The sequence below is a fragment of the Castanea sativa genome, chromosome 6 (assembly GCF_040712315.1).
Source record: "Castanea sativa cultivar Marrone di Chiusa Pesio chromosome 6, ASM4071231v1".
Taxonomy (NCBI): Eukaryota; Viridiplantae; Streptophyta; class Magnoliopsida; order Fagales; family Fagaceae; genus Castanea; species Castanea sativa.
The window spans coordinates 55,350,973-55,423,061 of record NC_134018.1 but is presented as its reverse complement, the minus strand read 5'-3'; the positions used below and the strand labels follow the sequence as shown (position 1 = coordinate 55,423,061).

The window sequence follows — 72,089 nt, the reverse complement described above, 5'->3', positions numbered from 1 at the left end:
TTGCTATGAATAAACCAAAAATGGTATCTCATATTTTTTTTAAATCTTAGTAGATTACTAATTAAGGAAAATGAGTATAATTACTTTCCCAAACATTCAAATTTCCAAGCATCAAATTTTCAAAAATCTGGCTCTGCAAGGACTTATTAGATTCTCCAAACCAAAATGCCATTGTGTCTTTAGGATAACTTATCTTGTTTAAGAAAATAAGTTAACTAGACTAATTTTGGGTCAATTCTACTCTACTCTCTTTTCCCTTTCCTTCAATTCAAACGAATCATAAAAATACAATTTTACAGTAAAATTGTATGTTGACATAAATTATCCAAACAATTTTAATATTTTTAGATAATTAAATAATTGGAGTGGTAGGATTTGAGGTTAAGATTTTTCACTTGAAAATACTATGAGATATTAGTTGAACTACAAAACTCTTAACAAACAAACCATTATTATTTTAAAGTGTCATTTAAAAACATTCATATTTATAATAATGTGAACATAATCAATAGTCGACGACTTCCGGTGTATAAGTGTAACTAACATTCCTTGCAAGGTATCTTGAATGGGACAGGGTACTTGGAATTTTTTTCATTTTGAAGATAGTGATTGGAGTAAAATAGAAAAAAAGAAAAAAAATTTGAGATGAACCATGTATTTAAATTATGATCTTATTAGTTCTATATCAGTATAATCTCCAGCCCATTTGAGTTGAGAATAGTTTAAATAGATCATAATTAAGTGAGCACTTTTGTTTACTTCCTCAGTCTAAATTTTGTTCCCGACAGGTTAGCTTGGTCTGTCATCGTATAACAGACACCTTTTTTTTTCTTTTCTTTTTTGAAAAACACACACACATATATATGGAAAGAGAGATGAGATAAGGAAATACATTCACACATCAACACCAAAACTGCATGTGTATAGCAGACACCATAAATAGCAAAATTAAGGGAAATAATGTTACCAACTTACCAATGATATATTTAACATATTAATGGGTGAGTAATTACATTCGAATAATTAAGAAGTGGTATATTACATTCGAGTGAATTAAAGAATGTCGCCTACTAAGTTTACAAACTTTCCCTTTGCGGTAAGACTATCCAAAAAGTAAAAAAAAAAAAAACAAAACAAAACTAGTCTACTAAATACAAACATACTTCATTTATAATTGAAGGATATTAATAATCCACAATAAACTTAGTGGTGTAAATTACATATAGTTTTATTTCCCAACAGATTAGGTGATTAATGTCCATAGTGGTAGAGTATCATGATTGTGTTCCATACTTATTAATTAGAGAGTAAAGTCAAGTCAAGTCCTGCTACTGCAACTCTTTACTCTTGGAATAGGTTGTAAGTAAAGAAATGATAAAGTTCATCAGTATATCTAACTTACTATTTGTCATGTAAATGCTTGTCTGACAATGTTGATCCTTTGGCTTTTATGCTGAAGTTGAAGATATATTTATGATAAAAACAAAGCTTTTCAAGAATTTTTTTATTTTTATTTTTAGTTTGATAGTTGGGGCGGGAGGATTTGAACCCTAAACGTTTTTATGAGAAACATTAGCAAGTTTCAATCATATAAGTTACATAACTGTTGACAAGCTTTTCTAGGTTATTTAAATGCTTCATCATAATTTGAATATAATTTGAGTATCTATAATGCAAGCTTGTTGAGAAACATTAGAAAGTTTCAATCTCTTGACAAGCTTTTTTTGGTTATTTAAATGCTTCATCATAATTTGAGTATCTATAATGCAAGCTTGTGCAGATTATCCAAACTAATTTTTTTTTAGAGAGTTCCAACTTATGGCGTCTGCTCTTAATGATAACTTTTTTATCATTAGACCAAGACATCAATCAATTTTTGGTGGAGGCGGGATTGAACCCCAAATCTCTTATACAACTATTAAAGACTTTATCAGTTGAGCAATAACTGAAATCCACAGATTACCTAAATTAATACGTTGATGAAGGATAAGATTATATACTATATGATAAAATTAGTGGGATAGTATAAAATAACTATAAAATGCAATCTCTCTCTCTCTCTCTCTCTCTCTCTCTCTCTCTCTCTCTCTCTCTCTCTCTCTCTCTCTCTCTCTCTCTCTCTCTCTCTCTCTCTCTCTCTGTGTAGTGTTAAATTCTTACATCCGAAATGCAACAGAAGAAATTTTCATCCTGTTGTATGGGTTGTTTTCTTTTCTTTTGACAGACTATTCACAAGTAAGTATTCAATATTTTCTTCTCAAAAAAGAAAAAAAAGATTCAGTTTTCATTTACTAAATCTCTATTTTGCCATATGCCCATATCTTAATATTTATAAAGATGATTTCATGGAACACATCATTACCATAATTATTTTGTCACGTCTTAATATTTATAAAGATGATTTCATGGAAAACGTCATTACCATCATTGCTATCATAACACGTTTAAGTTTTCTGCTTGAAAAGGATAAATATAAAACCCTGTTAAGTGATTAGTAATTAGTTACTATCAATGCCATTATACTAAATTTATAACCTCCACCAGTGCCTAGTGGCAGTATATTTTTAAGGATTAGATTAGGGGCAAATTAAAAATTGTTTTAACTGTTAATTAAAATTTATTCCATTTTTCAATTTCGATCCTTCGTAGTTCATAACTTCATATATTTAAATCCTGGAAGTCTATAAAATGATCCAATTCCCTTCCTCTGTTTTTGGGGTCGGTCTCTCAAAAAAAAAAAAAAAAAATCCAATTCAATCTACACGGAATCTCCAATCTCCATGCTCACGTGTCATCAGATTGGTGCAGATTTATAATTTTTTAAAAAAGGGATTGTATATATGGCTTAAAAATTTCATGACAGCAACATATATAGGTGGGTTAAAAGTAGCATATAAGTGTGAGCTTAATTGATAAAGTTTTTTTTTTTGGTAGTCAAATAAAGATCTGAGGTTCAAACTCTACACTGAAAATTAATTGGTGTCTTACCCTGCTGATAAGAATAATTATTATAAAGTGGACTAAAGGGAATATACATGAATTTCTCATATCTGTGAGATGCAAAAATAGAGAAAAAAATATACGCCAAAGAAAAAAATCACACGATAATATTTATGTGATTCGAAAATATGCTTACGTCCACAAAGTTGCAGTGATTTTACCATTCAAAGTAAAAAATAGAAGATGTGATAGTGCACTTTTTTTTCCCTCTCAAAACAATTCACTAAATTCCCTAATATGAAACAACTATATTTCTATCATGCATAGAGGATTCACAATGCCTATCGGCTGAAGCCTTTGCTTTTTTTTTCCTCAAAAAAAAAAGAACAAATTTTTAGTACTTGAGGTCTGTTTATGATCCATTTATTTTGTTAAAATTGAAAACTTGTTACTGAAAGTATTATAAATAAAAGTAAAAGTTAGCTGAAATAATATAGTGAAACCTATAAATAATATCAAAAAGTGCAGTGGAGTTATGAATAGTAACAAAAATAAAATGAATAATAAAATAAGTTGGCTTTTTAATATGGAGCTAAAGACACACTTGGATTATTTCCTAATAATTAACTATCTTAGCTTTACTTCTACTTCATTCGTGTTCCAGCATTTAGCGATTGGTGAACAAAAGAAAGGTTCTGCAATTCTCAACTCTTTATGGGATTAGCATTTATTTTAAAAAAACATCCAGTCCCTTTCAATTGTGTTATACCCATGTCGTTACATTATATGAAGAATAAAATATATATATAACATTGGGAACATTAATTAATGATTAATTTTTTTTTTATACAAGATATAATTTCTACTTTAGTCTAATTTAAGTGTATATGTGTGTGAAGCTTCCTTCTGGAGACTTGAATCTCAGCCCTTACTCCCCACACCTCACAAACACTTATACTTGTAGAGCGACCACCGCACCAAAGGTACACGTTGGTAATTAATGATTATTTAAATTAAGCTTCTACAGTCACTTTAGTATATTTATTTATGGTGAAGGCGGCTTTATTTTTTCATATGTTTAGTTTTTTAGTATTTTTTTTAAAGGTTTATATATATATATTAATAATTACCGTGGATGAGGAGGGATTTGATTAAATCTTGAATATTTTCATTAATAAAAATCAAGAATAAAAAATCAAATGAATTATAAGACTCTTAACAAAATAATAGTATTTTAAACTCATACTGGTCGTAATTGTTTGATCAACAAGTTTTGGAGATGAGACTAGAGAGTCTAACAAATTTGTTTTGAAGGGAAAGTTTCATGATTGCAACTTTTTGTGTTCCAATGTCAAGTTATGGATGTAGTTGTAACTTGGTCATAAAAAATTTATTAGATGACACGTTGGGATGTGGTTGTCACTAAACCAAAAAAAGAAAAGAAAAGGAAAACTATTAATTATTATGTTTTTTTTTTTTCCTTTTGATAATTCACTAGAGGGTGAAGGAAATTTGAATCTAAATATCTCTATTAGAAACACTTAAAAATATTAGTTAAGTTATATAAAATTGTTGACATTAATTATTATGCTAAGAAACCAACAATGAGTTGTGAGACACAATAATTCATAAGCAGAAAATAATCCTCATGATAATGAGAAATAATCAATGTCAATAAAAGAAAAACTTTGAGAAAATAATTGAGTTTAGACAATTCTTCTTTTGAAAAAAAAACTTTGAGCTGACTTAACTTTCAGAATGGTATTGATCCACCCATTATGGGTAGGCCATTCATGAGGTGGTTTTTTTTTTACTTGCATAGTAGCTAAAATGATTCGAGCAGGAGTTATTATCATCCCTACTTTGTTTCACCTATAATCGTAATCCATCTCACCACACCCCCATTACCACAACCCCCCCCAAACACACACATATAGAAAATTAGATCCTTGGTAGTGTCAATCACACATATTCCTACATCTTATTTTGATATTTACATGAGACTATTAACCTTGGACTTAATAATTTGTCTAGTTTGCAGGTCGGATCAAGGCCTAAGTTTAAGGCCCCTATAACCAAAAAGTCACAAAATTATCTAAAACTAATTGCTTTCAAATATATATATAATAAATAAAGTGGATAGTGCAAAACTTAGTAAGTATTTTTACATCCCAAAAAAGTAAGGAAAATGATTTTAAAACAAAATTTTATAGTGAAAAATACACAAAACTCCATTGTGGTTTCTTCGTAAAACACATAACATTTAGAGTATAACACTTGACTCTCTTGTGGTATTATTTTATGTGCAAAACATTGTTTGTGTTACACTAACTCCCATGAGGTTTTTGAGTGAAACATAATTGTTTTATGTGAAAAATGCAATTCTAAATATAGATATGTTATAATATAAGCAAGAAAAATGCTAATGAATGCCCTTAGGGCATTGATTAATAATTCATTTAAAGAAAGTTTTTATGGGAAAAGAAAATAAAACAATTAATATTTTGACAGTTTTTTTCATTTTCCATAAAAATGGTGTCAAAACTTTCCTAAATTGAATTGTTAACCAATGCCCTAAAAGTATTCGTTAGCATGACCCTATAAGCAATACATTGTTTATTTTCATAGATGTTTAATATTTTACATGTAGATTAATATCACAAGTGGTCCAAGAGTTATACCAAAAATTTTGGTGTTCTATGGGTTACAGAGAAATCACAAGGAGTTTGTGTGTCTCTTCCAAAGTTATAATATAGAAAAAAAATTAAATAAATATTATTTAATTGATATTCAAATATAAAATCAGTGACTCTTAAATTAGTGGTTTTAAACCTCAAATTATATCAGATCAACCTGCTAGTTTGCCTTCCCAATACCCTTGTTACGTTCACTTCGCAAATACAATTGAATCGAACACTTGCCTGTTTCCAAGATTTTTTTTTTTGGGTGGTTTTTCTAATCGTTTTGATGGCCACAGTTAGCTACCACAAACATAAAAGAGTGCAATGAAGGCAAGTATGGAGGAAAGGAATTCAAGGAAGAGAGAGAAAGGAGAGAACAGTACTACTGCTCTTGCAAATCACTCAACATTGAGACAGTGTTTCTCTTGTAGTTGTTCTACCTGTAGACTACTTTTTATTTAAGAGGCCACATGCCTTGTCTACTTGACTGACAAATGGATGATGATAATTAAAGCATAGCTAGTTAACATATAATGTTTTCCTTTGTTCTACTTGTTTCAACTTTCAACTTGCTACTATTCCTTAGGTCTTTGATCTATATATTAAGCATTCCTAGCTACTAATTTTACATATGGTGATCTATCATCTATCAATTCATTCTTTTTATTTGTTTCTACCTCTCTCTCTCTCTCTCTCTCTCTCTCTCAGTTTCAAAAATAATAATAGGCCTTTAAGCAAATAAATTATCAAAAATTTAAGCCTATCCAAACTAACACATGTGATGGAGGCTTTAGAGTTTAGATATACCTCCAATAGATAAGACAGTTTGATTATGTATCAAGATTTGTGGAACTTTTTGTTTGTGATGTAATCTCATTTAAGCAAACTGCCAACACCAGACCAAACCTTCATCCCTTAATGTAACATGGAAACAATGTCCAATATGCGTTAGGTGTCAAACTATATATAGGGAACGCAATAACCATTATAACCACATGGCAACGACTCAAACATAGAACATTAACTACACATTAGATTAGACGACTACTATCATCGATCGAAGTTGTTGTGACTTAGAAATCTACTGAAAAATCATGGCATTATAGGCATTTTATAATACCAACTAATCATGTACTCAGATGCCTATGACAACACCTAGTAGTTAAAAGTTCATCAGGAAACTTTTATTGCAAACAAGTTGAAAGGAGCCTGACAATCACCCAAAAAGAAAGTATCCATTATATTCATTTCAATAAGTTTTGTAGGTGTTTTTAAACAGTTGCAATCAGAAACAAAGTGAATCATCCAGTAATTTAACTAAATCCATTGTGATACATCTATGGGTTTGGACACTCTGTTAGCATGAATAAGATAAAAATTACCATAAAATTTATGTATAATATTTTAATTGTAGTACATTATAGAATTAAATTCTCTATTTAAATTAAGAAGGCATAGTTACATTGAACTTAATTATCTTTAGAAAAAACAACATTTTTTTTTCTTTATTAGTCAATGCAACCATGTGTTTAATTAAAGAATCTAATGTATTGCACAAGAAATTGTACTTAGGTTTTGTCCTAAAAATAATACTACTAAGCATATGCACGACCAACTCTAAGCCTTGACCTAAAGCTCCCTTGCTTCAAAAATTTGAAAAGGTCCTAAGGCCCTCAATTAAATTAACAAATGGCTCCAAAATTTGTAGAATGATAAATGATATTTTTTCAAAGGAGAAATATAAATAAGTTTTACATTTTTTCTCTCATCTTCTAGAAAGTCCCTAAAAGATTGAGTCAATAGTCCATTTGAAACCTCAATCTTTTTTTTTTATTATTTTATTTTAATTATGAATGTGCCAAATAAGAATAAGATCGATATTTCACTAGAAAATTAAATGTTTATCAATTGAAAATGAAAGGTTAATAAAACCAAAATACGATGTTATTGTATTTCCGAAACATCTAATAATTTTTTCCTTGTGAATGGGCTTGGCTATTCACAGTGCCGCCCCTGTGCAAACTACACCATTCGAATGGGATGAGAGTCAAAACTCTAAAAACTGAGTCAGAGATAAATCTGGTTTGGGGTTTGAAAAATCGTATGTAGAACAAGTCACACCAACACCAAGAGCATGGACAAGGTCGGACTTATTAGAAATTGTAAAGCCAAAGGTGGGTAAAGGGTTATGCTACCATCCACAGACCCACACCCCACATGACAATATTTCTCAACACTCATCAATTAGCGAAATGGGACCCCAACCCCCATTCACTTCTTCAATTTTCCTGTCCATTCATGGACTCCATTTTCATGACTCTCAATAGTCAAGCCTCCAGGTTATTCAGACTTTGAGAGTGAGAGAGAAAGAGGGACCAACTGGGCCACCACGTACACACTTGCTTTTGCTGTTGCATTAATGCCATTCCCATTTTTTCAGACCCCCCCCACCACCTTCGTTTACATTAACCGCACCTTGTTGCAAGCCGACTCTCTTTTTGCCTCTGTCTCCTTTTTTTCTTGTGCACATGAAAAAGGTCATCAAGAATTAATTAGTAAACACCTCTTTCATGGGTCGTTTTTATGTTGAAATTTGGACTCACCCTTTCATTTAAGTTTATCACTGTGACTATTTTTACTATATACCAATCAAGACAAACTATGTTAGCCGTCGTGAAAATAGTTATATCCCGTATGGTACTTATTGTTCTAGATTTAATAACACTTATGTTCCAATAATTTTTTGTCAATTGCTCGTAGGTTTTACTGGTTAGAGGTGAATCCAAAAAACTCTTTTTTATAAAGATCCACAATGTTATTAAAAAATTTATATATTCTTTAAAAGTTTTTTGTGGGCACAAAAACTATCAAACATATGATGTAAATAGAGATATATGCGGAAGAAATGAGCCCAGATTGTGTTTTATGACTTGTCTCACAAAGAAAGTTTACAAAACTTGGTGGGTATACAAATTAATACAAACATTAACAAATAAAATATTTAGGAGAATCTATAGATACGTAAATCTAGAAATAAAATTAGGTAAAATCGCATTAATGAACAACTAAAATTTATAGTAAACTAAAAAAAAAATGAGGAAGATTGTAGCTAGCATTTTTTATTTTCTTTGGCTAGCTATAATTCATAATTAAATTTGATTGTATGCTCGAACTCACTATATGTTATTTTGGATAAAATACATTTGTCATTGCACCACAATGAGAGAAGTAATAAAGATTAAAAAAAATTATAATAAAGAATATTTATTTAAAATTAAAAAGTAGAAAGTTTGATCGGATCTATATGAAAAGATAGACCAGCTAAAATAAGGAAAAAAAAAATAATTATATGGATTAAATTCAACTAAAATTTTGTCCCATTCAATGTGAATGCTCTTAATAGATATAACTCCCGGTTGTGATCATGCCCCATTGCAGCATCCTCAAGAAATCAACCTCAACTGCAAAGGAGAGTTTTCTCTCTCTCTCTTGAACATCTCAACCTCTAGTCTCAGTACATATCAGGTCCCCGCTCTATTCTATCTTCACCAATGAATTGAATTCATTGAATTGTTGGTTTGCCACCCCACCATAAAATGGGAAGAATAGGTGGGGGCCCTTGAGAGCCTTGCTTGCATGGGCGACGCGTACACGGGATAACTATGCTCTATGCTCGAAACCAGTTTTTCTACGGTCACACTCTTGCATACGAGCTTTGACACTGCTTGCATATGCGCTTTAACACAACTTGCATATTTATTAATGTGTGATTGTATTATATTATTTACCTACGAGTTTATTTTTGGAACTTAATAAAATGTAATTCAATCATTACTTATTACGCGTTTAAGTTGTGTCAAAGCCTCAGCAATTACATGGTCTTAGACCTTTTGTTGACCCCACCCTATTTCAAGGACAACCTTTCCTATTTAGAGCGCTTCAAACACGCAACAAACACGCAACAGTTACTTCCTATAAACTTTCTCAGGTACTCCAATATAATTGACCTTGTTGTAAGGCCTATTAAACTTTCTAGAGGAGAGAAATTTTGAATGAAGCCGGTGATGGTGAATTGAATTTGTAGTACATTGAAAATTGACGAGTTTGGTAAAGGATGAGCTAGTGATACCAACCAGAAGTAAATATAAAAAGTTAGTACTCTACATTTGGATGTAGAGATTGTCAAGAAATCTTAATCAAATGAAAATTCAGACAATAATGCAAGTTCTACGAGTAAACTATACAATCAAAGGACACTCGCCCCAATCTACTCTTAAATTCCAAATGATTTGATCCCGTATGCCTTATAACTTGCTAAAATACTAGACTATAAATTAAGCTTAACTACATGATAGGTGTGCTCCATTATTTACACAAAGAAGCCAAGAGTCTTATGATGCATTACTCACTTATCTTCTATTTGAATCTCTTCGACTCTTACACACACTTGTTGGAGGGGGGGGGGGGGGGGGGGACACCTAATCAAAATATAGGGCTGTTTGAAAGAGACAAAATGGAGGTGTGACAACCCACTAAAAAAGATTTTTAAGGGGCTCTAAAGTTGAAAACAACTTTAAGGTGAAGTGTCTGTTTAGCATTTCGGTAAGAACCAAGAAGAAGAGTTTTTGCAATATAGAGCTTTAACTGAAAAAAAAAAAAAAAATCAGTGTTTTGAGTGTTTGACAAACTAATAGTTCTAGATTTTTCAAGCATAAATAGTGAATTTTAGATCATTTTTCCTAAAATCTTGAAATTTCAATTTCAAAGATACCTTAAAAGCACTTTTTTAGTGGGTTGCCAAACACCCCAATTTTTGGCCTAAAGTGCATTTCAGCACAAAAAGTACTTTATGGCTACTAAATGTAAAAAGGCAAATGGACCCTAAACTTGATATTTGGATTTTTAAGGATAAAATCTCCAATTTATTATTCATGTTTTATATATCCAGTGTGTTAAATAACTATTCAAAGTAATTTTCCAATTACTCAAAACACTATAGAGATTTTCAATTAAAATTCTACAATTAAAGTTTTACAGTTAAAGCTTTACTGCCTCTATTTCCTACAACAATGTCAAATGGGGCATATATCCACCCCACGTAGACAAACTCCCGAGAAAATAAAATGGACCAAAAAAAAAAAAAAAAGAGGCCCCACACTTACTTTTTCTTATTCCTAAAAAATGGAACTAATCCTTTTAGTTTCACATATGATTAATGGGGTTGTTGATCCAAGTCTTTTACTGTATCAAATTAATTTATATAGTTCTTGATTTCATGAAATCGACCCACATAGGGAAGTGAGACAAATCTCAGCCATCTAACGAACCAAATTGATTTTGGGACTCCTAGTCCAAGTCTTATAAGTCCAATCATTTAATGCGTCTATTTGGTGAAAAAGTGATTTTATAGATCCTACAAATTTATTATATAAACATTATAAACTTAGAGCAATTACAGAAGTGGAGATAAATAGCTATATAGCTATTTTAACTCCACTCAAACACAAAAAATCTTCCTGCAGCAGTGGAGATAAAATAAAAAAGTTTAGCTAAAGTGCTACAGTGCTCATGTATCAATACATGAGAATACATGAGCACTGTAGTTGAGAGCTATAAAAAAAAAAAAAAATTTATTCACCTTTCCAATTAAATTGTGGTTGAATTCTTTTTGGGTAGTGAGATATATTATTTTATTGTAGTAGATATATTATTTTATTGTGATGTTTATATTATTTTATTGTGTTGAAAGCTAAAATAGATCCACTGCTGCAGCATGTTTTGTAAAATGAGTAGGTAAAATAGATAAATTAACTTTTTGTAGAGCTAAATTGCTAAAATTTTAACTCCACTGCTGTGGATGCTCTTATCAATCAACTTTTAAACATAAAACAAAAACATAATTAAGGATTTTTTTAATTATATTGTTGATGTGACACAAATAACATTCATTACCATATCGGTTTATAAACTTTCTTTTTAATACTAAAATGTATAGTAAATTTAACATTCTTCTTGATGGAAATAGCATACCAAAACCTTTTATTATTGTCTATATAACAGACCAAATATACCAATAGAACTTTTTTATAACATTTTATTTTTATAACAATGATGATTCTTGGTAACAAAACCATAAACCACACTGATTCAATAGATAGGAAGAAGTAGGGTTGCATTTCTTACATGATGGGTAAAGATGGCAAAAATATCTCTATCGCCTTGACCCGATCAGCCTTGTTCTGTGACTTCTGTCTCATGTGGGCTTAACCCATCCTACAAACAGTGACGAGGACATATTTTCCCTACCCCACCCTGTCATACCACAAATATATATATATATATATATATATATATATATATATATATATATATATATATATATAAATAAAAATAAAGATGGATTATGGAAGATGTGGTTACACTAAGTCACTAAGTGTCTCACCTTCTTTATGCAACGAGTGGTTACACTCTACCATCACCAAATGACTACGTTATTAAAAACTTGAATAAATTACATAATTCTCTTATATTTTAGGAAATTAAACCCTAATTTTTAAAATTGTTTCATTTCATTTCAAGGACATACCTTCCTATAAGTTGTGACAAAAACCTAGCTAAACGGGAAAAAAAAGTATTATATAATAATTAATTATTTAGTTATTATCACCAAAACATTCACAATCAAATTTCAAATTATATAAGCTTATGTATAAGTCATAATATCATATTATATACCATATAATATTAAGTTATATCATATGTGCTGTGGTTACATCACGTGGATGCCCACTTTTTCCCGTCCGTCATGTGACATGGTAAAAGTATATTTAAATAATTAACATATTTCTTCTAAATGAAACTCTGTAAAATATAAAATGATATAGCTTCAAGGGTGTGCATTCTCAAACTGGTTTTCATGGGTTAATGGGCTGGGTTGCACTCTATCCTTTTAAACCCGGAACTATTACAAGTTTAAAAATAAATGCATTTTAAAGTTCCTAGTATGATTTATTTGGATTTTAAGATATATTTTAAATTGTTAATTGGATTCATTTTGGTATGTTGAGGCCAAGTTTTGATGAAGTTGAAATATTAGGCTCAACTGTGTAAATTGCATTCAATTATTAAATTATTGGGCTAAATAAAGAAATGAAACACAACATTTTTTTTTAAGATCTAACAAAATTGCCCAAAACCATGCCCCAACTCAACCCAAAACCATTGGGTTTGTGTTTAGAGCGACCGTGGATTGCTCTAAAAAATACCCCAAACCCAACAACCCTACTAAGCTCTTCTTGTTCCGTAGACTAATTTTCCTGTTAAATATCATACTCTCTCCGTCCCAGTTTGTCTGTCTTTTATTTCATTTTAAGATGTCCCAAAATATTGTCCTGTTTCAAAAAATAAAAATCATTAATTTACTAATATTCCTATTATACCCCTACTTTATGTTCAAAACTATTTGAAAAGAAAACTAACAAATATTTTAAAAAAATCAATCTAACTACTGCACCTTTTTAGTTGCCTCATTAAGAATAATCCTTTAAAAAAAAAGCTGATAAATTTATTTAAGAGTAGCCTTGTAAATTTATACATTTTTATAAAGCAAACAAAACAATATATGATGTTTTCTTAAAAAATTTGACTTTTCAAACAGGATAAACAAATTGAGATGGAGGAAGTAGTATCCAACACTTTATTTTTCAAGGCATGGCCAAACCATGCTCTCTGTAAGTTTGCTCTACCTTCTCTGGCCCCCTTTTGTAGTAACAAACTCTCTCTCCCAGCTCCTGTTCTGGAAACTAGGGAGGATTGATTTTTTTGAGCATTAACTAATACTAACCAATTCATACGTCACTTATCAAGTAATAAGATAGCACAAGTTCACAACTTCTTGGACATTTTCCCCCATATAACCTTGTGTGTACCATACATAGTACCATTGATGTCAATCTTATGAAATTTTTATCCGAATTAGCTCTGTTTTGCATAAAGCATTAATGCTATATGGATCATGTGAAATTAGTCGACAATAGCACACAAGTGTGTATAAGAGAATTTAGAGAATGCCAATAAGGAGAATAGTGCAGAGTCATCAAATCAGTGATGAATAATAGAATAAATTACAATTAAAGCAGACATGAATATATATAATTCCCAGTAGTATGTGTATTCTTAGATAAAACTACATGTCTTTGCATCCTTCTAATTCTTTCCCATTATAACTCTACTATCTCCTAATATAAATATACCAGATGAAGAACATGAAAGAAAACTGCATCCATTTGATGCATTGAGATGACATCTTGGTTTTGAGGGAAAAAAAAAAAAAGATAAAAAGAGAAGGAACAAAAAGAAAATACCTACATTACAAAGAACAAAGGTTGTGTCAGTGGGATGCTGAAGGAAGCTTCCAAAATTTTTTGGTTGCAACAAGTATTTTTTCTCGCCCATGTGATTCAGGTTCTTTCTCATGTATGATAGCTGTCCATTTAATAGCACGAGCTATACGACCTACTTTATCAATAACTTCCAGGGAATCTCTAATCACAACTGTTCCCTGTGGACGCAAAATTCGATCCATCTCCACCATCAAATCCACAAGGCTACACCTGCAATGAGCACAGGCACTCAACTTTAATTACAGAAAAGCAACCTATCAAGTTCTTTGAATAAATAGAGGTTAACATCTCCTTTGGATTGAAGAGAAATCATGTTGCACTTGTATGGATTCAGCTCTTAGAAACCAGCAAGGATAAGGTGTAGAAACAAGCAAATTCAGAAAGGACTTCTAGAGAGAGAAAATTTAAGTTGCATGGTGGCTCACAAATATATGCGCATTATACCATTTTTTAGTAAACAATATTATATTTTTATGATACGGATGAGAGATGTAATGATTACATAAATGTCAAGTTCTGCATATACAAACCTTTCATGGGACAAAAGCCCAGTTAATAGCCCATGGGGGATAATAACTCGCGATTTTATCAAGGAATTACAATGCATAACAGATATAGCCAATGAGCTCTAGCTCAATGGCACCTTCTCCTCCCCCCACCCCCCCAAAAAAGAAATATTAATAATAAATAAAGGGTATAGGGTAGGGCAAGTGGGTTTTGAACCCACAGAGTGCATGTATTTTCTCTCCAATAATAAATAAATAAATGCATTAAATATAAATTATAGAGCAAATAATACAAAAGTAATGACACGAATACTCTAATTTTGATAATAGCATATCAGTTTTGTCAAATGAAGCCATATCTACTTCTCGTTCTACTTCAAGTAAAACCAAGTTATCTTTAGGAGCCTTTATTTATAAAAGTTACAACAAAAAGTAGGTTTAAGCCCCTGCCCAGGTGCCTTAGCGGTAAGGGAGAGTGCCTAGGCTAATTGTAAATGCAGAAGTCTCTGTTTTGACTCCTAGCTAAGGCATTTAGCAATTTACCCGATGCATACTCAGTGGGGGTGTGTAGGCATCCTGGGTTTACCCCTCGAGGATGGTCCCACTGGCCCATACCTTGAGGGAGTTCCTCATCATAAAAAAAATAAAAAATAAAAGAGTAGGTTTAAGCAGCCAAGCAATATCATCAGCCTAGCAAAATATCAGGATTTTATTTATTTCTAAGTACTTTTCAATATCACGAAATATGCTTCATATTACTATATTTTATTATAAATTAAAAAAACCTCCAAGGAAGCCAGGAAAAACAGGAAACAGATAAGAAACTATCAACAAAGGAAGAGGTTATACGTTACGCATACCTGTTCTTGCCTTGATCTTTTATGAGTGATTCAATGCCAGCTACATGAATGAGATCATAGGTCCTAGGATATGTTGAGAAAGGCTCACACCTGGAACCATTAATACATTAGTTCATCCATTTAAGTTCTCCATGAAGCCATTATAGTTCTAGTAAAATTGATAATGGCTCCAAATCCTACAGAAAATAAAGAATGGAGTTAATATATACGTGAATGGCTGCCATACAAGGTATGGGCTTCTTGGGGGGAGGAAATTAGCATGCCTGGATTGGTAACTTTAGTCCAATTTCAGACAAAGAGCAACAGGATACGCCAATCAAGCCATAAAGGGCATGCAGTTCATCACACCAAAAGCTTTTACCTTTCAATGAACCATTGAAGCTACCAAAACTTCAAAAGAGTAAGGTTACTAGGTCAGTGACTGGGAACTGGAAGGTTGCAAGGTTCCTAGGTAACAACTGTTGATAACCACTTAGAGTCTACATGAAACAGATCACAGAAGAAGAAATATCTAATGAACGCAATTACATTGGAATATTGGAAGGTCATAAACCACCCTCTACAATTACAAATGTGAAATAAAGAATAAGAGGATATAGCAATCAAGCCATAAGGGCTTTTGCAGTTCATTACACCAAAGACTTTCTGTAAACTATTGAAGCTATCAAAAGAGTAATGTTACTAGGCCAATGTGGCTGATGACTGGGAATTGGAAGGTTGCTAGGTTCCAAGGAAAAACCGTTCCCTTTGTAAAGGCCTTTTGATAACTACTTGGAGCGTACATGAAATGGATCACAGAAGAAGATATATGTAATGAATGCTGTTTCATTGGATTATTGGAAGGTCATAAACTTCCCTCTAACAGCTGAAAATGTGAAATGGAGCTAAAGCAGGACCCCTGACTACAAAGAACGACTCATATAATTTATGTGTGCTGGGTGGGGGGTGGGGCATTCTTGAGTTAATTCCATGCAAACAATTCTCCCTTTCCCAAGGATTCATTTTTTGGGACATCACACAATCAATTTCATCAAAATCCTAAGGGAATCCAAGTGGTTTGAATTGTACAGCAGAGTAGATATGCTGTTTTCCAGAAGGTAATTAAAATAGGACCAAGAAACTTGAGAAAGTTGTGTCTGTGTGTTTTTTTTTTTTTTTTGGGGGGGGAGGGAGGAGGAACATATAATTAACTGTACTATTAAATCTATAAATCTGGTAAAGGGAATCCAAGCTGTTTAAACCGCAGAACAGAGCAGATGTGTTCTTTTCTGGAAGATAATTCCAGTGGACCAACAAACCTGGTCTTTTTTTACATGGATTATTTTTTATAAGAATTTTTTTTATAGATATATTGGCATATTAGAAGATGTGGATATTGGTGAAAATCTCCAGTTAACTAACTCATAAATAACCATAAAGGCAAGAAGGAATTTGACCAGATATCAATTCTATCTGCTCCAACACAAAGCAACAGGAAGATCTTGTGTATTACTTCAGGACAACAGCAGCAAGGGCATTTTAACATGTAGCCATTTAAAAATTGAAATGAAATGTTTGATTGTTGATTAATGCATGCTTCTAAAGAAGATACGAGTCATACGATGGTCACTTCAAGAGTAATATGAAGAATTCATGAAACTTCATCTATTCTAAGAGAGAGGGCCTATTAACAGGAATATATTTTTAAAGGATCAGCAAGACAGTAAAAGTCACCCACCAATCATGGTAGACACCAATAAGGCCTCTGTCATAAATTACTGCCAAAGTTGGCGGCTTGCGAGCAGGTACCACGTTCATTACCCACACAGGGTCAGATTTTATAGCTGCTGCAAAGCCTCCAAAAAATGCATTCATGTCCATGACGTTGCGTATAGCTGGAGTTCCAAGCTTTATATTTAATGAGTTCTTGTAGTAAGCAATCCGTCTTAACCACCTCCGGGTGTCAGCCTCATACACATCAATGCCATTTTTCATCTGTGCGGCTCTTGAAGGAACTTTTGTCAGCCTGCTGGGCCACTTTGGAATTGTCCCAAGATCTAGTTCTCCTTTGACAGTAGAGGTCCTGCTTACACATTTTTTTAACTTGTAGTACCTGCAAAACAATTGAGCTTACTTTTTTACAATTCCCTGAAAATCTTTGCATATACAGGCCCCGTTGATAATAGTACTGTTTTTGAAATAAACCAGATAGAAATCCATCACATACAAGCACAACAGTGTATGGCATGGCAACAAATAAACGATTGACCCCTCCACATGCTAAAAAAAATCCTTTCAAATAAGAAAAATTGTTCCAGGACAGTTACCAGGCATAACTTGGGTCATCTGATTCATCACACAACTCTAAACCAAATTCATTTTGGTTGGGGAGACATGAATCTCCTAGAGGCTTTTTCCAGATGGCCGTGCTTCCTTCTACAACAATGATTTCATAACACAATGATCTAGCCACAGCCTGCAGATCATCCCATTCCTTGTCTTGATTAGCCCAGCGTACAGGGGGACCAGAAATGACCAGATATCCTCCTGGTCGAAGCAACCGATCCACTTCGAGGAAATATGTTGCATCTGCAAAGATAGAATTTTTATGATAAATACAAGTGGCAGGAACTAGCAATAGTGTTATATAGGAGAGACCAAATGTGACAAATAACTCACTATAAGCAGTAAAAGGGACTAAACATCGAGAACAGTGCACCAAGTCAAATGAGAATCCTGGAAATGGGAGTCTGCGAGTTCCAAGCATAGCAACAAAAGCAGGAATCCCTCTCTCCAGTGCAAACTGTATCTGGGATTTATGTGAATCTCTTGGTGCGAATGATACGGTTAAAATGTCTTCAGCTAGCAGATACCCCCCAAAACTGGCCACCTGCATGAGGATGAGACTTTACGATCTTAAAAAGTATAAATTCTAGTAAGGTCTCGGAGAGATACAGGAATTAAGCTCCTACCCCGCAACCCATATCGAGAGCAGTCCTTATAATGCCACCACTTATAGGGATATATTGTCCAAGCTTTTCGATATAAGGTACTGCACCCTCTGGGAACATTGTGCCACCACCAGGGAAAATGAAGTATGGACCTTCCAGTTTCATCCATCCCTGATGACCTTTCCTTTCTGCAAGTTTGTCGTGTGGCATGTTGCTATGCCATACCTGCACAAGCACTCAACAATACTTCAGGATAAATGAATAGAGTAACTAATGAATTTCTGACAAAATATTGGCATCATACATCTGTCTTGGCATTTGAAACAACATGGAACAAATAATCTTATATTGAGCACCAACATATGCAAATTATTTCTTGCATGTAGATTGTTCCAAAAAGAAAACCAAACACTACTTCACGTTTAAAAAAAAAAAAAATCTGATAATTTTCTTGTGAGCAATCCAAATATGGCTACTTTGTCCATCACCAGCCTCAAAATCCCAGTTGAAGATTGACTTTCAAATTTAAGAACATAAGATCCAAGAATGAGCTGAGCTTCACCAGGTTACAATATCTAATTGAGATTGACAATCCTCAATACTTATTTATAATGATACTCCTTTTGTTACTACTTAAGCTTATAGGGGCTAGATTTTTATAGCCTATCCACAATTCAAGTGAGAACCTCAATGAATCAATTTCAAAGTTTGTTGAGCATTTTTTTTTAATTGGTAACTTAAACATGTACCTAGTAAGTCTCGAACCCACTACCTTACACTGTCATTTGAGCCCAAGGTCATTGTCTCAAAGTTTTTTGACCATTAGTGTTTGAAGCCTTAAAATCTCTATCTATCTATCTATCTAAATGATAACCAAGACCCTAGACTATCTCCATCACCCCTTCTAAAGTGAGGTTTTTTCAAATTCTATTGACATCCAGTTTATAGTTATTACACCATAAAGAAAACAATAAATCCCATAACCACTTCTTTGATACTTTTTTTTTTTGTTTTTTAAGTTAGATAGTTACAATGGGGATCGTGATTTGAATCCCGATCGTCTCAGTTTCCAATATTGGAAACATCGAGAGGTGTCAGTCATGAGCAACATGACGATTGGCAGTACTTCTTTAATACATTATCATTAAATCCACATCTTATGTATTCAATAAAACATCACATGTACTTTTACTTAACAACCTAAAATTCCAACCTTTAGATCAAAACAACAAAAAAAGTCATTACCTTGTGCAAGCTTTCGGGCCACGGCACCGGAATTTCGTACCCTTTAGGAGGTGGGACCAGACAAAGCGGCGTGTCGTCCGGTAGAGGACAATGTCGTTCTCTATAGAAGTTCATTTCTCTGCTCAACTGGCTGTTCCTCCTTGGGTCCTCACATGGCATGTGGTCCACTGAGTCTGCAGAGCAAGGCTCGATGGTGACCGGCTGAGTCCCCAGCTCCACCAACGCCGCGAGGCGGTGGCGCTGACCCGGATCGGAGGTGGAGAGGAGGAGGGCTTGGCGTCCCGATGCGGCCATAGAGTCTCCTAAGGGAGTGAAGATTAGTAGCAAGAAGATGAAAACGATGGCAAAGAACGCGGCGGAGACTAAGTCCAGGAGTCGCCAGTGTCTGGGGCTTCGTTTCGATATGGGCAGATTTAGATGACCCATTTTCTTGGATCTGATGATCAAATGGGCATTTGGAGATGGAGATGGGGTTTGGTTGAGTTGGGTTCTTCTTTGTTTTCAGAAAATCTGAGAACTTTGTTGTTTTTGGTTGTGAGTGAGAGAGAAAGAGAGGTTTTTTTTTGAAGTGTTTTGTAGAATTGGGGTGTGAAGATTTTAGGGGTTAGATGGGGTTGGTGAGATTGAAAAGAGATTTTGAGTGTAAGAAGTGGAACTGGAAGCAAATGTTCTTTTATTGTTTTTGGGGTTTGGGGAGAGATACTAGATTTGGGATTGCAGTTTGCACATGCACTGTGAGAGTGTGTATGTGTGTATTTATTTTATTGAAATGGTACTGTGTGTTTTTGAAGCAGTGGATTTGTTTATTGTAGAATTGTGGTGGGGAATGGCCGAACGGGGATATTATAACAATTGGAAATGTTAACGTTATTAAAAGGATTACCTAAAAGGATAAAAAAAATTGTAAAAAAAATAAATAAATAAAAACTGCAAAAAGTAATAAAAAAAGAAATGTGCAAAAAGCTGTTGTTACAATGCTTGTTAACACAATCCTACGACGATTGAGATTGGTGCAGAGGATTAGATTGACATGGCTGTGAAGGATCTGTGAATGAATACTGCAACTGCAAGTGTAATATATACTACTAAATTATTAATATCTACGGCTGTCGAGAGATGGGAATAGCCAGAATAGGAACTTGATGATCATGAGGCTTTGGTTTGATGATGCCAGGGCAGTGAAGTTTGATGCCTACGCGTGATTTGTTTGCGAGTAAAGCTTTAGATCTTTTTTCTTTTTCTTTTTTTCTCTTTCATGAATTTTTTTTTTTTTTTTCTCCTTCTTAAAAACTTGAGGCAAAGTGAGAAATTTGAACTCTTTTACGTTAAAACTTAAAAAATTAAAATATATTAATTAATTAAGTTATAAGATTCTTGACATGAAAGAAATTTATATGACTCATTTGTTCATGCTAAAGTAAGGAAGAATAATAATAATGATATTTAACCAATTATGATAAAAAAATTTGACCGATATTTAACCAATTATGATAAAAAAAAAATTTGACCGATATATAACCATCCAGACCATTATAAAACTCGTGTGGGGGCATATTATTAAAGATTTAGTTATTCTTACACTGCGATTTTCTTTTTAGTTCTTTGTATTGATTGATTTTTCTTGGGGTTTTCTTAACAATGGATATGAGCTATAGTTACTACTGTGAGTATTATTTTTATTCTTTTTCAAGCACTGATTTGAAACATGAGAACCGTCCACAATTTTAAACTCAAACGGTTCAACTTTGATTCGAACGATTCACTGACTATTCTGCATAGAACGGATTTTAAACTTAAAAAAATAATTTTGGTAAATGGCTTTTGGTTAACCAGATCTGACCATACGGTTCGGTCCAGATTTCAAAACAATGAATTCTCAAAGACTCGCAAAAACAAGTATATACAAAACTTATAGTCCGTTTGGATTGAGGGGGAGGGAAGAGAAGTAGAGTAGAGTAGAATAAATTTAGCTCAAAATTAAATTATTTTAGATAATTTTATTCTACTCCCCTCCACTCTCCCTCCTTCCCCCTTCATCCAAACGGGTTAGAGTAAAAAAAACATTGGTATGGTGTATGGTGCTGCCCCAAGTTCCTCGTATGCTTAAGTTAGCACTCTAATTCCGTAAAACGAAATGTCAAGTGTTTAGGATTATTTTGCATACCTTGCGTTTAGCGTTTAATATAAGGTATCTGAATGTTACTTCCAAGATTCCCATTAGTTCATTCTCAAAAAAAAATGAAAAAGAAAAAAAAGATTCCCTTTAGTTACTTTAGTTGGAATGTCGCAATTGCATAGATGTTGCTCACTTGTCCACTTGTCCGAAAGGATTGTACCTTTCCCAAAGTGAACTCGTCCATTTTTATTTTGGACAAAGATTCTTTGAAGTAGGCAAATATAAAGTAGGAAAGATGTATCCATCAAGAATGATTATTCTTTACCGATACGGTAAGACACAAATTAGTTTCTTTTAATGTAGGTGAGATTTGAACTCATCTCTTATTTTAATGATAAAAGACTTTACTCGTTTTGTAAAATAAAAAATTTGAGGTGGAGAGAATTTAAATTTATGTTAAATAAAATTCATTGTTTGGATATGTTAGATGAATTTTTAATTTTTAAACGGAATTTTAGTTGAGAATTGAGTACTCAAATTTTAATTTACAAATTACTCCTATACATGTGTTATTTCCAAATCTCTCTTCCTCTTTCATCACTTTTTGCTTTCTAAACATGTGTTTGGCCAACTTATTTCCTTAATGGTGAAACAAAATGTGACTTAATAAATAAGTTGGCTGCAAATAAATTGGTCAAACACACACTTAGTACTCAAAACCAAATTTCCTTTCTCCATAGCTAATCTTAATTGAGAACAAATCATCTTTAAACAACCCAAAAATGCTTTAATGCAACTCCACAACCCTCACTCCAACCGCTACTACACCACCTGCCAATCTGCCATGACTCGTACCAACTTGCACTCAACTCCAATATCCATCCCTTCATACGAGCACATAAGACAAAAATTGTGTCATTTCTTAAGGTAAAAAGGAATGACCATTGACGAGTTGGATCCTATATGAGCATAGACATATCATCTTTGCTCTAGCAATTCTTACGAACGATTAACAGCTGTAATTGAATGGTAATATCTATTAGGCATAGGAGTTAAGGTCATTCATAGTATCAGGGTTTTCATTGAGGAGAAAGGCTCACCAAATAAGTTGCTGACATGGAGAGAGTGTCCCATAGGATATTTTCTCTTCCTTGTAACAATCATACTAACTCAATCATACTCTTTTGTTATAATAACTAGTTGAGTTCTCACACGATATGCGTTACAACTTATTATTAGTTTTCTTTAATATTTCAATAAGTTTTGCCAAAAATCATGTAACTCAACTGATTAACACCTTAATTTCCAATAGAAACATTTAGAATTCAGATCTCCACCCCCAACTATCAGTGTATAAAAAAGATATTTCAATAAATTTCATTGTAAAAAATTGTAATATTTAGTTATTTCATATATAGACAAAATAAAATTACACTAAGAGTAGTATAGTGTGTGTGTGTGTGTGTGTGTTAACAAATTGAAAATTGCATGATATAGTAGTGAATATAGATAGGCATGTTTCATGCCTACTAAAAAATGAATATATCTTTCATTTTTTTTTTTTTTGTGTTACTAAAAATTTTTCCCCTTTTCGTTGGACATGGTTTCAATTGTTTCAAAAACAACTAAATTTGAGTAAAAATGCCATATTTCAAATCAAATGTTTCTCACATTAAAAAAAAAAACCAATTGTTTCTTGTATAAATCTTAGAAAAACGATATTAAAATTTCATTATGTTTAAAATAATTAATATAACAAAATAAGCATATTTATTATATGGGTCATGCTAATGCACAACAATAGATAATTAATATGTACATTTTCTCTATTGGCTAATTCAATAAACTAATACTTTTGTGTGTGTGTGTTTCTCAAAAAAAAAAAAAAACTAATACTTTAATATAAATGCAAACTTTGTTAAAGTAGAAAACTAAATAAAGAGAATTTCAAAGAATACGCCACATGGCACAACCTCATACTCTCCAACATGAGGCCTTTGCTTTTATATATATATATATATATATATATATATATATATATATATATATATATATATATATATATTGATGATTGATTGATTAGTCTTACCAAGTTACCAATTACCTCTTATTCTACATCTTCAGCTTACAAACTTGCACATCAAGGTGATGAGAATGCTACACAGTTTAGTGGGCAGTGGATTTGGAAATTAGATATGTTACCAAAAATTATAAATTTTCTTTGGTTGTGTTTGCATGGTAGCATTCCAGTTAAGGAAGTGTTAGCAGATAAGGGTGTCAATTATGATAAGTTGTGCCTGCTTTGTAGAAACCAGGATGAGTCCATTATTCATGTGCTTCGTGATTGTGTTTATGCACGTGATGTGTGGCGGAAACTGGAGGTTCCTCCAACTCAAGTTACTTCCTTTGCTGATGGTCTTGAGGTTTGGTTAAAGACCAATTCATTAAGTTCAGCGCTGCATAAGGGATCCACAAAATTGGTGCACTGTTTTCCTTTATACTGTTTGGTCTTTATGGAAGAATAGAAACTCTACTGTGTTTGATAATTTTGTTCCAAATCCAACCCTAGAGAGGGTGTGCTTAAGTCAAGCTAAGGAATATCATTTTTGTGTCAGTAAGGTTAAGCAAGTTACTCCAAAAATTGTTATCCTTATCAAATGGACAAAACCTCTTCCAGGTTGGCATAAACTTAACATTGATGGAGCTTTTTTGGGGAATCCAGGTAAGGCTGGTGGTGGAGGGTTGATCCGAGACAGTGAAGGGAGATGGATTAGGGGGTACTCGAGGTCTATTGGGCACATGACGAGTGTTATGGCTGAATTATGGGCTTTGAGAGATGGGCTAAATCTTGCTATTCAATTGGGTATTGGCTGTTTAGAAGTGGAGCTTGATGCTAAGGTTATTGTGGAGATGTTGAAAAATTCTAACAGTACTAATATTAAAGTTTCTCCATTGCTTCTTGATTGCAGATCCCTCATAGCAAGATTCAGGTAGGTTCGGTTAGCTCATGTGTATAGAGAAAGGAACTGGTGTGCTGATCTGCTGGCCAAGAATGGTTGTTATTTGAGGGAGGATTTTGTTATTTTTGAAACCTCTCCCTCTGCTGAATTAGATAGACTGCTTATTTATGATTGTAATGGGTTGTATTATTATAGGCAGGTAGCCACTACTTTGGCCTCTATGGCCAGTTTGTAAGTTTGTTTGTTTTTAATATATTCTGCCTGTTAACCAAAAAAAAAAAAAAAATTACCTCTTATTCACAAATTGGACTTGTTACATGCTTAAGTTCGTATGATTGTTACAAAAGATACTTTTAAGTTGCCAATCACAAGCTATGTTGGTTGTCGTAGAGGGCATTAAGGTGGTGTTGCTTTGGGTTTGCCTATACAAGTTCAAAACATGAAACTCAAGAAGAGACAGTTCCATTTGGACTACACTCCATATCACACTAGCCATATCAACGTTTCAGATGTGGAACTCGTCTCCTCTTCGGCATTTAAAACTCTGCAGCAAATTCTGAATCTGCCTTCTCCACCATAGTACTTGCTGCAGCAGGAAGTCCCCTCTGTGATCAACAATGCATGCTAGCAATGACCATGATGACAAAAAGTCGCAACTATACATGTTTGTTCAAGGAGGAGGAACCGTGGGGAGGTAAAACCTCACTTAAAGTTTTTAATTTTTTTGGTTTAACCTACTTTCAACCAAAAACTAAACATATAAATCAGCAAAACACCAGATAAGCCATTGCCAAAAAACCATGTTCTACCAGACTCAAGTCTCAATTTGCCTCAACCACTATTAAGCTCGTTGGAGAACTTTGCCCATCAGAACCATGCTAACAAAAACTAGGCCAGAACTCTTGAACCTACATTTAGTACGGTTGACTAACAATAGCAGTAACCTCATGTCTCTCTCTCTCTCTCTCTTGAAAGAGCATTTGATAGTATGCAAATCAAATGAAAAAAGAACAGAAAATCAAGACAGATTTTGAACACTATGGTCTCAAGTTCTGTTCGCACATTTAATCAGAGGTCACATTTAATGTGTCTAGTAAGGCTGTGTTTGTTTCACATGATTTCAATTTTAGGAAACTATTTTACACCCTTGTGTGTGTTTGGGCACCCACAGAAAAAAGGTCAACGGAAAATCAACAACCCGTTGACCGTAAAATAACCCAGCCAAAGCGTAAAATTGTTTCCGCTTTGATTTTACCTTCAACCATTTTCTGGAAACCACACCCAGAAGAGAGAGACTGAGACAGAGCTCAAGCACACGCTACCTGAAGCTCATCCTCACCGGTCAGATCGCCGTCCTTGTCCCCTCCACGCGACAGTGAGTGCTCTGTTCCTCTTCCTTCCTTTTAGTTGCTTGCGTAAACCCATCTGTTCAAACCCACCCTCGTCAGAAGTCTCCTCCATCTTCGTCGAGCAATGCTCAAACCACAAGGCATCGTCTGAAGTCCCCTCCAACTTCGTCGTCCCCTCTATTTTTTCTTGTTCAAACTCAACCCAATTTGGTTGCATCCCACCACACCCATCCTTGAAACCCAGAAAACCCATTCCTCAAACCCACTCCGACGAACCCACCATTCTGCAAACCCATTTCTCAAACCCCCACTCAAAGCCCAACTCTGACGAAACTTACATATTCATATACACACACACACACATATATATATATACATGCACGACCAAACACTAAAAATACTTTTCCAGTGTTTTTCCTACAATCCAAAACAAACATCTAAAAATATTTTCATTTTCGTAAAATATTTTCCCCAGATATTATTTTATGCTCGAAAATTTAATTACATGGAGCCAAACGCAGACTAAGTGTACAAAATATTGTAGGAAACATCCAAACCAAAAGAGAAAAAGAAACCATTGAAGAATTAACAGCAGCAGAAAGAACCTTTCATCTCATGGCCAAAGGCCCTGGGAGAGCTTTATAAGATAAATTCGAGCATATACAAAACAGTAACCATTAATATTTATAAATTGTTGGAATAAATTTGTATCTTGGACTCCGGAAAATGCAAACCACCACCAGCACAAAGCCCATCTTGTTTAGGGTGTTTAGAACCCCACTTAATCATACTAAACGACCAAGCACAATTTATAAAAAACCTAAAAGAGAAAAGTCTTGGTCATACTACCCTATTCTTCTGAAACTGAAATTCAATGTTTCCTCGCCGCCCTAAGATTGTATTCATGCTTAATAAGATTTGCTCTCAGCAGCATTGACCTAACATCCTGATCAAATTCATTGCCAGTCTGTAAAACTCGCTGGAAAGTTGCATTCCTTTGATCTGCATGACGTGCATACAGAATTTTGTTGTGTGAGTCAATCCGAGCCTGCAGGGGCATGATATTTGATTAGTAAAAATTAAATAGTTTATGTATGGAAGGGTTGAACTTGAGTTGGTTTCACAGCATATAGACCTGAATTCTTTAAATAGATTGATTCTACTTGGTGACTTGAAATTGATCTTATTATATAGTTTAAATCAAGTCTAAACCGGTGAGCAAAGTTCAGCTAGATCACTATGTATGGAACCTTAGACTTACATTTGCCATTAATTACAATTAGTTCAAGCAATATAAAGATCTGAACAAAAAAGACAATAGACCTAACCTGTATTTGGTCGTCTGTGATCAAAGCTTCAAGTTCTTTCTCCAGCCCTGCAACACTTGTTTTGAAGGCATTTGCCATCATTTGCAAATCAACAGAGACAAATGGGTGTGTATACTGGATGAGGGCCTTGTTACGGATTTGATCATATAGCGTCTCAACATGGTCATGCAAATGGATGTCAAGCAGCAAATTTGCTTTGAGATTTCCAAGGTAATCCAAGCATGAGGCATAGTGGCTACAATAACAAGGGATATAATTTTGTTAGATGAGCCAAAAAGAAGACAATCCAGGTTGGGATGGGTTGATAATTGACCCATCACACAGCCAATTCTAAGAAAATAATTAGTTCTAATATTTTTGTGAACATGCTTATAAAATTTACATTTATGGCTATCAGCTATCCTTTATAAAATTTACATTTCTATATGGTTGAAATCTACATTTATGGCTATCAGCTATCCTTAATAAAATTTATCTAGCATACATCGCATAGTGCCAAATGCTCCCTGTCCAAACATATCAAGTTACCTTGAGTAGAAATCATTGATAAGCTCTCTTACTTCAGGCACTAACTCTAAAAAGTTCCGGAAGTTGACGTTGTCTATAACTTTGCTCTGCCAGATGAAAGCATTCAATAAGAAACTGCTCTCAAAGGTTCATTATGATGACCTTGAAAAACAATAATTGTAGAAAGAAGAAAAAGGAAAAAGAAAAAGATGGAGAAACAGAATAGATACCTTCAACTCTGCCCTGTCAAAACTTGCGAGTGCACAAAGTCCACCATATGTTGCAACATCTTGAGGTGCAATGACTTCATTGTAGTGACTTCCCAATTCAGAACCTGTTTCCAAGAACTGCAAACATACACAAGATGGTAAATGCCACATTGAAGGTAATACAGCCAATGGTAAATGCAAACATACACATAATACGGTAATTTATTTTTAAGTATATATTACATTGATAAAAGGCAAACTCAAAATCATTGTGAATGCAGATTTTCCAAGTAAAAAAAAAACCTACAGAAAGCAGAAAGGCACACATGGTTTCATCTAAATTACTGAGCATTTGAATTCAAGCTAAAGAATGAACCCATCTTTCTTGTACTTTCTGACCCCTATTGGCAAGATTAGAACCTAGACCTGCCCTTCCATTTTATCCTCTTTTACCAAGTGAAATATATAGTGAAAGAATGGACATCCATTACCTCAGACACCGAGCATATGGAAATTCTGTGGTGTACTTTTTTGATAAGTAGAAATTCTGACTACAGTAACACTTAAAACAGAATAGTCTCTCCACAGCAAATTCTATTAACTGCTTTTGAATAAGGGGGAAAAAAAGCACCAAGTTTCATGCACGGTCAGAAAGTTGACAATTTTTATAGGGAATGAAACATCCATATAGGTAGGCAAACTATAAGTGCAACTTGATTTTAACAAAAAGGTCTGGATGATGACAAAGCCACCATCATTGTCAACATAACTTTGTCATATACACTTTTTTATTTATTTATTCATTTTTTTTATAAATTTTGGCAAATGGCCCTTTGGCCTATTGGCACCTCCACCCTTGTTGTGGGTTTAGTCTGGGGTTCAATCCCTAACATGTCTACTTAACTAAAAAGTTACTTACATCTTTTGGGAAGAACAGCCTCTACAAGAAAGAAAGCAACCCAAACAAAAAACAAAAAAAAACAGCCAAGTTTTATGCACAGTTGGGAAAGTTGACAATTTTAATAGGGAACAAACAATTCATATAGGTAGGCAAACTATAAGTGCAGCTTGATTTTAACAAAAGGTCTGGATAATGACAAAGCCAGCATCATTGCCAACATATCTTTGTTATATACACCTTTTTACTTGGCCAATGGCCCTTAGGCCTATTGGCATCTCCACCCTGGTGATGGATTTAGGTCTGGGGTTCAATCCCTGGCATCTCCACTTAACAAAAAAGTTATATACACCTTTTGAGAAGAACAGAATATACAGTTTATCTTCCATCTTAAGATACATTGTTCTCTATAATGCTCCTAAATTCAAAAATACTTCTCCAATAGATAATAGCCAAAATGGTGAATGTGATTTTGCATCATCAAAACATCAATCGAGTCCAAAGCCCAGTTTAAAATATTAAAAAGCACTACACCATGGAACCCAAATATCATGAGAAAATAAATTGTAAAGATTTTTAAAAGTACCATGGCTAAAAGCTTCAACTAATCACTTTCCCTTCCATTCAATTTTTTTTTTTTTAAACTCAGTTTCAAGATATCAATTAATGCATGATTTCACCAAATATTATGGTTAACAACGAAACGATTACAACATTTACTACAACAACTACAACACATCTAATTACTAATAAACATACAAAACAGTTTTCAAGACCAGTATGCTCTTTATTAAAGCCACAAGCAAGAACAAGCACCATTTTTATATTAATAGTAAAACAGTAAATAAGCCAACAAACCTTACGAGCAGCAAGCTTGTATTTTTTAGCCTCCAAGTGAGCCAATCCTGCAGCACACCGTAGCTTTGCAGCTGTAATTGGGTCAAGGGCCTCTGGTGATTGTTCTGCTTTACTGACATAGCTTGTCACATGGGTGAATTGACCCATCTCAATGCTGACCAGAATTGCACTCAAACACATATGGATGATGTGTTTTGATGTAGTACAATAATCACGAGTACGAACATAACTCTTAAAAGCATCCCCGAGTGCACCATGAGCATAATAAAAATCTCCAAAATCATTGTATCCCATTCTTATGCTTTCTTTGATCAAATTTGTCTGCAAAGAAAGTAAATGGAGGAACTGAGAGATCAGGGAAAGCAATACTGCAGAACAATAAAAGAATTGATCAAAAAATTGATCTAACATTATGATGTTTGAACATAACAGAAAGGCTGGTCCATGGGTACCAAAACTCTCAGATAGAGAGAGCATGCAGTGTTAACTTTCTTGGAATATAAGGGTAAACAAAAACTACCATGAAGTGACACACTACTATCCAGAGGATTCCTTACACGGATAAGCCCCATCTAGAACTAACAAAGTAACAAGATTTACTTAACATTTGACAAGAACATTTAATCAATATGGCTTGAACGCATAAGACAGGCGACTGTAACATTCATTATGGGCTGAAGATGTATATAGACTGACACAGACTAGTGGCCCCCATCTTGTTAATTTTCCTTTTATGCTATTTGCATAAAGCCAAACCTCATTTTTATCTCCTTTACTCCTCTCTTACCCTGAAATTTGTATTACTTCACAAAATCCTTACCTTTTTTTTCTTATACAAACTTGGGAGTCCTCAAATGTCAACATCCAAACTCAAGCTATACTGAATTAATGACAATGTCGCCAACATTTTGTATCTTAGATCATGGTTGAACTTCAATATAAAAAATGAGAAATCTCACTCCCTGAGAGATATCAAAGAGCAAACCATGATTACTATTCAACAACAACAACATCGGCTACAACGCCCTTTGTCCCAATTTATTTGGGGTTGGCTACGAATCCTCATCAGATTAGTTAGGGTTGGCTATATGTATTCTTTTCCTCCATTCTATTCTATCTAAAGCCAAAGTCTCTATTGCTTCCTTAATTGAAACACAACATATAGAAACACAAGCTATACTTATTTGAATTAAACAGAACCTAAAACAAAACCAAACAATACTCTATAACAAACAGCACACCCTTTACCAATATAACAAGCACGCACATAAATACATACACAGATATGCACAACATAATTACACAAACAAAAAAACAATAAGACAGAAAAATAAAAAGCAAAAAGCAAAAAGCAAAAATACCCTATAGGCATTGAGCTCGTTCTCGAGCTTCTCCTTCTTCTGGTCAGCCCTGCGGTCAACAGAGTCGCACCAGGTGGAGTCCATGTCATAGTTAGAGCCGAGCTTGCCATCAATCTTCTGGACCACTTCTCTATAAAGCTGAGTATTCTCTCCTTTCTTGATCTCATCGTGAGCCATGCGAAGAGCTTCCAATCGCATCGCAGGGTTGCCCTCGCAGCTCTCGGCGATGAAAAGGAGCCGCATGATCTTCGTCCGCCCCTGGTAGAGGCCTCCGTAGGCCTCCACGTCAAGCTGTTCGCCGCTGCTAATGATTCGCCGATTGTTGGTCGTGGTGGTGGTGGAGTCGTCGATGCTCGGCTCGTCGTCGACGTCGCCGTCGCCGTCGCCGTCGCAGAGGTTGATTCCGCCATTGGAGTGGATCTCGTCGATCATTGGGCGCGAGGGCGAGCCCTCCGGTTCCATGGTTGAGGATGTAGGATTTTAGGAAATAGGGTTAGGGTTAGGGTTTTTCTGGGGACAGTAATCTGTTTATTGTTGTTGTTTGTTTGTTTTTTTTTTGGGGGGGGTTTTACTCAGACTCTCTCTCTGTCTCTCTGTCTCTTGGTAGCAATAGTGATATTTTTGTGCGTTTTGTATAGCTTGAGGGGAAGGAGATAGAGTTGGGTTGGCACGTGCAACATTTGTACATGGTAATTAGCACCACACGCTGCCGTTTCATTGTGAATTAAATTTCACTTAAAAATAATATTTATATATATAAAACTGAATCTTATAAAACTCTCACAATTTTTCACGTCAGCACAATATTTAAATAAAATTATTATTTTTAGTTTAAATTTAGTTAGAAGTGAAACTCTATCTCTTTAATAAGTTCAACTTAAACTCAAACTCATCATTATCATTTTTTTAGAATAAAATTATTTTTGTTTAATCAAAACTTAACAAAGAGTGAAACTCTATCTCTCTATCAAATCCAATTTAAACTTATCTATATAAAAACATAAATTATAATAGGACTAAAAAAAAGAGACTAATGTTGAAGAAAAAAAAAAGATTTACGTTGATAATAGTGAGTTTGGTTTTTGGGTTGACATTTCTACTAATTATTTTTTTATTGTACAGGGTTGATAAATTTTTATTCGGTATGTTATATATAAATTTGTTGAATTTGGTTTGGTTCTGAAGTAGAATTTGAGGATTCTATAAATTTTGAAGTTTTAAGTCTTGGGGTTTTTGGTATTTGCGTGTGAGTAGGTTGATCTTAATTCATCACCTCAAATGCTTTTTATTTAGGTTCATGTAATTTTTTGTTTTCTTATTAAAAGCTATATTTTTTATTGATTAATTATTTATTTAGATTAATTTCAATTAATTTTTTTTTCAGAATGTCTATTTACTCATTGTTTGATTTTTTTTTTTCAGAATCAATAGTTTTTCTGTGCATCACACGGGTTAGCGACTAATTATTATTATTATTGTTATAATTATACTCTCTTCTTAAAGAATTGACACTCTACTCCAAACCTGGGGGGGGGAAAAAAAAAACTTCTTCTTGTAAGGACCAAAAATCGCACTAGGAATTAAAGTCCATTTAGAACAGAAAGTGGATCCAATCACCCAGGGCCCAAAAACAAAGAATTTGTAGAGAGGGAACAAAACAACAAAGGACAGCTTAGTCCCGAGGATTCCATTCAAAATAAAAAGAGAAGGAAACACTCTTCTACAGGCTTTCCCGAGGAGGAATCCATTACGCTCCAACATTCCTGTTCATTCAATTCTCAGAGTTGTGTTCATCCCCCCAACACTAGTCTCTTTCATCTCTATCTATACTCCTTCTTCCTTGCATCTCAACCGTCCATCTCCCACCTAACCCCTTTCTTTTGTTGACATTTGTACAATTGCTTGTAGAAGGTGGTGAAAAGAAACTGTTTAGCTGTGATTTGGACTGTTCAGGTCACCTTCACATCAATGCAGCTAATAAAGCTGTTGTTCATTATTTAATGCGGTCAGAAAATTAGGTGCAGAACATTCAATGCGGAGTCCATAGGTTGCCTACCCCCAAACCAGATACTTTCTTTCTCAACCATACATCACTAGTCTACTCTTTCTACTTTTCCATGCAACCTTCGTCCTCGGGTTCTCGGCCCTCATCCCCACTAATATCTACTTTTGACCCTTGATCTTCATCCTCGGTCCTCGGCCCCCCATAATAGCCCCTTAAAACTTGTGCTATTAATTCCGAACTAAAAGCCAAGTTTTAACTTTGCAAACCAACTACCCACGTGCCATTTGTTTTCTCACGTGGCAATGTCTTTTCGCTTCCTATGACATGTTCCTAGCGCTTGGAATCCATGATCGGTCATTTATGGTGTTAGGCGGCTCCTTGTCTCCCCATGTTCTATGTCTCGATCAGAATTGTACGGTTCTGATTTTTCCCTCATTTATGAGCAGGAAAATTATCGTGCATTTTTGCCCCTATATAAACAAGACATGGGGCTAGTTGAGGTTCATTTTGAGCATTTTGACAATCTGAGTTAAAGGAAAGAAACCTCCTGAGGAGCACTTTTAGAGTTCATTCAGAGGTGTGTTGGTTTTCTCGTTGATTCTTTTTTTTTATTCTTTCCATAAGGCTTAATGGGTAGATATACTAAGTTAGTTGATACTGTTGAGGCAAGGGCAGTTTTTAGGGCTTAATATAGAATCCCTGACGGTGTTGAAATTCGACACTGTGAGGAGGGGGAGTGGCTAGTCCTACCAAGGCCTTACAAGTCTGTGGTAATTCCAATGATCGCCTTTATTGAAGGTGGGATGGAACGCCCTATGGGGAGGGTAACCCGAGACTACCTCCTAAACTATAGACTAACTCCAACCCAATGTTCCCCTAACATCTTTAGGATTTTGGGGTGTGTAGATGCCATAAACCGTAAGATGGGGACTAATCTTACCTAGCACGACGTAAACTGGGTGTACAACTGCCAAAAAGGAGAGAAAACTAAATACTATATGAAGTGTAGGGTTCCCGCAGTTAGACTAATCTCCTGCCTGCCTAACTTGAGCAAGGGCATGGACGAGGATTTTCTTATTTTCTAGAGGGACTGGTACAACGGATTACACTGCCCTATCCAGGAAGGGGAGCCAAATAGGGTTCCTGATAACCGGAGCAATACTTTGGATTTTTAGTCAACCTTATTAGTGTAGTAATTCTACACTGAATAATTTTCACTAATGATATTCACCTTTTATGGCTGATGAATATCACACCGCTCCAGCCAGACATTTGGTGAACTTCCAAAACCTGAATAGGATCCTCAGGTTGGAGATATTTTTACATAAGGACGAACAGTTTAGGGCGGCACATGTTATTCTCAGCTACAAACCCTCTACCAAGCGTTTTTAAAGCCCCAAAAATGTTATTAGAGCCAAGGATCTGCGTTTGGCTTTAATTGACGTGGTCGCACCGGGTTTCCTATTGACTGAGCCTCTTCTAGAAGGGACCCAAGACGCCCAGCTTCCAGCACCCTTAGCAACCAGACTCATTCCCAAGAACCCTCTATCCCTTCTGAGGACAAGGAGAGAGGGACTACACCCGAGCCCATCCACCCTGAGGTGACATTAAAAGATTTTGAAGTCTTTTATCGCGAAGACGCTCCCGGGACTTCCACAACACTTTCTTCAGGAGAAATGAGTTTTCAAGAGAAAGAACCAGACCTCCTTGCCTTGCTAAAAGCCCATGCTGGGGACTCTTCCCCAGCTGTATTGGTACTACCCCAACCCGCCACTCCGGTCATGATGCGCACCTCGCCTACCGAGGCCATAGATAAGAAAAGGAAACATGGTTAGGGAGGAAAGAGCCTTGAGGAAATGGAAGGAGGAGAGACCGCCGAGCCACCCACCAAAGAAACCCGAGCAGGAAAAGGGCAGCAAAAGAAGTCTACACACACTGGGACTTCTAAAGAGATAAGCGGAGAGCAATCTAGGAAAGCTTCAATCTGGAGACCCATCTTCACCCTGAGCTTAAGCAATCTAGTGCTTGATGATGCCAACATGAGGGACCCCAAGAAGGGTAACTCAAGTTTGGTGGCAGAATGCCTGGAGAAGGCGCTATGCTTGCCTGAAGACATGGCTGAATTGAGGTCCTTCAGGAAAAAAAAGGTCTTCCTGTCTTTGAAACAAGACCTAGCCAAGGTATCACACCCTGTTTATGCACTAGTATAAATGATTTCATCTCTATGTGTATGGCACTTACATTATTGCTCCGTTTACTATCTCTATCTTTTGTAGGCTGTCCAAGCCGCCTTTATGGCCAAGGAGTGGGTAGACTACCATTCCTTGGATGTGGCAAGGAAGGTCGAGAATGGCCAGGAAGCTGCAGTAAAGGCCCAATCTGAAGCTAAGCAAAAGCTGAAAGACACCCTCGTCCAGTTATCTGAGGTTAAGAAGGCTCATAGGAATGCGGAGTCCGCGCTAAAGAGCTACGAGAAACAAGCGGCTGACGCATTGGAGGCCTAAAAGAAGGCCCAGAATAGAATGGCTCTTACAGCGGTGGAGCTGAAACAAACGAAGAAACAACTGGAGGCTAAAGATAAGGAGAGAGCTGAGGCTGAGCAGGCAGCATATGATGCCGGCATGAAGAAAACAACGGAGAACCTCACTGCCCAGCTCAAGGATGTTGCCCGTGCCTTTTGCCTGGAGGTGTGGGGCCAGGCCTTGGATGCTGCGAGGGTATCTACCGAGTCAGAGCTTCGGGCTCCAGACAAAATATACTACCCTCCTGCATTACGTCTGGCACCCATTCCCCCAAAGCGTCCAGCTGACCCCAGCTCCGTTCTCCCTTCTTCCACAGTTCATCCAGAACAAAATCCTTCCTCCACCTCTACAAAGGCAAAGAAAAAGGACAAGACGTGCCACTACCAGATGATGTAGTAGTCGTAGAGACTAAAGAGGAAATGGTCGAGGTAGTGCAATCGAAAAAGAGGAAAAGAGACAAAGAGCAAGAAAAAAAAAGAGACTAAGGAAAAAGAGTCAGCTGCTTGAACCTTTAGCCAGAGGGACACAAAGACATTTTGAAATGGGTCCATGTATTAGTGATGCCCTGTTTTTGCGTTGTACTTGTCCTTACTTTTAATAATAAAAACAAAATGTTGAAATCATTCTTCATTATTTATTATTATGGGTTGTTTTATACACACTCTCTTCTTCCTCTTGATTTCATCTTCGTCATTTTACATATTTTGTTACCGTCTTTCTTGCTTGGCAATCACTCCATGGTGCTTTACCATCCTGCCACAACTTCACTAGTACCTTAACTTATAAAATTTAATCAAATTATTGCATAATACTTACTTGAAGCTAGACTTGGACCCATCCGAATAGGTTACACTTCAGGATTATGACCCAAGAATCTGAACTAAGACCAGATTACGCCTTATACTCCGAATGTTTCTACAACATGTTAATTTTCCCTAGGCTTGTGACCCGAGGAGCCGAACAAGGCCTAGGATCAGTTTAACACTTAGAAGATTTTGCAACCATGTTAATTTTCCCTAGGCTTGTGACCCGAGGAGCCGAATAAGGCATAGGTTCAGTTTAACACTTAGAAGATTTTGCAACCATGTTAATTTTCCCTAGGCTTGTGACCTGAGGAGCCGAACAAGGCATAGGTTCAGTTTAACACTTAGAAGATTTTGCAACCATGTTAATTTTCCCTAGGCTTGTGACCCGAGGAGCCGAACAAGGCCTAGGATCAGTTTAACACTTAGAAGATTTTGCAACCATGTTAATTTTCCCTAGGCTTGTGATACGAGGAGCCAAACAAAGTATAAGTTCAATTTAACACTTAGAAGATTTTGCAACCATGTTAATTGTTTCAATACATCTAAAAACGATAGTAAAGCAAGATATAATCACAACATAAACAGCAAAAAAGAGAATACATTATTAATAATAAAAACACCGCAGATTGTTTACATTCTAGGGGCGAGGGATTACATTTTCATCCAAAACTTCTAAGTAATAAGTCCCAATACCTGCTACAGACGTGATCCTATACGGTCCTTCCCAGTTAGGACCCAGTTTACCCTAGGCAGGATTCCTTGCTATCCCCACTACTTTTCTTAGTACAAGGTCTCTTGGAACTAACGGCCTCAATTTCACTCCCTTATCATATGTTTGCTTGAACTATTATTGATAACTGGTCATCTTCACACTTGCTACCTCTCTTCTTTCCTCGATGGTATCAAGACTATCGAGGAGCATGTGATTATTTCCTTCAGCACTATATTGATCAGATTTCAAGGTTGGAAATCCTAACTCCAGAGTGATTACAGCTTCTACCCTGTATGTCATTGAGAAGGGTGTCTCACCTGTCGATCTACGGGGGGTAGTGCGATAGGTCCATAACACATGAGGCAACTCTTCTACCCATTTTCCTTTAGCATCATCTAACCTCTTCTTTAATTCAGGCAAGATAACCTTGTTAGTGGCCTTGGCTTGACCGTTTCCTTGAGGATAAGCTGGTGTCGAATTCCCATTTTTTATTCCTAAGTCCCCACAATATCTTCTGAAGGCTTTATTATCAAATTGAAGACCATTATCTGAGATTAGCATATGTGCGACTCCAAATCGAGTAACAATATTCTTCCAGATGAATCTCTTTACATCTACATCTCTGATGTTAGCCAGTGGCTCGGCCTCTACCCATTTAGTAAAATAATCTGTGCCGATAAGGAGCCACCTTTGATTACCAATTGCCCGGGGAAAGGGTCCGATGATGTCTAAGCCCCACCAAGCAAACATTTATGGGCTAGATAATGGATTTAGGACTCCCCTTAGTTGATGGATATTTGGTACATACCTTTGACATTGGTCACATTTTTTAGCGTAATCCTGAGAAGTTTTCTACATATTTGGCCACCAATATTCTTGGGTTAGAGCCCTGTGAGCCAGAGACCTACCACTAGTGTGACTTCTGCATATGCCTTTATGCAATTCTTCTAACATGGGCTCAACTGCCTCAGGGTGTACACATAATAAATACGGACCCGAATAAGAGCGCTTATATAACTTCTGCTCCTCAGATAGCCAATAACGAGGAGCACTTCTGCGTACCTTTTCTGCTTTAGTCTTGTCTTCGAGCAATATACCTTGCTTTAAAATGGTCACAATAGGATCTATCCAACTCGGTCCTACCTGAATACTGTGAACCCTAATCGTCGGTACGTTTACAAGACTGGAGCTTATCATATCTTCTACCAAAACCACCCGCAGAAGCTTCGACTCTAAGGAAGTAGCAAGCATAGCCAATGAATCGGCGTGAGCATTTTGTCCTCTAGGGATTTGCTTTAATACAAGACTCTTGAACCCGTTTAAAGCACACTTCACCCTACTGAGGTACCCTTGCATCCTCTCATCCCTAGCTTTCAAATCCTCCATTGACTTGTCCGACGACTAACCTGGAATCACAATATAATTCTACAACTTCTCCTCCCAACTGTCTGACCATTATGGCTTCTGCTAGAAGGGCTTTATACTCGGCCTTATTATTAGTGGCTATGAAACCTAACCATAATGATTTTTCCATGATCAACCTCTCGGGAGTAATCAACACAATTCCAATTCTTGCTCCCTTTCGGTTAGGTGCTCCATTTGTATAAACTTCCCATAGGGGAGTGTTGATGGGTAAAGCAGCCATCACTGTTAGGATCACTGCTTATTTCTTGAGGTTATCCTTAGTGAACTCCGCCATGAAATCTGCGAGGAATTGTCCTTTAATGGCTGTTCGTGACATATAATTGACATCATAGGCTCCAAGTCTTGTTTCCCATTTTGCCACTCGACCAATGTAATCTGATTTCCTCAAGAAGTGCTTGTAAAGGGAGTTGGGTGAGCACTACTACCGCGTGGGCCTGAAAATAATGTGGAAGTTTCCTCGTGGCGTGTACAATAGCTAACACTACCTTTTCCAGGGGTAGGTAATGCATTTCAGAATCTTGTAGAGATTTGCTAATGTAATAAACAAGCTTTTGGATTCCATCTTCATTCCTAACGAGTACGAGGCTGACAGCATAATCTGTGACTACTAGATAGACATACAACACCTCCTCCTTCTCAGGTCTAGAAAGTATGGGTAGGCTAGCTAAATATTGCTTTAGATCCTTGAAGGCCAATGCGCATTCCTTGGTCCATTGAAAATCTTTCCACTTGTGAAGGAGCTGATAGAAAGGAAGACACCTATCTGCAGATCGAGAGATGAACCTATTTATAGCGACCGCCATACTAGTCAACCTTTGCACCTCATTGGGATTCCAAGAAGGATGTAAGCCAACAATGGCCTTAATCTGGTAAAGATTGACTTCGATTCCCCGATGCGTTATCATATAACTAAGAAACTTCCCTGAACTGACCCCAAAAGAGCACTTGGAGGCATTTAGACGTAGCTTGTGCTCTCTCAGAATTGAGAATGTTTCTTTTAAGTTTGCCAAATGATCTTCTACCCTCTTGCTCTTAATCACCATATCATCAATGTAAGCTTCCATATTCCACCCTATATGTGACTCAAACATTCGAGTCACCATTCTCTGATACGTGGATCCTGTATTCTTGAAACCGAAAGGCATTACCCGATAATGATAATTGCCATTGGGGGTGCGGAAAGTTGTCTTCTCCTGATTAGATAGTAATAAGGGTATCTAATGATAACCTTGGAAGGCATCCAGGAAACTCATTCGAAGATGTCCCACAGTAGCATCCACCAACTGATCAATTCTAGGAATGGGGAAGGGATCCTTTAGGCACACCTTGTTTAGATCAGTAAAGTCTACGCAAACTCTCCACTTCCCATTCTTCTTTTCAACTACCACAGTGTTGGCCAGCCACCCAGGATAGAAGATTTCTTTAATAGCTCTAGCTTGCTTCAACTTGTTGACCTCTACCTTTACAGCCTCGACGTGGTCCTAAAACGCATGCTGAGGAGGTTGTTTACGAGGCACAACCTTGGGATTGACATTTAACTGATGACAAATAAACTCAGGATCAACCCTTGGGACATCATACGTCGTCCAAGCAAAAACATCAATGTTGGCCTCTAGAAACTTTACTGACTCTATCTTCTCCAAAGCTGGCAAATAGGACCTCACTTGGAAATATCTTTCCTCATCGTTCTCTATTAATTCCCTCTCTAGGTCCTCAGACGATTCTTCACATGTCTCGGCCTCATGCCCCTATGCAGGGCTCTTTAATTACTATAGAGTTTTCCCAACTGCCCCCATCTTCAGACTCTCAGGCAGCCTAGTGATTGCAGACATTAAACACCGCCTGGCCATTGCCTAATTGCCAAGTAACACTCCTACTCTTCCATGGGTGGGATACTTGACTTTTAAATGCAAAGTCGATGAGACTGCACCCATGGCGTAAAGCCATGGCCTAGCCAAGATGGCCGTGTAAGGTGAGTAGGCCTTTACAACTATGAAGTTGATCTGTACTTCCTCGTTCTCAACTTGTACAGGCAATTTAATCATTCCCTGAGGAACCACCGTTTTTCCATCGAAGCCCATCGACGGTGAATCGTACCTTTCAAGGTCCTCGGCTTTCAAATTTAACTCATTAAACAAGTCAGGATACATAATTTCTGTTCCGCTTCTCTGATCAACTAGGACTCTTTTCATATCATACCCCCCAATCCGTACAGTAACTACTAAAGCATCATCATGCGGTTGGCATGTTCCCTCCTTGTCCTCTTCAGAGAAACCTAGGGTAGGAATAGCCAACAACTTAACCCTCTTAGCACTTTGATTACCAGTCTCCACGACCTCATCTTCAAGGCCTCCCCACATGGACGTGACTTTGGAAGATGTCCCAAGGTCTCCCCCCTGACTTTGCTAAAATTACATTAATGGTGCCCAACGCTTGTTGGGGAGTATTGCCCCGATGCGAGCCAGCCCCAGAATGCTCAAACTGTCCTCCCGGCTAACGTAAGAAATGGCTGAGCTTCCCTGCCTTTACCAGCTGGTTCAAATGATCATGTAAAGTCCTATATTCCTCTGTGGTATTTCCCTTATCCCAATTATAATGGCAATGAAGGCTTTGATTTCTCAGGGATACATCTCCACTCATTTTATTAGGCCACCTAAAATAGGGCTCATTCTGTATTTTCTCCAGTATTTGATACACCGGCTCTTTGAACAATGAATTAATCAACTGAGTCCCCGCCAATGGTGAGTGACATGGGATTTCTCTCCTGGGGCGATTCCCTTGATAACCCCTTCCTTGAAGATCCTTTCTTTTCGGGAACATTTTTGTTTTTCCCTTACTCTGAATTTGATCTTCCTCGACTCGCTTATACTTATCTATGCGATCCATGAGCTGACGCATGTTTGAGGCATTTTTCATTGTCAACGACTTTCTTAGATCATGCTCAGTAGGGAGCCCCACCTTAAAAGTCCTCACAGCGACATGCTCAACATCCGGAGAAAATATTAAAATAACATTAATTTTCAAACAATATAATTAGTAGTTAAGTTTTACAAACTATATTTTTTACTAGCATCTCGAGTCTAAAAGACTCAATTTTGGGGCTATAAATCGAGTCTTTAATGCTCGATTTTTATGGTCTGATTCTGTTTAATGTGGCATTTTTTCCACGTGGTGACTACTTGAAAATCGAGTCTCTAAGACTCGAATTACAACCAAAAAAAATTTCCATTCCCAGAGCAAAACCCACCGCAAAAAAAAAAAAAAAAAAATACACACACTCAGCCCACCTGGGTCGCGCGGCCTGGGCGCGCTGCTTGGGCGCGCGGTGGCCTGGGTCGCGCGGCCTGGGCGCGCTGCTTGGGCGCGCGGTGGCCTGGGTCGCGCGACCCAGGTGGGTTGAGTGTGTTTTTTTTTTTTTTTTGCGGTGGGTTTTGCTCTGGGAATGGAAATTTTTTTTGGTTGTAAATTGAGTCTTAGAGACTCGATTTCCAAGTAGTCGCCACGTGGAAAAAATGTCACATCAGACAGAATCAGACCATAAAAATCGAGCATTAAAGACTCGATTTATAGCCCCAAAATCGAGTCTTTTAGACTCGAGATGCTAGTAAAAAATATAGTTTGTAAAACTTAACTACTAATTATATTGTTTGAAAATTAATGTTATTTTAATATTTTCTCCTCAACATCCCTATCAATCTCGTTATAGGTTTCCTAGTACCTATCTGAATAAGTTCTAAAAGTCTCTCCCTCCCTCATTGCCATAGATAATAACGAATCTAAAGGCTTAGGGACCCTGCTACACATTATGAACCGAGCCCCAAACGCTAGCTCCTTAAAAGACCCTAATGATCCCTCCTCTAAAGCATCAAGCCAACGCATAGCTACCGGCCTAAGGCTAGAAGGAAAAACTTTACACATCAAAGCCTCATTACTCGAATGAACTGTCATCTTCTAGTTAAAATGGCTAACATGCTCCACGGGGTCAGTTCTGCCGTTATAGACGGTAACCGTAGGTTGAGAGAAACGATGGGGAAGCTTTGCCTTGTTTATCCTCCTTACGAAAGGTGAATTAGAAATTTGTCTTAACGCCTTACTTATAGCATCGTTCCCTGTGCCTTAATGCGACGATCCCCCTACTTGTTTACCCACACCTTTCCTAAACTTATCCATAAAAGTAGCAACAGAATAGGATTCACTAGGTGGAGTTCTGGACCTATGATGATCAGCCCAACCCTTTCCATCCTCATAGCCACCACTAGATGAAGAAGGAGGACTCCTTCTGTTATTCCGTCTTCGTTTCAGCTTCCTACGCAAATGATCTATCTCTGACTGCAACTTCTGTAACTCTTGACCATGAGAAATATGATTTCCAGTGTATGACTGACTCCGCTTTGCACGATCACTGTGATACAACTCCATTACCACGCTTGGGGTGCGCTGTCTCTCACCTCCTCGCTGCATGCGTACAGATTGGTTCTCCTTCTGTGAATCAATCGACTCTTCCCTATCCTGGCTTGCGCTAGCCATACCTCCTCAAGGCAGAACCACCCGCTTTATTGTTCCCACAAACGGCGCCAATTGTAAGGACCAAAAATCGCACTAGGAATTAAAGCCCACTTAGAACGGAAAGTGGATCCAATCACCCAGGGCCCAAAATAAAGAATTTGTAGAGAGAGAATAAAACAACAAAGGACAGCTTAGTTCCTAGGATTCCATTCAAAATAAAAAGAGAAGGAAACATTCTTCTACAGGCTTTCTCGGTGAGGAATCCATTACACTCCAATATTCCTGTTCATTCAATTCTCAGAGTCGTGTTTGTGGGTGGTAACAGCTATTGAATAAACGTCTGGGCTTTGGGCCTGATCGGTTGGTACCAGTCTGTTTTGATCAGGGCCTCTAGGCTCACAAGTCAATCTGCATTGTAGTAGTCCGAGGAGGAGTGTCTCCTCGGACAGGTCCATCAATGACCCTGGGACTTGCTAAATGGGTTAAAGGCAGAATGCTGGAAGATCTAATGGGTAAAAGGGTGATCCAAGCACCATTTAAAAGCAAGGATATGTGAGAAATATCGGAGGAAAATGCTGCTACCACCACATTAAAAGCTCAGCATCTACCTCCCTGGCCGTATTAATGGGAAATGACCTCTAAACAGTAGAATTCAGCCTTCCTGCTATTATTTGAAAACTTCAAGAAGGTGGTGGATGGGACGAGTATCCAAGGGAAAGATTTGTATGACACGTGGAAGAACCAGTGAAGAGGAAGAAGTATATAAGGAAACAAGAGAGGAAAGAGGGAGGGATCTGCACTTTTTGCTGAGAAAAATAGGAATTGAGAATTGTAAACTTTGGCATAGAGAGAGAATATTTATACAAATCGTCCTCGGCTTACGTCCGAGAAGGTCTCTTTGTCATATTCATTTACCGTTTGCATAGATTATGGCATTATAGTCTGTTAATCAGACTTCCAACATCCCGAACCTAGATTTCAAATCCATACTCTACAATTTTTATTGTATAAGGCACATTGGGCCTGAGCCCAACACTTGTTTTTGGGTCCGGGTACAATTGTGCACTTACAGTGTTCATCCCCTTAACACTAGCCTCTTTCATCCCTATCTATACTCCTTCCTTCTTGCATCTCAACCGTCCATCTCCCACCTAACCCCTTTCTTTCGTTGACATTTGTACGATTGCTTGTAGAAGGTGGTGGAAAGAAACTGCCTAGCTGTGATTTGCACTGTTCAACTCACCTCACATCAATGCAGCTGAAAAAGCTGTTGTTCATCATTTAATGCGGCTAGGAAACTAGGTGCAAAGCATTCAATGTGGATTCCACAGGCTGCCTACCCCCAAACCAGATACTTTCTTTCTCAACCATACATCACCAATCTACTCTTTGTACTTTTCCATGCAACCTTCGTCCTCGGGTTCTCGGCCCTCATCCCCACTAATATCTACTTTCGACGATTGATCTTCATTCTCGACCCTCGGCCCCCCCACACTTCCCATTAACACTAATTTTGACGAAACATTGTTAAAGCGAGGCGATAAAAAATTATACATGCACGGTACAATTAAAAAGTTCAAAATATATATTTTTTTAATGGAGGAGGTTCAAATTATACATGGTATTAGCTTAAGCTTTTGCACTCAATAATTCACCTGCCACAAAAATTAAAAATTTAGATGGACATATGGCAAAAAATTTGACTCCAACTGAAATCAAATTTAGAATTTAATTGGATTTGGACTCTTCGATTTTTACACTCAATAATTCACTTGGTACAAATTTAAAAATTAAATAAGGCATGTGGCACAAAATTGAGAATCCAATTAAAATCTAATTTGATTTTCTCTGAGTTTTGCCTATTAATATATATATATATATATATATAGAGAGAGAGAGAGAGAGAGAGAGAGAGAGAGAGAGAGAGAGAGAGAGAGAGATTAAATTTTCTTTTGTTACTCAATTCTAAATCTAAAAGTAATTGTTTAAATTAAATAGTATTTAAAAATATTTAATATGACTTTTGCTTCTTTTTTTTTTCTTTTTTTCAATGGGTTGTGGAGAGATCATAGCAAGTCTTTTAGTGCTTGATAAACTTAGCATTTTTAATTTTTTTATTATAAATTTATCAATTATGTTTTTATTTTATATTTTCTTAGCTATGGTTAAAATTTGTTAAATATAATCTTTTAAAAAGATGAAATATTACGTTACTAATATTAACGGAATGGAGAGGTGTTATTTTCTTCAAATTTCAAGACATGAGAATGTTTTTTCCCTTCAACTTTGGGGTGAAATGTCGTTAATATTGTTCCAAACCTCAAGGGAGTTGAATGTAATTACCCAAAAAAAAAAAAAAAAATATATATATATATATATATATATTGATCTAATCTTGTTTCCAACTTTTAAGTTTGGGATTGTTTTGATTTTGTTCCTTTATGTTTAAATTTTGGATTCTTCATTGATGAAGTTATACAATACTTTGATTTAGGTTCATTGGCGGTGACATGTGACATTAGTGAGATGTTAATATGATAAATATATACAATATATCACAGGGTCTGGTTAATGGGGGTCTGCATTTGTTAATAGATTATTTTAAGAAAGTTTTGATATTACTTTTATGGGAAGTATAAAAAACCGTCAAACAAATTTATTACTTTTTTTCTTTTCTTGTAAAAAATTTCTAAAAAATATTTTATAAATCATTTCCTTTAGATCATTTATTAACTTTTCTTTATATCAAATATCAAAGAAAGGTATCTCTTATTATGCAGTTATGCACAAAAGATATTAATTGGTCAATGGTCCTTGTCCGTAACATTAGGCATTATCAGCATATACATTTGTATATTAATTGGTCAATGGTCATTGACCGTAGCATTAGCCATTATTAGCATATACATTTGTACTTGCACAAGATAGTAACATTCTTTTAAGTTTTTTACACGCTATGTTATAATCATTGTAATTCAACTAATATTTTTTCGTATTTTCAATAGAAATATCTAGGATTTAAAATTTCAAATCCTTTAGCCCATTGTAACTCTCAAATTATTAAAAAAAAAAAAATTGCTACTTCAAATGTTAGGCACATTGATTAATGATGAACAAGCAATTTTGCTCAATAAGATGGTTAATTCGCTTTTACATGTGTTTCACTCAATAAGATGGTTAATTCGCTTTTACATGTGTTTCACTAGTATTTTTAGAATAGTGTTAGTGTATAGGCCTAATGGGCTTAGGTCTATAATTGTAGATTACTTGTACACTACACATTGGCTACCTCTCTATAAGACAGACTCTTGTACTTTATTACACAGTTTAAAATATAGTCTTTCAGACTTTCACTTACATACTGCACTAAATGGTAATATTGTCCCGTGTCCACAACCATGCATAGGAACAAAGCTGAAAGTCTAATATATACATACATATATAAGATGTAGATCACATCCTATTATTGAAAAAATAAAATCCTAATTGACAATGATGGAGGAAGCCATATATCCTTGTAATGGTAGTCACTCTTCACACTAAATAATCATTTTGTTGCAGTGATCATTTGCTTTTATTTATCACTAGTCGTCACTTCTATTTTTCGGAGATTTTGATATACAATCCGTTTGGAAACACCAAACCAGGTTTTCTGATTATGTCCCCTCCTTTGGTCACAGTCCACCTAATGGTTTCAAGAAGACCATTTACACAATCATTTTTCATAGCATTTGAATTTAAACTTTTGAATTCAACATGTTTTGGGTCAATCACTACTATTTACTGTAAATTATGATAGCATTTATATAATGTGTATTATAAATTTGAAAATTTTGCAATTACGTCTTAATTCAAAATTAATTTGAAGTGTACATCCTTCCTTCTAAATCAAAATTATGAGGTATTTGTATTATGCACCAAACTACAAAAATCCTTACAATCAATATGCTAATTTGAGGTGAATGACCATGAGACACATGTGGAACAAGTTGGGGTTTTCTCTTGGAAGGTTTTTTGGGTATTATAACCATAGAGAGTTGTAATATTTAATATGAATCTTATGTGAGTTTGTATTAATTCCTAAAGAAGGGATATTATTTTATTTGCTATGAACTCAAGTTTGGATATAAACCGATTTAGTTGCAGTGAATTTGTTTGAAGCTGGTCCATGTTTTTTTTTCCTTTTTCTTTTTCTTTTGATGAATGAGTAAAAAATTGTATTAGTACCAACCAAAACACACAATGTTTAAACAACAGGCCCATCTGGCCTTAACCAGCAGATGACAGAGTTTTCTACGTAATGTTGGTGTTTTTGTGTGTAGTTGATTTGTTTTCTTACCGGTTTGAGATGTTAGCTTAGTATTATTTGAAGTTGGTCCATGTTAGCCTAGTATTATTTAGTTGTAGTGAATTTATTTGAAGTTGGTCCATGCTTGTTTTTTTCTTTTTTATTTTTTCTTTTTCTTATGATGAATGAGCAAAAATTGTATTAGAACCAACCAAAACACACAATGTTTAAACAGCAGGTCAATTGGGCCTCAGATGACAGAGTTTTCCACATAATGTTGGTATTTTTGTGTGTAGTTGATTTTTTTTTTTGGTATCGGTTTGAGATATTAGCTTGGGTTTTTTTTTTTTTTTGTGTGTGTGTGTGTGGAGAAAGGTAGATAATTAAATAGTTTATTTGATCTTTTTTCCTTTTTATGAATAAAATTTGACACCTTTGGTTTGATCAATTGGCATGAAAAGGAAAACTGTTGTTAATAGTTAATACCTGTATTTTGTAATTAAGTAATGGAGAAAACTGGCCATCAGCAGCTTGGCAACGTCAGCTCCTACGCAAAGTCTCACTCCCCCACCAAAGGCCATGAAAGTTTTAGACCCTGCATGCAAGTCTTTTCCCTTTTCCCCCCATAACATTCAATTAGAACTAGAAAAGAAAACTAAAAATTTAATAGATTAAGAAAAAACTCTAAGAAGAAATGCTTATATAAATTTACCTTCCATCGCCACGGGTTGAATGCAAGGGGGTCATCGTATTCTGTTGGACTCAAATGAAGGACTGATGGAACCACCATAACAGTCCAACCTGCTGGAATTGTATATCCTGTAAAATTACAATTCTCTATTCATCATCTGTTGATTTTGGTTACACCAGGGACAACATGTCAAATGAAAATTAAAGGATTTTTGATATGTTCCTTAATTATGGCTTATGCTATGTAACTTTATTTTTTATTTTTCTATTAATTTATGCAATCTTTTTTAACTGTGTTCGGTATGTGTAATAGAAATGCAACATGATTCTATTCTGAAATTTCAATCAAACACCATCCATTTGATCATAAGAAACTTGAACTTGCCTTTCACTTCGACATCTTTTAGGGCTTTTCTGAAAATTCCTGGGACAATATTTGCCAACCTAACTGTTTCATTGATTACCTGCCAAAGTGACAAAGCAAATTTACTAATAAAAGAGACACTAGAAATCCTAAACCTAGATATATATATAGTTTTCAGGTTTAATCCAACTTACCATATGTGTGAATGTCATCGATTTGTATTCCTGCCATGTAATTTCACCGTCATCATTATCTCGGCTTCTAAGAATGGTCTCATGCTCTTTCTACAATTAATGTGATTAAGAAATTATTACCATGTTTTTGGTATTTATTATTATTATTATTTGGGGGATAAACAAGTTTTATATTATGTAACACAAACCACTAATTCTGCTAGCACTTCAGGATGGTCAGAAATGAACTTAATAAGTAATGTCATGGCCGAGGAAGTAGTTTCGTGAGTAGCAAAAAGAAGCAAAAAGATCAAGTCCACAGCGATTGCTTCATTTAAAATTTTGTCCTCCTTCCTCACTTCCTCAAGTATAAGGTTCAAGAAATCTTGGTGAGGTGTTGTAGATTTCTTCCTCTCTTCTAAAATATCCTTGATGATGCCTAAAAGATCAACAGTAAGCTGCTAGTACTCTCCCGATTCGAAGCAACGCCTGCGAAGAAAAAAGTAGGTGATCGACAGAGAGCACCGGTGTGGTGCCGGCCAAAGACCCTCCGACGATCAAGTTAGAATCTTTTAAACAACCCTAGAGTGCCAGAGTTGAGGTAATTGTGCGTACCTTTGGGTCATGAGGGTCTTGGGGTATATATAGTGGTGTGTGGCCGAAATATGCGCCTTGGTGAAGAAGCACTTTCCTTTTTAAGAGAGCAATTCGCGGATCTTTGCCTATTGTATTGAGCCCTTTCCTTATAGGAATCTTATTAACTAAGTCGAACGCGTAGCGCAAGAACTTTCCTTATGCTCACATAAGCAGAGGTCAAGATAGGCTAAAAATGAAAGTTGGGTTATTCCTTCAGCCTTCACCTGCCAAGGTCGTCGGCCCACGTGTAACTCCTATACTGTCGTCAACTTACGTACGCCAACATGGTCCGTCAGCCAAGGACATCAGCCAAAGACCTTACAGCCCAGGTCGTCACCCCTGACTCGTCCACGTGATCCGTCAGCTTAATGTTGCTGCGTAAGGGGCATGGCCATGAATGCTAGAGATGTGTCAATGAAAGTAGTTGACGGATAGCGTATCGCCGTCAGCTTCTTAACGTGCATTCAGTATGTAACAGATGAACTTCCGTCAGCTTCTTAATGTGCCGTCACCTTGTAATAACGTCACTATCAGCTGCCCCCCACTCCATTATCCCGTCAGCTATGGGCGACGGGTCATGGAGTTGGTGTTACTGGGGAAATGGTGTTTGCATGGTGATTCGTGCCATGTTCATTAAATGGTGGGACACATGTCATAAGCAGATTGGCTTCGCGTCTGGACGAGTGTGTCGCTTCGTCTTTCGCGCCTCCTCTCTCCTATATATATCTCACTATTTACCTTTTTTCCACTTTTTCGCCTTGTTCATCTTGAGAGAAAAAATTCGTCATTGCCAGTTTTACCACACCGTCGATCGTGCAACCGTCACCTTCTTGAGACCGTCCTCCTATACGTAAGTTTTCTTTACTTTACCTTTTTACTTTTTCTAGTGACGCCCTTTAGTGAAGTCGTCTGCCTAGGATCTTAGAAAACCCGTCGTTTGTAGGTAGTCTGATGTCTAGGGAGACGCCGAGTGATCCATCGTCAATCCGCGACGGAGCGGGTTATGACGAAGTTTTTCCATTAGGTCGTGAGCCCGCGGAGGGCCTATCCTGGTCGTCAGAAAGAGACTCGTCAACTCCTTCTGACGGTGAAGTAGAGAGTTCTAGAGGAAGTGAGGTGCACGGTGATGAAGAAGGGGTAGCCGACGAAGACCAAGGGGTTCGTGGAAGGGAAGGTAGCGATGACGGGGGTGAGAGTGACGGTGATGAGGAAGGCTCAGTGAGCACCTCGGGATCCTCTGGTGATGATCGTCCCTTCATCTTACCCTCCGAGTGGTCCGTCAACAATTTTCTCCCGACGATGTCGGAGAATGTTTTCAAAAGTTTGCGGCCCCGTTACCAAATACCCGACGACATTCCCATCCGTCCCCGCACGAGGAGGGTGAGAGGTGCTACTTCAGGGACGAACCGCGGACGTCGGCATGTATGACGCCATGTTCGCGGCGGGGATCGAGGTTGCCCGTGCCCGACGGCATTACACCGTCGAGGCGGCTAACTTTCTAGGATTTCCGAGTCGGCCGGATAGCCCCCAATGCTTGGCGAACCTTCATTGGTGCCGAGATCTTGTGGGGGTAGTCTAAAGTGGTGGGAACCGTCACCGACCTTGGACGAGTTCTTTTGGTGTTATCGTCCTCGGCACATCTCCTCGTCAAAGGAGTGTATCATTTTGCGAGTGAGGGATAAGGAGTTGAAGTTAGTATCGAGATGCCCGACTCCAATAGGAAGTGGAAGGGCGATATTTCTTCGTAGAAGGGACAAATTGGGTATGTCGTCAAGAGGAGTGGGAGTCAATGCCCAATGGTTTTGATAACACATGGGCTTACGTTAGAGATTCGGGTTAATACCGTCGGCCCTTCTCGCTCGGGTCTACTTATTTGCCGTCTTAACCCGTCACTTTTCACTCAGCTTAACAACCGTCCACGTATCACCGCGGAGCAAGAGGATTTCATTCGTCGAGTGACGGCCATTCCCTTGGACGAGGAAGTGTCGGGATCTAATCACGTTAGACACCCTTCACTTATATTGTGGTGGCCACTGAAACCGACGGAGGAGGCTTGCAAATTGAACGCCTATTCTCGCCGACGTGAGTTGTCCTTCAACTTCTTGTCTTTATCCCGACGTTGTTCCTTTCTAACCCTTATCCTTTGCAGAAATGGAGTCGGCTAAGCAAAGGGTCGGCAAGCCGCAATGCGGCTAAGAAAAAACGACAAGAAAAGGCTGGGGGCGAGTTAACCCCACCGTCGGCCCCTGAACCGTTGAGACGCCCGCGGCCAAGAGAAAACACGACGGCGGGGTAGACCGTCCGGGAAGAAGGTTGCCCCCACTCCTAGGGACCAGTCATCCGGGAGGCCGTCACCTCACTAGGCCTCGCTCATTGGCAGCAAGGGTCCGATGACCTCGTCGGGGCCCATTGTCCAAGGATCCGTACGCCGTCTGTCACGACCCACAAGGATTATGCGTAGAGGTGATCGAATCAATTTTAAAGGATGAGGAGACGGATCCTTGTGCGGAGCAAACCATCGACGAGATAGGGGCGTCGGCCCTCTTTGACCGCACTCGGGTATGTGCCTCCTTTTTCTTTCCGGTTGGTGTCTGTCCCGGCTTAATCATCCTGACGTTGTTCTATCTGTTTTAATGGAGGCGATGGTTCGCGGGGAGGCCTTGTCGAATAGGTGCTTTGCCAAGGAGGGGTGATCACCCGTCCGAACGAGCGCGTCAAGTACCTAGCCGACGGTCAAGCGCAACAAAAGAGGCAAACAAAATTTTGGGCACGGAGCCGAGAGACTATAAGGAGAAGTCGACGGAGGAAACCCGTCGACGGGAGCAGGAGACGGAGGCCAAGGTGGCGGCAGAAAAGGAGCTAAGGTCCATCCGAGTCCAGGTGGACACGGCTAGGAATGACGCTGTGAAGGAGTTTCAAGATTCGTCAGCCTTCATAGACGCTTGTGCCGCCTACTATGGTGACGGGTTTGAGGACCCCGCTCGAAGCAAGTAAAATCGGCGTATCCCGACTTGGATTTGTCAAGGATTTCAATGGATGAGTCCATCCCGTCAACCCCCGCAGTGACGCCGTTCCCGAAGAAGCCTGACGCCAACGCCGGAGGTCACCGCGTCGTCCTAGCTCAGCCAGCAGCGGACCACTCCGTCACTCTGACTCCGGCAAATCCTCATAATGGCGACCCAAATGCCGCCAGCCCTTCTCTCTCATGTGCCCAGCCTGTTGATGTCGAAGACGATGGAGGACACTGACGCTCCCCTAGAACTTAAAGTTTTCTTCTTTTTTTTTCTTTTTTTTTTTTGTTTTTTTTTTTTTTTAAGTGTATACGGAGTAGTAATAATTGAAGCCCATTTTTCTGGGCCTTTGTACAGACATTGTCTACTTTAATTTTAATGTCGTTTTATGCTTCAATTATGTGTGTTTTGTGTTGTAAGTCAGAATTATGTTCGTGATGAGCTTCGTCAGCTTAGGGGCGACGGGGTTTTTCTCTTTCAATTCAATTTTAGAACTGATGACGGCGTCAGCTTCTTTTCCATGAAAACTCAGGGTCATTTTTTATCATTCCGTCAGTTTCATGGGCGTCGCCATTTGATAACTTAATTGCATGCCCGATAGTTTTCTAACGGCGTCAGCCTTTTTCTTTCAGCTAATCTGGCTTGGTGTATCCATTTGGCAATGCGCCCCTTTTTCTATGAACAATGCCGTCAGCTAACTTTGAACATAACGCTGTTATTAAGTCATCACTTTGAACATAACGCCGTCATTTTGAACATAACGCCGTCACTTTGAACATAACGCCGTCATTTTGAACATGACACCGTCATTTTAGGTGTAAGACTGTCCACTTTGTGGACTTATTTATGACGCCGTCCACTTTGTGGACTTAGATGTAGATCGTCCACTTTGTGGACTTATAAGCAGGTCGTTCACTTTGTGGACTTGGATGTAGGTCGTCCACTTTGTGGACTTAGACGTAGGCCGTCCATTTTGTGGACTTATAAGCATGTCGTCCACTTTGTGGGCTTAGATGTAGGCCGTCCACTTTGTGGACACAGACGTAGGCCGTCCGCTTTGTGGACTTATAAGCATGTCGTCCACTTTGTGGACTTAGATGTAGGCCGTCCACTTTGTGGACTTAGACATAGGCCGTCTACTTTTTGGACTTAGACGTAGGCCGTCCATTTTGTGGACTTATAAGCATGTCGTCCACTTTGTGGGCTTAGATGTAGGCCGTCCACTTTGTGGACACAGACGTAGGCCGTCCGCTTTGTGGACTTATAAGCATGTCGTCCACTTTGTGGACTTAGATGTAGGTCGTCCACTTTGGTAAAGCATGAATGAAAATAAGTGTTGGGTTCATTTTACATGTACTCTTTTATACAACATTCTTGATTGTATGTGCTAACATACACATTTTAAAAGGTGAAAAATGCAATAATGAGTGTGAGAGAATCATCGTTATCCCCATCAAGTTTTATTTCTATCCGGAAATTTTCACTATTTCTTGTAAAAAAGAGTATTTTGTAAGCCTCCCGCCGAAGTCTATTTTTAGAGAATTAACTCTCCCAAGAATGAAGATGATTTACCTCTGAGGTTACTTCTTTAATGTCCACAGTGCCATGTCTAGCCCATGAACCAAGGTGTCTGCGAGTTGCTTCATTTATTTCATACATTAACTTTCCTTTTAAATTTTCAGGGCCAACAAGCTGTAGTATCAGGTTCTTGAGGTATTTGTGAACCATTCCATGACACGAGACCAGGCTTTGTTGCCCAAAAATTTCTGTAAAACTCTCTGTGTACGATAATAGGAAAGACGTCCCCTCTTGTTGGAAAATGAAACGATTGACTTCTGGATCAGTTGATACCACCACGTTCCGACCAACAAAATTGGTTCGAAACAATGACCCATATCTAGTAGGGGAAAAAAAGAAACGAATGAAAGACACATTTCCTGATTTATCTAAAAAAAAAAAGAAGAAATTCAAAACAGTTGACAGACCCATAAGACAAATCATATATATATATATATATATATATATATATATTATATTATATGCATATACTTTTGGGGCCATCTATTATTTTATAAAATTCATGAAATATTCACGCATTAAAATAGTGCATTTATGATTTAGATATTCTATCCAAAAGATGGCTATTAGACCTATAAACGAGCTTAATTGGCAACTAAGAAATTTATAATTGTCTATAATTTTTTTTCGAACACAAATCGAACATAGAGCTCATTGCCAAACTAGAATATGTTTAAATTCGATTATTTTTTTGTTGAGTAAGCATGAGCTAGTTTATGAGCTGTTGGATTAACTTGTTCTTTTCCTATATATAGAAACACTATGTGTGATGCCCTTAATTAATTGAATATTGATTGAGTGTTTGTTGAGTATCACATTAGTCATATATTAGATTGTCTTGGGCTTTATAAATGACTGTAAAGAATCTTATTTATAATTAAACTAATCATTTTAAAAATATAACACAAATGTAACTTGCATTTTTTTCCAAGTCATTACAAATGGTATCAAAGCCTACCTTGTAACCCTATGCGGGCTTAACACTGCCCCAGAGGGCGATCCCTGACAAGGAGGTGTGGGCCCAAATTGATTGAATATTGTGTGGGTATGTGTTGAGTCTTACTTTGGACATATACTAAGTTTACTTGGGTTTTACAAACATCTACAAGAAATTAGTGTAGCGTAAATGTGTCTAATACTTTTCTTTGATTCGATACACTATTAATACAATTTTTAATCCTTCACAACTAGTAATTAGTATTTAGTAAAGTTGAATTTTAATTATTTTTATTTATGAACTTATAAAAATTAGATTAATTAATCTTGTAATTAAAAATTATATATTTTTTTTACTGTAAATGAATTATTTATATTATCAATAAATTACAAATTATAATTTGATAAATTAATTATAAAATTTTTATATGTATACATAATTACATATAATGTAATACACACATACACATATAAATTGACTTTCATATTCACAAATTGGTTCACAATCATATTATTATATTCGAGGTCAACTTGTGTAATAGTTGAGCCTTAGCTTAGCTTATGTATAAAAGTCATTTTATTTTTGGTTGACCTCATAATATTATACCACATAAGTTTTTGAAATCTAACAATTTTACATGTTACAATTCTAATAAATAATTTGAATTTGAATTTGAATTTCATTAATCTTTTAAACACTCCATTAGAATCTTACTACATTATATTTTCTTGAAACAGTGCTATTTAATTCCATATAGAAGCACAATCATGACATATGCATAGTACTAGAATATATATAATCATAATAAATTAAAGCATATAATAGTCAAATTTAAGATAGAACATAAAATGGTAATAAAATTCATATTATGATGAACTTTTTTTATTTTTATTTTTTATATATATATATTGCACCAGTTTCTGAGTAGTTTGTTAAAGAAATGAATATAAATAAGTTTTTCTTCAACTAAGTTGGGGTTATTTTGCGAACAATTTGATTCATTAATAGGATATTATATTCCTATTAATATAATATCCTATTAATGAACATACTGCACGTGATTGTACTCAGTATATAAAGAGCCTACCATAGCCTCAACAAAGAGTATAAAAGGAGATTAGCCAAAAAGAGAAAAAGAAAAAAAAAAAAAAAGAAGTATAAAGAGAGTACTAATTGATAAAGTCATAAAGATCCCCTTGTCTCTATGCTTTTGAGAACGCGAGCATTACTCATATGAAACATTGCCATGGCATATCAACCTACCAAGTAATTCCAAAAGTTCCTGTGTATTCTAAGAGAAAAATGAGAATATTGCAGAGCTATATTGATACCTCGCCATTCTTTTCCTGACAAAAGGTGGAATATCATGCAAAGAATAGGGAGAGAAGAACTCAATGGTTTCGCCAATGATGGGAAAGCCCGTTGAACCAGGAGGTAGTTTCCCATTGCAGGACTTGCGGTTCGTCTGTGTGTAAATCCAATGGCCGAGCTTAACTAGTAAAGCTGTAAGGCACACCGCAAACACCCACATCTTTGCCAGGAATTAGTTGTTTTATGAGAAAGAAGCAACTTATGAAGACAAAGATAGACCGGGAAATTACTACTTATAGAGACCGATGAAGCCAATTTTTTTTTTGAAAGGCGATGAAGCCAAATTTTAGCGCAATTTAATATTTTATTATTTTTTTTTGTTGGGAGGGGGGTTTCAATTTACGTATACAGTTCGTCGGTGTATAGACGCTTTCTACAGGTAACTTCAATGTCAAACGGTTCAGGATGGACAGAAAAGTTCGTCGGTGTTAGCTTAGTCATCTAAAGGAGTGACGTGGCAAAGATGTGGGTGTTTGTTGTTTTATGAGAAAGAAGCAACTTATGAAGACAAAGATGGACCGGGAAATTACTATTTAGTGTGAGTTTGGATAGCAATAGGAGTGACGTTTTCCGCATTTGCGTTTTATTGTTCTCTCTAGATCCCAACTGTTTACAAGACTTGTAAGTACCGAAAAAATAAATTTTGTTTTAAAATTGAGTCTCACAGTACTATTTACACATTTAAAAATTATTTTACTATAATATTTTTAGCAATAAATTTTCAGTTTTCAGTAATAAGTGGTATCCAAATAGACCCTTATAGAGACTGATGAAGCCAAATTCTAGTGCAATTTAATATTTTTATAATTTTTTTTGGGGGGTCAATTTATGTATACAGTTCATCGGTGTTAGACTGTTAGCTGAGTCATCTTAAGGAGCGATGTGGTGGAGCCTGATGAAACACGGGTTCGTCAGTTGTAGTGAGGTCGTCCAGACGGGACCAGACTGATGAATCACGAGTTCGTCAGTCGTAGTGAGGTCGTCCAGACGGGACTAGAGGTCTGCTTGTGTCGCGACGGAAGAAGAAATTCTCCAGAATGGTCACCGGTGTGGTGCCTGCCACAACGTCTCCGATGCCAAAGTTAGTACAAGGGAGTTTATAATAATAGACTATAAAAATGATTAGGGATATCTTGTAACTGTGTTCCTACCTTCTGTTGGCAATGCGTGGGCTTTATATATGTTGTTCCAGATTCTAGCCGTTGTGGCAGTTATTGTGGCTTTAATGCCTTTTTCAGTAACGCTTCTTGCTGAGTAATGGGGTTTTAATATGCATTCAACGGTTCGTCCAGCTGGTTCTGTAACCGTCCGGGGTATTATTGGTGGCATTGAATGATCCTGATATCCTCGTCAGTGACGTGGATACTTGTTTAGGCTCGTCTCAGAGAGTGGTCTCGTCAGTCCCATCAGATACCTTTAGTCTCGTCGGTAGTTAATCTCGTCAGTCCCATCAGATGCCTTAGTCTCGTCTGTAGTTGATCTCGTCAGTCCCATCAGATGCCTTTAGTCTCATCTGTAGTTGATCTCGTCAGTCCCATCAGATGCCCTAGTCTCGTTTGTAGTTGATCTCGTCAGTCCCATCAGATGCCTTATTCTCCTCAGTAGTTGATTTCGTCAGTCCCATCAGATGCCCTCGGATTCTGTGGTCGTCATGATGTTCCATGACGACCATAGAAGATGAAAGGTTTTTTTTTTTTTTTTTTTTTTTTTTTTTTTTTTTTAAATTTTTTGGCTACGTTAGTAGTATACATCCATCTAGGCGGAATCTTATCACGAGGCTTCGTCAGTAATGTACATCCGTCTAGGCGGAATCTTATTACTTACTTTGTCTGTAATGTACATCCGTCAAGGTGGAATCTTATTACCTAGCCATTCTCGATGATCTTTTGGCTTCGTCGGTAATGTACATCCGTCAAGGCGGAATCTTATTACCTAGCCATTCTCGATGATCTTTTGGCTTCGTCGGTAATGTACATCCGTCAAGGCGGAATCTTATTACTTACTTCGTCGGTAATGTACATCCGTCAAGGCAGAATCTTATTACCCAGCCATTTTCGATGATCTTTTGGCTTCGTCAGTAATGTACATCCGTCAAGGCGGAATCTTATTACTTACTTCGTCGGTAATGTACATCCGTCAAGGCGGAATCTTATTACCTAGCCATTTTCGATGATCTTTTGGTTTTGTCAGTAATGTACATCCGTCAAGGCGGAATCTTATTACCTAGCCATTCTCGATGATCTTTTGGCTTCGTCGGTAATGTACATCCGTCAAGGCGGAATCTTATTACCTAGCCATTTTTTATGATCTTTTGGCTTCGTCAGTAATGTACATCCGTCAAGGCGGAATCTTATTACTTACTTCGTCGGTAATGTACATCCGTCAAGGCGGAATCTTATTACCCAGCCATTTTCGATGATCTTTTGGCTTCGTCAGTAATGTACATCCGTCAAGGCGGAATCTTATTACCTAGCCATTTTCGATGATCTTTTGTCTTCGTCAGTAAATCGACGATCTGGATGCTCCCTCTTTCGTCCTTTACGTTCGTCCTCCCTCTTTCCCCTTTCTTCTGTTTTCTCCATATCTTTAATGGCGGCTAGCGCATCCTCAGCATTCATGTACTTTTGCGCCTTTAAGAGCATTTCTGCCATCGTCTTAGGTGGATTTTTTGCTAGCGAAACCATAAACTCTCTAGACTTCAGCCCTGCTTTAAAGGTCGTCAGTTGTACTTTGTCGTCAGCGTCGTCCACTTCCAGGGTTTCTCGGGTAAAGCGTTTCACGTATGACCGCAAGGTTTCTTTCTCCCGTTGCTTAACAGTGAGTAGGTGGTCCACTGGTCTCTTAGGACGTTGCCCTCCGACGAAATGGCGCAGAAAGGCGCTACTCAACTGTTCGAAGCTATCAATGGATGAGGTTGGTAACTTTATGAACCACTCTCTTGCAGCTCCCTTAAGTGTGGTAGGGAAGGAACGACACATTATTTCATCAGGGGGCTGTTGGAGGCCTAATGTCGTCTTGAAGGTATTAAGGTGATCTTGGGGGTCCTTAAGCCCGTCAAAATGCTCAAGCTGAGGCAACCGAAACTTCGCCGGCACTGGTCGTTCCAAGATCGCCACGGTGAAAGGAGAATCTGTTGCCCCGACCATTCTATCTAGGCTCGATCTGTCTTCTCCTTAATAGCATTTCTCGCCCGTCCATCTCTTTCCTCATCTCTTGAAGAAGATCGAATTTTGTTCGTCCGGAGTAGTGGTCCTTCGTCGGTCGCTTCTCCCATGGCGTCTCCTTCATCCTCCCGTACAACTCTAGACCGATTCTCCTTATGCTTGGCGTTGTCTCATCTCCCGACTCGCCCGGTGAGTTCTTCAACGGTGGCCGCAAGAGCTTTGAATTGCTGGGATAAGGCCATTGAATCTTGGTTGGACTCCATCTTAATATTGAAGTAGGTAGAAACTAATCTTTCTAACGGTTAGTACTAAAATGTCGTTCCCACGATCCCGGCGCCAAACCGATGAAACACGGGTTCGTCGCTTGTAGTGAGGTCGTCCGGACGGGACCAGTGATGAATCACGAGTTTGTCGGGTCGTAGTGAGGTCGTCCAGACGGGACTAGAGTGTCCGCTTGTGTCGCGACGAAGAAGAAATTCTCCGGAATGGTCACCGTGTGGTGCCTCGCCACAACGTCTCCGATGCCAAAGTTAGTACAAGGAGTTTATAATAATAGACTATAAAAATGATTAGGGATATCTTGTAACTGTGTTCCTACCTTCTGTTGGCAATGCGTGGGCTTTATATATGTTGTTCCAGATTCTAGCCGTTGTGGCAGTTATTGTGGCTTTAATGCCTCTTTCAGTAACGCTTCTTGCTGAGTAATGGGGTTTTAATATGCATTCAACGATTCGTCCAGCTGGTTCTGTAACCGTCCGGGGTATTATTGGTGGCATTGAATGATCCTGATATCCTCGTCAGTGACGTGTATACTTGTTTAGGCTCGTCTCAAAGAGTGGTCTCGTCAGTCCCATTAGATACCTTTAGTCTCGTCGGTAGTTAATCTCGTCAGTCCCATCAGATGCCTTAGTCTCGTCTGTAGTTGATCTCGTCAGTCCCATCAGATACCTTTAGTCTCATCTGTAGTTGATCTCGTCAGTCCCATCAGATGCCCTAGTCTCGTTTGTAGTTGATCTCGTCAGTCCCATCAGATGCCTTAGTCTCCTCAGTAGTTGATTTCGTCAGTCCCATCAGAACCAAAGGGGGGCTAGAGGGGGCCATGGCACACCCTAAGTTTTTGAAATTCCTACTAATAGTGCTATTAAAACTAAAAATTATCTTAAATTCTCACTAATTTTACTTATTGGCCTCCCCAGGATTTTGAAGAAAAAAAAAGGACTGGGTTTAATTACTCATTTCGAAGAATTACTCTTCTCTTTAAATCCATTGGGCAGCCCTCAAATTTTAAAATTAATTCATATAAACCCTTTACCAAAAATAAATCCAGCCCATTCATTGCCCATACCCCGTCCAAAATTATACAAACATCAATAAAAACTTCAACAAATCTCAAATCAGCAAATATTATTGTAAATTAGGGACTTGTTTGGTAATGTTGTTTAAGTGTTGTGAAAATATGTGCGAATGAAAAAGTGTTATAGAAATACGTATTGCGTTTTTTAAATAACGAAAACTGTCGTTTAAACAATACTAATAAATAGGCCCTTGGGGTTGTTTTATTGGGTGTTTTGAGCAACAATTTTTAGTGTTTTAAAAAATATTACACGTATTTTCAAAAAATACAAACAACGTTACTAAAATAACATTGCCAAACGATCCAATCTCTTGAAAACTAAAGTATCACCCATTTACTAAAAAAAAAGACCTAAATCTATTTAGAAATTAGAACTAAAATGTACATCCCTTATGTTACTGCCGCTGTCTCTAACCTGGAATTGTTCATTTGCTTCCACAACATGCCGATTCTCCACTTCCAATCACTGCCTAAGCTGAAGCCAAACTCCACTTAGGCTTTTAAGATCCAACCTTATTGTACAGACTGCAGAGCTATCTCTTTCTCCGTGTTTATGTTTGAGATATATGCGTATTAGTCTAAAATATACTTTATCAGTTTATGTTTGTGACTTTTGAATCTTCTACAACTTTCTATCAGTTTTGTTGTGGTTTACAGCTTGCACATATTATAATTTTATTTTATTTTTAGTTTTTATAAATGATAATAGTCTTGCATAGGTTTGATAGCCTTGCATAGGTTTTTAAACCTTCCACTATTGCTATATTATTTTAATTTATATTTACTTTTGATTGTAGTTTTAGTAATCAAACTAAGTTATTATTATCGTTAAATTAAAAAAAAGGTCATTATTGTCAATTGCTGTTTAAGATTTTTTTTTTTTGAGAAACAAAATATATTATATTTGAAATAGTAATATGTGTACTTATTTATAAATAATTTTAGTAATAGGAAAGAAGGTAGGGTATAACCTTTTCATTTTTATTTTAAATACTTACGAAAGTGGTGTCATAACTTTTGATTAAATTATTTCATTTCATACCTATGAGATACTCTAAAATTCTATGGATCAATATTGTGGTAACTATGAAATTAAGACCTCTACTTTTTTTAGTCATCATTTTTTTTGGTTAGGTATGTTTGGCCCTCCTAAATTTTTTTTGACTCTACCACTGCGTTAAGGGGAAATTATTTGCTTTGATCGAAACAATTTTTTTGTGCCCTCTTGTATTTAGTAGTATTAGAAAAAATAAGTTGAATAAAAATTATTATGGTCAACAAAAAATCCTATTAAAAATATGGCTTATTTTTTTAGAAGTTGTTTTTCACTAAAAAAAAAAAAAATTTCATGTCAAGTTAAATAAAGAAAGTTAAGAGATACTTTTCCAACTCATTTTTAAAATTGTACCAAATACGGAAAAATGAAAAAATTTTCCAAAAATATTCATTTTCTAAAAAAAATTAATATCGACGTAAACTCTCATATTCAGGGGTAAGCTCCACATGCTTATATAGGGCAAACTTTGTAGAGTGGCTCTACCACTAATTTTCTTGTGATTATTTGGAGGGCCAACCTTATTTAAGAGGATATCACCGTGGGTGATACCTAATATCTTTATTTTTTTTGTTGATATCTTTGATGTATTGTCATTTAATTTGTCAAGCTACTCCAAAAAAAATATTGATGGGTTAAAAATAGATTGACCTCAATTAATTAGCTAATTATCAAAGTTAATTATTTAAGTCAAATTACATGCAAATCAAAATAGGACACAAATAAATCACCAATCTAAATTAGAGTGTAGCGAAAATTAAATTTGAAACGGTGATTTGTTTACGAATGGGGAAAATCTTCGTAGGCAAAAACTCCCACTGGGTGAATTTCCAGTCGCCACTCCCAAAGAATTCGCTAATTAAGAATCAAGTGGTTACAGGTACAGGGAATCTTACTCTTCAGTCCTATCCCAAAGTACTTACCTGCAATAGAACCTTTGTTCCAACCCCTAATTGAACTTGATCTTGTAAAAACCTTCTTCTTTGAATGGATCTTAGTACGTGACTGACTTCTTTGCGCGAATTAATCTTAGTACGTGACTAACTCCTAAGCAACCGTTTTGATTATTTTCGTTGATTTACAGCAACTTCACACAAAAATACCAATAAAATCTTCAATTATTGGTGTCAAAGACTTTACTGGATATAATACCCAAAGATGTATAGGAGTGTTGCTAAGACAAATTTGGTAATGGAGAAAAAATAAGTATATAGGCACCACAAATTTCACAAAAAATTCCATACACTCTCACTTTTCAGTGTGTTGTAGTGACAATAAATAAGGGAGGGATAGTATTAATCCTACGTGAGACGGTGTGTGAAATTATGTGTGAATTTTTTGGTGCTTGGAGTAGAATTAATAGAAAAATTATTAGGTTTGTCTAACAGAGTTCGCCCTAATATTATTATTAGAGGCGGAGCTAGGAATTTTGGTTTGGGGGATCGAGGTTAAACTATAGTAAGTCACAATTCAAGAAAAACTCAAAATGCTACATATGTGTTTTTGTGCATTAGTTTAATCAATGTAATTCTTATAAGCGCTTAACAAAACTAAATGACCAATTAAGTATCTTAAGTTCATTTTCTCTTCTAAGTTTCTTTTAGTCTTTTTAACAACCACAATACACTTAGATTAGGTTAGAGTAAAATTCTATCTTGTATAATAAAAAAAAAAAAAAAACCACAATTCAAACCATTCAAGAAATTAAATATATAAATATAACAACTATGTCTACAAGAAGAAATAATAAGCCAATATGAAATTATATATAAAAGTACAAGATGACTTTCACATTTGGTTGTTTGAGTAGAATAGTGTTGGGTCCCAAATAATGTTATCAATAATATTAGCAATCTAAAATAATAATCACACACAAGGATACAAATATTTACGTGGAAAATCCTTTTTTCTTAAAGGAAAAATCCACGGAACAAACTCCAAATTTTACTATTATCAAATCAGTTATAATAATTCTTGTGTATATCTCACCGCTAAAGAAAAAATCTCTCTTATTTTCTTTGCTCTCACATGCACACTAATTATCTTTCTCAATGGCAGCAACACTTTGCTTTCTCCTTTTTTCTTGAGCGGCAATCCTTGTTGCTACTCTCACCTTTGCTCTCTGTGCGGCAATCCTTTTTCTCTATTCCTCAATATGCGGCACCTTCAAAAACTTAATATATATTGTCTTTATATATTATCCAACCAACTCACACTCCTAGTAGCACACAAATTCTAATTCACTTGAATTTGGAGTCTATAACACTACCTGCTAGCGATGGAATAATAATACAAGCCCATATGTGGGCTTTTTTCTTGTGTGGCAATCCTTGTTGCTACTCTCACCTTTGCTCTTTGCGCGGCAATCCTTTTTCTCTATTCTTCAATATGCGGCACCTTCAAAAACTTAATATATATTGTCTTTATATATTACCCAACCGACTTGCCTTTGACAACTCAGGCCCAATCTTTTCCCCTCTAGGGAGGTTTATGTCATCTTTATAGGCATGAATCGTTTTGCGTTCTAAAGCGGCAAAGAGATGGCTGATGAATCTTGTGCGGATATCTGCCCCACGAAAACTTACGAAAACCTCATATTCATATGTCAATTTTGGGGTTGATGAGGATGGAGCAAAGGAAGGAGCCATGGTTGAAACACACAGACCATTCAGCCAAAAAAAAAAAAAAAAAAACTGACCATATGACTATATGATAGGCTATATGACTATATATATATGTGCCTTGTGATACCTTTATTGTCTAAGAAGTGTAGTCTCTATTATAGCGATCTTTCATGTATTCTATACATAGGCTCCAAATATTTCATTTTTAGAGGGTTATTAAGAAATTTAAATTAAAAAAAAACTTGAATATATAGAGTTATTGATGTAAGGCACGCCACAAACACCCACATCTTTGCCCGGAATTGTTTTATGAGAAGGAAGCAACTTATGAAGACAAAGATGGTCTGGGGAGTTACTACTTATAGAGAACGATGAATTTAAATTTCAGGGCAATTTAATATTTTAATAATTTTTTGTCAATTAACGTGCACAGTTGACCAATGGTTAGGTCGCGAATGAAAAGCCAGAGTCTGCGTTTGGTGTTTCTTTCTTCTTCTTTTTTTTATTTAATTTTTTTAATTTTTTTAATTTATTTTTAATGCACGTGGATTACACTGTTCAGAAGACATCACACACTTTTCATGTACTGTTTACGAGATCCACAACTATTTTATTCAGAAAAAATATTAAAAATGGGTTCCACGACACTATTCACACATTTAAAAATTATTTTACTACAGTGTTTTCAGTTTTCAGCAAAATAAGCAGTATCCAAATGGACCTTAATGTTAGTTGAGTAGGAGGGGCGTAAGGGGAAATTACTTGTTTTAACAATTTTTTTTTGAAATTTTTTATTTATAAACAATTCTATCGTATGCTAAATTAAATAAAGTAAGCTAAGAAATAGTTTTATTTATTTATTAAGGTTGATATCAAAAATAAGAAATTGAGATAATTTAAAAAAAAAAAATTTAAAATGTCCTATTTTCAAAAAACATTAATATCGAAAAAAAAAAAAGCTTAGAAACACAATATCTTTACAGCAATTTCACAATAAAGTCTAGGTGTAAGTAGGTAAAAAAAAAAATGATGTTAATAATAGACCCAATGAAAACCAATAATAATTTACCACTAAACTTTGTTGTGAAATATTATAGCTACTCAAAAAATAAAAAATAAGATTCTAATTTTTGCTCTATTTTCATAAAAAACTTTGGGCTTTGCACTTTTAGATTTTATGGTGGGAATATCTCTTCTTCTTTCTAGAAAAATCACTAGCCACACAGCAGATCTGCATCTGAACAGATATCAAATAGGTAACACGCCAGCAGATCCCATCATAGGTGAGTCTTTGACTCTTTGCACTTTGTTGTTTTATTTTTTATACTATTTAGAATCTCTATGGGGTTGTTTGAATTTTCAGTTTTCATCACCTATAATTCTGTTTCCATCACTCATAACTCAAAATTAGTGGGTCCCACGACTGAGTAGTGTGTTTGAATGTGTTTCCAGTTTTTGTTTCCATCACTCAATTCTCTGATTTTTGAGTTATGAGTTATGAGTCATGGAAAATGAAAAAACATTTTAAGTGTTTTCAAGTTATCAAAACTCAGTTTTCCTAGCATTTTCGTAATTAAACATACATGCATGAGACCCACTGTCAACCTATAGTCACACTAGGCGCTATTTGTCCTTTTGCAATGTTAACTACTTCTCGACCCTGAGCTCGCCAGCCAACGCCTTGGCCTTCACCCTAGCTGTGTTGGTATCGTCCATGGTAGTAATGAGGTCTCTCCTCAGCTTCGCGGCCTCAGCCTCCAAAGCCTCCACTTTGGACCCTGCCACCACAGCCTTCTCCTCCTAACCAAGGTACTCAACAGATATGTGGATCACCTCTCCTAGCGCTTGAAAGCCATAAGGGGGGAAGAGTTATAAAACAATGAGAACCATCCTAGACTGTAATTTATGCAAAATGAAAAGAGAATTACCTAGACGAGCTTGTGGATATGGCGGTTCACAAGCTTATGAGAAGGAACGTTAGAAAGCGCCTTAAGGTTTTCAGTAGTAACAACAGAATGGGCCCTTGCCAGGGAAATTCCAGCATCATCCCAGACATTGGACGCCTGGGAGCCCACTTTCTCCTTTCCCTTTGCTAGAGTCCTCTTCCTCTTTGGACGAGGAGTGAGCTCTTCCAGGGAAGTCATAGGAGAAGCCATCCTTGTGGCTTTAGGGATAGAGGTAGCCAGGGTGATTGAAGTCCCCTTCTCAATGACCTGAACCACTTTCTTTCTTAGACTTGAAGGGGCTCGTTCTTCTTGGCCTTCATCTTGGTGTACATCTCCTGATTAAACTTGGTTGTCATCTCTGCGTGACAGAAATGATATATATAAAAGAGAACGGGAAAAACTCAAAAAAAAACTCACTTTTTTCTTCGATCTCGATAGCGTATAGGATAAAAGGGGAAGACTCTGGACCAAGGAAATGACGAGCCAAAGTTTGGGGATCGACAAGGTCGTCAAAATTGTTGATCGTCTTCGCATATTCAGTGGCCACTTGGACGCGCTTCTTATATCTACTCTTGAGCTAGGGGCGCTCCTTAATTGTGAATGCACAATCACAGGTCAATGATATAGAGCGCCACAAAGACGGGTACTTAATGCCCCGACGGTTACGTATCATGGATGAGACCATTGGGGTCTCCATTAAAACCAAATTAAATAGGCCTAAGACGTTACCAAATGAGCCTTCAAGTCACCATTTAAGAAGGACAACGGCTAGTAAGAAGAGCCTATTTATAGGACCTACCAAATTCCAGACAAGGTACATAGACACCGATCATTTTTCACTCTCATTATTGAATTCTCTCTATTTTCATGAGCTCCATTCACTGACTTTATCATTAGAGACTCTATGGCCAGCACCACACCAGTGACCACCTGAGAGGATACCCGTCTTTTCCCCTAACCCTGCAAGAACTTGAACGAACTTGTATTGGAAGTCTTCTGGACGAACCCAACTACTGACAATCTCGTCATCATTATATATGTGTGTGTGTGTGTGTGTGTGTGTGTGTGTGTGCGCGTGTGCAAGGGGGGTTTTCATTTGAGTTCCCTAACCAACAAATCATGTTGCCCTTAGGCGCATAGTCATTCCCACCAAATGTACCAAGTATTTGATGAGTATAAGATTTTCTCCCCTTTGATCAGTTGTTTGATGCTTTCTAGAATAGACTCATCCAATATATCTCCTAGTCAACCTTCCACGAGCACCATCCAAAGTGAGTCTTCCAACCCCATGGATGACCATGGTGCCGCATATGGGAACTTCAAACCTCCCGTACAAGATATTAGCCTACTTATTGTGGCTTTTAAACTTTTTATTTTTATTTTTATATAACTAGTATAATGCCCATATGATACATGGTTTAATTAAAACATTATATATGATGGGGCTATTTTTGACAGAGTAACTTATAAGGGAGCAAACGGCCTTTACGAGACCGTCGGCTTTACAAACTAACGAAAGCGCTAGAAGGACAGACAGGGGGAACATACTGATAGGACTCTCAATGGGTGACGCCCCCGCAAAGGCCAACGGATGTGTTTCCCTACAAACAGACGGGTAACCATGAAGTTGACGAGGTGGAGAGACTGACGGGTTCTACGTGGCCTTACTTGGTCCTCACGAATATTTATGAATGGAAATACCTTGCACATCACGCAGAAAGACCTTATCACGCTATCATATCATCTCCATATGAAAAGGCATCCTAAAATCTTAGAAACCCTAATACCAAATCTCATCTACAAGGAAAGATCCCTACTTCTAAGGGATCTTGGTTCTCTACTCGCCATTATAAACACTAGACCTCCATATTCAACAGGTACGCGAAAAATCCCTAGCTCTCTCATTACAAAGTTCTTGAAGATTTCTCATTCACTAACTTGACTTTTGGAGGGTCCTTGACCGGTACCACACTGGTGCCTTCTGTTTGCTTTATTTGTTCTTATTCCACAGGTACCCATAGGAGTGCTTTGGAACCTACAGCTCACTGACAATTTCAGAGCATCATCAGTTGGTGCCGTTTGTGGAAATACGAAATAGTAGCCATATTACTGCTTCTTGAAAAAAGAGTTTTATGGTCCTCACACACTCAATGGCAACCAACAACAATCAAGAAGGTGAACCACGCATTACTACCCTCAAAAGGCAAGTACAGACTCTATTTGCGACTGTGGAACACCTTACTAAGCAAAACCACCATCTGGAAGAACAGCTCTGTCAAAGGAATGCTGGGCCCAATAATCAGGAAAAGGAGCAAGAGGGTACTAGCCCCCAGCACACTGCCGAAAGGTGAGATCGAGAAGGACCAGAGGGCAGCAGTGCCCTAAGCAGACAAGAGCGACAAGACACTTTCTGCCCGTCTATCGCTGACACGACACCTCCACACATTGCTGTAGAAATGCAGATGATGAAGGAAAGGATGGACTTCATGATGAAAACCCTCAAGGGACGGGTGTCGAACGACCTCAATGAGTTGGTCCATTGGACAGATTCACCCTTTACAGCACCCGGCACTTCGTTCCCCCTTCCAACAAAGTTTCGTATGTCGCAGATAGAAGCCTATGATGGGTCTAAGGATCCCTTAGACCACTTGGAGTCATTCAAAACCCTCATTCATTCTATAGGGCATTCTAGATGAGGTCATATGCGGAGCTTTTCCCACCACTCTGAAAGGTTTCGCCAGGGTATGGTTCAACATTGACACCTAACTCTATCAGTACCTTCATAGATCTAAGTGTGCAATTTGCATCGCACTTTATAGGGGGCATAGGTACAAGAAATCCACTGCGTGCCTAATGAGCATCAAGCAATGGGAGGTCGAAACACTAAGGTCCTACATTGCACGCTTCAACAAAGAAGCCCTTTCGATAAATAAGGCTAATGACAAGATATTGTTGCTGCCTTTACTAATGGCTTACGGAAGGGGAGATTTTTGTCCTCCTTATACAAAAACGACCTAAAGACCATGTCGGAGGTACTTTATCGAGCCACCAAGTACATGAACGTAGAAGATGTATTGCTGGCTCACGAGGAAAGACCTAGGAAGAGGGATAGGCAGGGAGATGTGCGACAGGAAAGGGGATGGAAGACGACTAGGACCAAAGACTGGCGGGAGGATAGGCAAGTTAAAAGAAGATCCTAACAGGAGATCCAAAAACAAGTACTGCAGTTTTCATTATGACCATGGTCACAACACATCTGAATGCTATGACTTGAAGCAACAGATCGAGGCCCTCATAAGACAGGGAAGGCTACAACGGTTTGTCAGTAAGGAAAAACGGATAACAACCAGCTGCAAGAGCAAGCTAGTAGGAGGAATGATAAGTGCCCCAGGCTGCCCTTAAGGGACATAAGGACGATAGTAGGGGGCACCGCAGCATATGGCTTGACTAGGAGGGCACGAAAGACCTACCTTAGGATGGTTCAGAACGTCTAGTTGACGGGTTCCGTCCCAAAAGTGGCACGGGTGGAAAACCCCATAGTTGGGTTTTTAGAGGAAGATGCCCGACGTCTCCACCACCCCTACGATGATGCTCTCCTTGTTAGCATATGGGTGGGAGACTACAACACCCATTGGGTCCTAGTCGATAATGGAAGCTCGGTTAATATCCTGTACTACCCGGCATTCCAGCAAATGAGAATCGAGAGAGGATGACTCATACTGACCAACGCACCACTTGTTGGGTTCAGAGGCATGAAATTATACCTATCGGGGTAGTCATACTACCTGTGAAAATTGGAGATTACCTTTAACAGATCACCAAGGATGTGACTTTCCTTGTCGTCAACTATTCATCCACATACAATGTCATAATAGGCCGACCCATGCTCAACTCATGGAAGGCCATAACTTTAACCTATCACCTGATGATCAAGTTCCCCACCGATTACGGAGTGGGAGAGCTATGAGGAGACTAAGTGGCAGCACATGAATGCTACATAGCAATGTTGGAGATGGACGACCACCTGCAGGCCCTAAACATAGAAGAACAATGGACGGTTGCGGAGCCCATTGAAGAGTTGGAGGAGTTACTCCTTGATGACTCCAAACATGAGTAGATAACCAGGATTGGCACCCTCGCCAGTTCACCCATCCGTTAGGCACTCACAACCTTCCTTAGAAAGAACCAGGATGTCTTTGCACGGAGCCACAAAGACATGCCTGGGATCGACCCCTCAGTTATGGTCCACTAGTTAAACGTGTCGCCCTCTTTTTCCCTTATCCACCAAAAGAAAAGAGTGTTTGCTCAGGAGAGATACAAAGCTATAGCGGAAGAAGTTTGCAAGTTGCAAGATGCAGAGTTCATAAGAGAAGTATACTATCCCGACTGGCTAGCCAATGTAGTGATGGTCAAGAAAGCTAGCGAAAAATGGAGAATGTGCGTAGAATTCACGGACTTGAACAAGGCTTACCTTAAAGATAGCTACCCATTCCCACAGATCGATGTATTGGTAGATTCAACAGCAAGACACTAGTTATTAAGTTTTATGGACGCTTTCGCTGTTTATAACCAGATCAAGCTAAACGAGGCTAATTAGGAGAAAACTTCATTCATCAGTAGCCAAGGCCTTTTCTGTTATAAGGTGATGCCATTCGGTCTCAAGAACGCAGGAGCAACGTATTAGAGGCTCATGAATAAGATGTTTGCACATCAAATTGGAAGTCTACGTCGACGATATACTGGTGAAAAGTTGAAGGGAAGATCGTCATTTGGAAGACCTCAAGGAAACCTTCGATATACTCCGTTCTTATAATATAAAGGTCAATCCAAGCAAGTGCATATTCGGGTAATGGATGGAAAATTCCTAAGATTCATGGTGTTTTAAAGAGGCATTGAAGTCAACCCAGACAAGATTCGGGCCATAATGGAGATGACACCACCTAAGAGCATGAAGGAAGAACAAAGCCTTAACGGCAAGGTAATGGCGCTGAATAGGTTCGTATCAAGAGCAAAGGATAATTCTTGCCTTTCTTCTGCACATTGAAGAAGTCCTTCGAATGGAGGGTCGAATGTCAACAAGCATTCAAGGACCTAAAAACATACCTTTCTTCCCCACCATTGCTAAGTCCTTCTAGACCAGGAGAAGAGCTATTTCTCTACCTAGCTGTCTCCCCAGCTGTAGTCAATGTAGCCCTAGTCAAAGAAGAGGAAAAGGTGCAGATGCTTGTGTATTACACTAGCAGAGCACTTCCGGGCGCAGAGGAAAGATACCCCTCAATAGAGAAGTTGGCTTTCGCCCTAGTTATCACAGCCCGCAAACTCAAGCTTTATTTTCAGGCCTATACGGCGATTGTCCTAACAGACAGACCCCTACGGAGAGTAATGTAATCCAGAAGCTGTTGGATGAATGGCACCAATATGGAATACCTGGGGGTAGAAGAGCGTCCTCAATGGAGTATCCATATGGAAGGATCATCTAACAGGTAGGCTGGCGGTGCCGGAATAGTGATCCACTCTCCAAAAGGAGAAGAGATCGAGTGCGTGGTCTGCTTTGACTTCCCTAAAACCAACAATGAGGCGGAAAATGAAGCCTTAGTGGTGGGACTTGACCTCGCAAAAGTAGCAAGGGCCACCAGCGTGATTGTTTATTGTGATTCACTGGTAATCACAAGCTAGGTGAACGGTGATTGTGAGTGCAAAGGCGAATGAATGAAGAAGTACCTAGAGCAAGTAAGGAAATGGGTAGGAGACGACTTTCAGGCCAAGTTTATTC

General features: G+C 37.3%; 5 protein-coding genes across 5 annotated transcripts; all 5 read right to left on the bottom strand.

Annotated features, from left to right (window-relative positions):
- Positions 1-13,694: 13,694 nt before the first annotated feature.
- On the bottom strand, positions 13,695-20,369 carry LOC142640749 (putative pectin methyltransferase QUA3). Its single transcript, XM_075814988.1, has 7 exons — positions 19,565-20,369; positions 18,341-18,544; positions 18,048-18,258; positions 17,696-17,957; positions 17,107-17,481; positions 15,390-15,479; positions 13,695-14,233 (listed from the first exon to the last, which is right to left on the bottom strand). The coding sequence occupies exons 1-7, from the start codon at positions 19,988-19,990 to the stop codon at positions 14,011-14,013; spliced, it is 1,791 nt and encodes a 596-aa protein (XP_075671103.1). The 5' UTR covers positions 19,991-20,369; the 3' UTR covers positions 13,695-14,010.
- A 6,200-nt stretch (positions 20,370-26,569) lies between these two features.
- LOC142641007 (COP9 signalosome complex subunit 1) lies at positions 26,570-31,805 on the bottom strand. The gene is made up of 6 exons (XM_075815360.1): positions 31,151-31,805; positions 29,790-30,110; positions 28,055-28,171; positions 27,846-27,931; positions 27,318-27,552; positions 26,570-27,037 (listed from the first exon to the last, which is right to left on the bottom strand). The coding sequence occupies exons 1-6, from the start codon at positions 31,610-31,612 to the stop codon at positions 26,861-26,863; spliced, it is 1,398 nt and encodes a 465-aa protein (XP_075671475.1). The 5' UTR covers positions 31,613-31,805; the 3' UTR covers positions 26,570-26,860.
- A 6,242-nt stretch (positions 31,806-38,047) lies between these two features.
- Positions 38,048-38,581, bottom strand: LOC142640211 (uncharacterized). The gene has a single exon (XM_075814294.1). The coding sequence runs from the start codon at positions 38,579-38,581 to the stop codon at positions 38,048-38,050; it is 534 nt and encodes a 177-aa protein (XP_075670409.1).
- Positions 38,582-40,101: 1,520 nt separating this feature from the next.
- Positions 40,102-40,980, bottom strand: LOC142640209 (uncharacterized). Its single transcript, XM_075814293.1, has 2 exons — positions 40,498-40,980; positions 40,102-40,368 (listed from the first exon to the last, which is right to left on the bottom strand). The coding sequence occupies exons 1-2, from the start codon at positions 40,978-40,980 to the stop codon at positions 40,102-40,104; spliced, it is 750 nt and encodes a 249-aa protein (XP_075670408.1).
- Positions 40,981-46,723: 5,743 nt separating this feature from the next.
- On the bottom strand, positions 46,724-56,334 carry LOC142640208 (cytochrome P450 87A3-like). Its single transcript, XM_075814292.1, has 8 exons — positions 56,135-56,334; positions 53,861-54,185; positions 48,851-49,099; positions 48,663-48,752; positions 48,490-48,568; positions 48,127-48,233; positions 47,901-48,028; positions 46,724-46,811 (listed from the first exon to the last, which is right to left on the bottom strand). Exons 1-8 carry the CDS (start codon positions 56,332-56,334, stop codon positions 46,724-46,726), a joined length of 1,266 nt encoding a protein of 421 aa, XP_075670407.1.
- Between the last annotated feature and the right edge of the window lie 15,755 nt (positions 56,335-72,089).

Coding starts and splice junctions, on each gene's coding strand:
- LOC142641007 (XM_075815360.1), bottom strand. CDS start 31,612: ATGGAACCGGAGGGCTCGCCCTCGCGCCCAATGATCGACGAGATCCAC. Junction 27,553..27,845: donor ATCAATGATTTCTACTCAAG/GTAACTTGATAT, acceptor TTGTTATTGTAG/CCACTATGCCTCATGCTTGG. Junction 27,038..27,317: donor TCACAGACGACCAAATACAG/GTTAGGTCTATT, acceptor ATGCCCCTGCAG/GCTCGGATTGACTCACACAA.
- LOC142640209 (XM_075814293.1), bottom strand. CDS start 40,980: ATGTGGGGAGGCCTTGAAGATGAGGTCGTGGAGACTGGTAATCAAAGT. Junction 40,369..40,497: donor AGTATCCCACCCATGGAAGA/GTAGGAGTGTTA, acceptor AGCCCTGCATAG/GGGCATGAGGCCGAGACATG.
- LOC142640208 (XM_075814292.1), bottom strand. CDS start 56,334: ATGTGGGTGTTTGCGGTGTGCCTTACAGCTTTACTAGTTAAGCTCGGC. Junction 49,100..53,860: donor TTAAAGAAGTAACCTCAGAG/GTAAATCATCTT, acceptor GAGTACTAGCAG/CTTACTGTTGATCTTTTAGG. Junction 46,812..47,900: donor TACTTAATTACAAAATACAG/GTATTAACTATT, acceptor TGAAACCATTAG/GTGGACTGTGACCAAAGGAG.
- LOC142640211 (XM_075814294.1), bottom strand. CDS start 38,581: ATGGAGGATTTGAAAGCTAGGGATGAGAGGATGCAAGGGTACCTCAGT.
- LOC142640749 (XM_075814988.1), bottom strand. CDS start 19,990: ATGGGTCATCTAAATCTGCCCATATCGAAACGAAGCCCCAGACACTGG. Junction 18,545..19,564: donor GGCCCGAAAGCTTGCACAAG/GTAATGACTTTT, acceptor GTGCTTGTGCAG/GTATGGCATAGCAACATGCC. Junction 18,259..18,340: donor CTCTCGATATGGGTTGCGGG/GTAGGAGCTTAA, acceptor ATCCTCATGCAG/GTGGCCAGTTTTGGGGGGTA.